This window comes from Theropithecus gelada, chromosome 4 (genome assembly GCF_003255815.1).
Source record: "Theropithecus gelada isolate Dixy chromosome 4, Tgel_1.0, whole genome shotgun sequence".
In the NCBI taxonomy this organism is placed as follows: domain Eukaryota; kingdom Metazoa; phylum Chordata; class Mammalia; order Primates; family Cercopithecidae; genus Theropithecus; species Theropithecus gelada.
This window is the reverse complement of record NC_037671.1, coordinates 51,990,741-52,057,540: the sequence shown is the minus strand read 5'-3', so window position 1 is coordinate 52,057,540 and position 66,800 is coordinate 51,990,741. Positions and strand designations below refer to the sequence as shown.

The 66,800-nt window shown below is 36.5% G+C and overlaps 1 protein-coding gene and 1 pseudogene across 4 annotated transcripts; both read left to right on the top strand.

Annotated features, from left to right (window-relative positions):
* The first annotated feature begins 29,376 nt into the window (after nucleotides 1-29,376).
* CRISP3 (cysteine rich secretory protein 3) lies at nucleotides 29,377-46,653 on the top strand. 2 transcript variants are annotated; one of them, XM_025381999.1, is made up of 8 exons: nucleotides 29,377-29,501; nucleotides 36,632-36,705; nucleotides 37,526-37,642; nucleotides 38,444-38,531; nucleotides 40,211-40,356; nucleotides 40,763-40,860; nucleotides 42,805-42,893; nucleotides 45,181-46,653. In XM_025381999.1, the coding sequence occupies exons 2-8, from the start codon at nucleotides 36,634-36,636 to the stop codon at nucleotides 45,306-45,308; spliced, it is 738 nt and encodes a 245-aa protein (XP_025237784.1). In that variant the 5' UTR covers nucleotides 29,377-29,501; nucleotides 36,632-36,633; the 3' UTR covers nucleotides 45,309-46,653. The 2 variants fall into 2 exon arrangements, with proteins under 2 accessions (XP_025237784.1, XP_025237785.1); XM_025382000.1 differs by having other exon boundaries at nucleotides 29,395-29,501; nucleotides 36,602-36,705.
* Nucleotides 46,654-58,255: 11,602 nt separating this feature from the next.
* LOC112622866 lies at nucleotides 58,256-64,114 on the top strand (annotated as a pseudogene). 2 transcript variants are annotated; one of them, XR_003119040.1, is made up of 3 exons: nucleotides 58,256-58,264; nucleotides 58,514-58,516; nucleotides 59,250-60,202. The product of XR_003119040.1 is annotated as a PDZ domain-containing protein 11 pseudogene, transcript variant X2 (transcript). The 2 variants fall into 2 exon arrangements; XR_003119039.1 differs by lacking the exons at nucleotides 58,256-58,264; nucleotides 58,514-58,516 and adding an exon at nucleotides 64,104-64,114 and having other exon boundaries at nucleotides 59,103-59,924.
* The last annotated feature ends 2,686 nt before the right edge of the window (nucleotides 64,115-66,800 follow it).

Here is a 66,800-nt window from a genome sequence, read left to right as displayed (position 1 = left end):
GATAGCTTTGAAGAGAGCAGTGGATCTCCCAACACGGAGGTTGAGATCTGAGAAGGGACAGACTCCCTGCTCAAGCGGGTCCCTGACCCCTGAGTAGCCTAACTGGGAGACATCCCCCACTAGGGGCAGTCTGACACCCCACACCTCACAGGGTGGAGTACACCCCTGAGAGGAAGCTTCCAAAGCAAGAATCAGACAGGTACACTTGCTGTTCAGAAATATTCTATCTTCTGCAGCCTCTGCTGCTGTTACCCAGGCAAATAGGGTCTGGAGTGGACCTCAAGCAATCTCCAACAGACCTACAGCTGAGGGTCCTGACTGTTAGAAGGAAAACTATCAAACAGGAAGGACACCTACACCAAAACCCCATCAGTACATCACCATCATCAAAGACCAGAGGCAGATAAAACCACAAAGATGGGGAAAAAGCAGGGCAGAAAAGCTGGAAATTCAAAAAACAAGAGCGCATCTCCCCCGGCAAAGGAGCGCAGCTCATCGCCAGCAACGGATCAAAGCTGGACGGAGAATGACTTTGACGAGATGAGAGAAGAAGGCTTCAGTCCATCAAATTTCTCAGAGCTAAAGGAGGAACTACGTACCCAGCGCAAAGAAACTAAAAATCTTGAAAAAAAAGTGGAAGAATTGACGGCTAGACTAATTAATGCAGAGAAGGTCATAAACGAAATGAAAGAGATGAAAACCATGACACGAGAAATACGTGACAAATGCACAAGCTTCAGTAACCGACTCGATCAACTGGAAGAAAGAGTATCAGCAATTGAGGATCAAATGAATGAAATGAAGCGAGAAGAGAAACCAAAAGAAAAAAGAAGAAAAAGAAATGAACAAAGCCTGCAAGAAGTATGGGATTATGTAAAAAGACCAAATCTACGTCTGATTGGGGTGCCTGAAAGTGAGGGGGAAAATGGAACCAAGTTGGAAAACACTCTTCAGGATATCATCCAGGAGAACTTCCCCAACCTAGTAGGGCAGGCCAACATTCAAATCCAGGAAATACAGAGAACGCCACAAAGATACTCCTCGAGAAGAGCAACTCCAAGACACATAATTGCCAGATTCACCAAAGTTGAAATGAAGGAAAAAATCTTAAGGGCAGCCAGAGAGAAAGGTCGGGTTACCCACAAAGGGAAGCCCATCAGACTCACAGCAGATCTCTCAGCAGAAACTCTCCAAGCCAGAAGAGAGTGGGGGCCAATATTCAACATTCTTAAAGAAAAGAATTTTAAACCCAGAATTTCATATCCAGCCAAACTAAGTTTCATAAGTGAAGGAGAAATACAATCCTTTACAGATAAGCAAATGCTTAGAGATTTTGTCACCACTAGGCCTGCCTTACAAGAGACCCTGAAGGAAGCACTCAACATGGAAAGGAACAACGGGTACCAGCCATTGCAAAAACATGCCAAAATGTAAAGACCATCGAGGCTAGGAAGAAACTGCATCAACTAACGAGCAAAATAACCAGTTAATATCATAATGGCAGGATCAAGTTCACACATAACAATCTTAACCTTAAATGTAAATGGACTAAATGCTCCAATGAAAAGACACAGACTGGCAAACTGGATAAACAGTCAAGACCCATCAGTCTGCTGTATTCAGGAGACCCATCTCACACGCAGAGACATACATAGGCTCAAAATAAAGGGATGGAGGAAGATTTACCAAGCAAATGGAGAACAAAAAAAAGCGGGGGTTGCAATACTAGTCTCTGATAAAACAGACTTTAAACCATCAAAGATCAAAAGAGACAAAGAAGGCCATTACATAATGGTAAAGGGATCAATTCAACAGGAAGAGCTAACTATCCTAAATATATATGCACCCAATACAGGAGCACCCAGATTCATAAAGGAAGTCCTTAGAGACTTACAAAGAGACTTAGACTCCCATACAATAATAATGGGAGACTTCAACACTCCACTGTCAACATTAGACAGAGCAACAAGACAGAAAGTAAACAAGGATATCCAGGAATTGAACTCATCTCTGCAGCAAGCAGACCTAATAGACATCTATAGAACTCTCCACCCCAAATCAACAGAATATACATTCTTCTCAGCACCACATCGTACTTATTCCAAAATTGACCACGTAATTGGAAGTAAAGCACTCCTCAGCAAATGTACAAGAACAGAAATTATAACAAACTGTCTCTCAGACCACAGTGCAATCAAACTAGAACTCAGGACTAAGAAACTCAATCAAAACCGCTCAACTACATGGAAACTGAACAACCTGCTCCTGAATGACTACTGGGTACATCACGAAATGAAGGCAGAAATAAAGATGTTCTTTGAAACCAATGAGAACAAAGATACAACATACCAGAATCTCTGGGACACATTTAAAGCAGTGTGTAGAGGGAAATTTATAGCACTAAATGCCCACAAGAGAAAGCAGGAAAGATCTAAAATTGACACTCTAACATCGCAATTAAAAGAACTAGAGAAGCAAGAGCAAACACATTCGAAAGCTAGCAGAAGGCTAGAAATAACTAAGATCAGAGCAGAACTGAAGGAGATAGAGACACAAAAAACCCTCCAAAAAATCAATGAATCCAGGAGTTGGTTTTTTGAAAAGATCAACAAAATTGACAGACCACTAGCAAGACTAATAAAGAAGAAAAGAGAGAAGAATCAAATCGACGCAATTAAAAATGAAAAAGGGGATATCACCACCGACCCCACAGAAATACAAACTACCATCAGAGAATACTATAAACACCTCTACGCAAATAAACTGGAAAATCTAGAAGAAATGGATAATTTCCTGGACACTTACACTCTTCCAAGACTAAACCAGGAAGAAGTTGAATCCCTGAATAGACCAATAGCAGGCTCTGAAATTGAGGCAACAATTAATAGCCTACCAACCAAAAAAAGTCCAGGACCAGATGGATTCACAGCTGAATTCTACCAGAGGTACAAGGAGGAGTTGGTACCATTCCTTCTGAAACTATTCCAGTCAATAGAAAAAGAGGGAATCCTCCCTAACTCATTTTATGAGGCCAACATCATCCTGATACCAAAGCCTGGCAGAGATACAACAAAAAAAGAGAATTTTAGACCAATATCCCTGATGAACATCGATGCAAAAATCCTCAATAAAATACTGGCAAACCGGATTCAGCAACACATCAAAAAGCTTATCCACCATGATCAAGTGGGCTTCATCCCTGGGATGCAAGGCTGGTTCAACATTCGCAAATCAATAAACATAATCCAGCATATAAACAGAACCAAAGACAAGAACCACATGATTATTTCAATAGATGCAGAAAAGGCTTTTGACAAAATTCAACAGCCCTTCATGCTAAAAACGCTCAATAAATTCGGTATTGATGGAACGTACCTCAAAATAATAAGAGCTATTTATGACAAACCCACAGCCAATATCATACTGAATGGGCAAAAACTGGAAAAATTCCCTTTGAAAACTGGCACAAGACAGGGATGCCCTCTCTCACCACTCCTATTCAACATAGTGTTGGAAGTTCTGGCTAGGGCAATCAGGCAAGAGAAAGAAATCAAGGGTATTCAGTTAGGAAAAGAAGAAGTCAAATTGTCCCTCTTTGCAGATGACATGATTGTATATTTAGAAAACCCCATTGTCTCAGCCCAAAATCTCCTTAAGCTGATAAGCAACTTCAGCAAAGTCTCAGGATACAAAATTAATGTGCAAAAATCACAAGCATTCTTATACACTAGTAACAGACAAACAGAGAGCCAAATCATGAATGAACTTCCATTCACAATTGCTTCAAAGAGAATAAAATACCTAGGAATCCAACTTACAAGGGATGTAAAGGACCTCTTCAAGGAGAACTACAAACCACTGCTCAGTGAAATAAAAGAGGACACAAACAAATGGAAGAACATACCATGCTCATGGATAGGAAGAATCAATATCGTGAAAATGGCCATACTGCCCAAGGTTATTTATAGATTCAATGCCATCCCCATCAAGCTACCAATGACTTTCTTCACAGAATTGGAAAAAACTGCTTTAAAGTTCATATGGAACCAAAAAAGAGCCCGCATCTCCAAGACAATCCTAAGTCAAAAGAACAAAGCTGGAGGCATCACGCTACCTGACTTCAAACTATACTACAAGGCTACAGTAACCAAAACAGCATGGTACTGGTACCAAAACAGAGATATAGACCAATGGAACAGAACAGAGTCCTCAGAAATAATACCACACATCTACAGCCATCTGATCTTTGACAAACCTGAGAGAAACAAGAAATGGGGAAAGGATTCCCTATTTAATAAATGGTGCTGGGAAAATTGGCTAGCCATAAGTAGAAAGCTGAAACTGGATCCTTTCCTTACTCCTTATATGAAAATTAATTCAAGATGGATTAGAGACTTAAATGTTAGACCTAATACCATAAAAACCCTAGAGGAAAACCTAGGTAGTACCATTCAGGACATAGGCATGGGCAAAGACTTCATGTCTAAAACACCAAAAGCAACGGCAGCAAAAGCCAAAATTGACAAATGGGATCTCATTAAACTAAAGAGCTTCTGCACAGCAAAAGAAACTACCATCAGAGTGAACAGGCAACCTACAGAATGGGAGAAAATTTTTGCAATCTACTCATCTGACAAAGGGCTAATATCCAGAACCTACAAAGAACTCCAACAAATTTACAAGAAAAAAACAAACAACCCCATCAAAAAGTGGGCAAAGGATATGAATAGACATTTCTCAAAAGAAGACATTCATACAGCCAACAAACACATGAAAAAATGCTCATCATCACTGGCCATCAGAGAAATGCAAATCAAAACCACAATGAGATACCATCTCACACCAGTTAGAATGGCGATCATTCAAAAGTCAGGAAACAACAGGTGCTGGAGAGGATGTGGAGAAATAGGAACACTTTTACACTGTTGGTGGGATTGTAAACTAGTTCAACCATTATGGAAAACAGTATGGCGATTCCTCAAGGATCTAGAACTAGATGTACCATATGACCCAGCCATCCCATTACTGGGGATATACCCAAAGGATTCTAAATTATGCTGCTATAAAGACACATGCACACGTATGTTTATTGCAGCACTATTCACAATAGCAAAGACTTGGAATCAACCCAAATGTCCATCAGTGACAGATTGGATTAAGAAAATGTGGCATATATACACCATGGAATACTATGCAGCCATAAAAAAGGATGAGTTTGTGTCCTTTGTAGGGACATGGATGCAGCTGGAATCCATCATTCTTAGCAAACTATCACAAGAACAGAAAACCAAACACCGCATGTTCTCACTCATAGGTGGGAACTGAACAATGAGATCACTTGGACTCGGGAAGGGGAACATCACACACCGGGGCCTATCATGGGGAGGGGGGCGGGGGGAGGGATTGCATTGGGAGTTATACCTGATGTAAATGACGAGTTGATGGGTGCAGCACACCAACAAGGCACAAGTATACATATGTAACAAACCTGCACGTTATGCACATGTACCCTACAACTTACAGTATAATAATAATAAATAAATTTAAAAAAAAAAAATAAATAAAAAAAATAAAAGGAAACAGGAATTAGTTCTAGTGACAGTCATGCCACTACCTACTTGTTTTAACTGAGGCAAATCATTTCACTTCTCTGAGCTTCTTTAGCTGAAAAAGTATATATTTATTTCTATGTTATCTGAGGTTCCTTCTAGTTTTTAAATTATATGGCTCTGAAACCCTGGTTGGTATCCTTGAGACTGTTGGCTGTAATTTTTATCTACTAAGACTCTTTACAAAAAGAAAAGAATGACCTAGAAGCTAAAGGACATTGTACATGGAGGTCTAAATTGTAGATGAAGAAAAAAAAAATCAGAACCTTGGCTCTCCAACTATACATTCCTTTTGCAACTTGACATTTGCTTTCTATATGTGAAGGCTACATCCCCCAAACTACAGTGTCTAAGAACTTAAAGAAATATAAAACAGTGTAATGGATTCAACTACTCTTTGTCTTAATAGAGCTATTTAGATAAAAAGAAGGTGAAGAACTCCCCAGGTAAGAAAAAGTGGGTATTCACAAAATGTCTGAAATCGATTTCTGTAGGAGAAAATTGATGATTAATACAACATCTGCACATTTAAGTATTTGGTTTTGTATTTGCTTATTCTTGTTGGTTGTTTAAAGTTGTGATTTGTTTGCTTGCATAGATAGCAAAAAAAAAAAATGTAGAGTGAGAAAGAGGCTTAGTTTTCATTGTATGCACTCTTAATACAGTATAATTAGTGCATTAATCATCTTTTCATCGGGACAAGTCATTTACAATTGAGAAGGAAATGGACTTAACTGGATAAGCTCAGATATGACCTCTGCAAAATGTCTTAACCCAACATTTCCTGCCCAATCCACACTTCCAGATGAATGAATCACACTTTTGGGGTATTTTGTTCTTTGTGCAAACCTGTTGTTTTACTCTTTAATATTATTGGAATGTTTTGTTGACATATCCCTCTCTCAATTTTTGAAGGTCAGAGACTACATCTTATTCAACTCTCTACTTCAGGGTCTAGCACAGCATTTGGCATATAGAAGATTTGCAGCTATTGATTTCTTATTGTTGGTGATGCTGTTGTTTTGTAAATTGAAAGTAATATTGAGAGATATGTGGAAAATACAAATTGTACAATGAGAGCAAAAATGTAACAATGTCCATGTTGCTACATAACAGGAACCTCATTTTCACAATCAAGAATTTTTTTTTCTTGTTAAAGGAAATGGAATATTCCACTATCACAGCATGCTACAGTAAAGAAAGTGAGCTAACCAGGATACAGGATAATCAATCATTGGAGAAAAAAAGAGTTGAATTCCTATATAAGTAATGAGAAGTCATTAATGAAAGGCACAAAAAGTTAGTTCTGCATACTGTACCAGCAGGAAGAGTGATGAAGGGAAAGGAACCAGTGACTGTGATGAGATATTGAGAGTGAATTGTTTGACTATTTCATCAGCAAAAACTAATGATTTCCTTAGCAGAGAAAAAATTGAAATTTATATCAAAACTCTACTTGCTACCTACTATTTTTAAGTTATTTATATAATTATACCTAAGTAAATGATATAGAGGTAGTCGAAACTCACATTCATTCATTGTTTATTTAGAAATTCTCAATTAATTTCAGAGATATAAAATTCTGACAGATATTCTAAGGTAACTGTAGATTAATTTTTAGATTGATTAAGTTTATGTAATGACTGCAACTGATTTTCTTGTCTACTGAGCTGGTAAGGTATACTATTTACAGACCCTCCTTTATTCAAACACATTTATGGTATGGTAAGATATATATAATATTATAAAAATCACCTACCACAGTGCTAGACACTTTATATCCTCACCTTACACATGGTTTCTTCTGACCCCTTTCTAAACTTTCTACACTACTTACTATAAAATAAGCCAACTATCTTGAAGCAAAACTTAACATTCTCTCTTTCCAGATAAAATATCTCCCTCTCTTTCAACCATATAGCTTATATTTTTACCAGACCCTTACTATCTTAGACATCTAGATCAGACAAGGCTCTGTCAGGAAGCTGAGGGTAACCAACTGTCCTTGTGTGTAGCAAGGGCATCTGATTTTCGTGCAAAAATAAAATCATGAGTGTCATGCAAACCAGAATAGTTGGTCACCCTAGGAAGCACACTGAAATACTTAATTCAAAGCAGTTTACTGAAGGAACTATTTAAGTATGGGTAGGGTTAAGAATTAAGATGAAGTACCTGAGGGCCCGCAACTGGGGATGCCCTAGACCAGAAATTTCTAAGGAGAAGGAGCTGTTATCAGAGACTGAAAGCTGTAGCTGGAGAGAGAAGCTGTTGCATAGGAGGTACAGAGCCAAATTTCAGCTTGAGGTGCGGGCTAGAGAGGAAGGTGGAACTAAATGCCTAACCTCTTTTCTTCACATTTAGATTTCCTGATGATGTTTCTCACTGGCAGAATCTTGTTTTCTATCAAACAGAAAGCCAGAAAACAAGAGAACTTCTGAGGAATCAGACTACAGTAGCTGAAACTTGGTAAAGAGAGACTGAGTGTCGATGTGGAGGGGTGAACAATGTCTAGCCTGTAACACTTCCCTGAGCAAATTACAGTTATTTCGTGACCTTTAAAAGAATGTTGCACTCCAAACACTCAGCTGTAACTTAGCAAGTTGCCAAATATGGAGACATCTCTAATTCAGTCATACAATATGCAAATTATCTGAATACTTCCAAGCATTATATATTGTCGTATTGTATAAAAATGATGCAAAGGTGAAAATGCCTGACTATTACCTTTCCATAACACTCTTATATTTATTAGTTTAACCATTCTACCAATAAGCCAATTTAAAATTATCAATATTCAAGTAATCAATCGTATTTAATTTCTCATAGTCTATCAAAAACTAGAACCAGTAGGATTATTTTGACTCTGAAGCCAGCAGATATACTACTTAATGGTGAAATTGTTTATCGAGTTAATTCATGATAATATTAATCCTTCGAATAGAAGAATTCTAAACAAACAGTAGAAAGACTGAGAATGTTGTTTTGCAATCATCAGCCAAGAAGAAAAACAGTTCTCTAAATTCAAGATGTTATGTCCTTATCTTAAAGACATACTGTTGATCAAACCTAGTTTTTTTAAAGTGAGGGACATAAGCATTCTTATTTGTTTTTTATCCGTAAAATGGAAATGATATTAAGATATATTAGTTGGGTGCGTGTGTTTGTGTGTGTGTGTCTGTGTGTGTGAAGACTGATAAATAAGCAGGAGGCCATTAGCCTGAAGTTGTCTCCATACCCTGAGTCCCTACAAAGCAAATTACAACCTAAGTTAATATGCAAACAGTCTCAAACCTAAATTAGGAGTACAAGGAAGAGTCTAGTTTCAGCCAATCACAAGCAGCCATGTTTCAGCCAATTACAGGTAGCCAACTGATCACTCCATGCCCAAATAAAGCAGATGCCTAGTTGTAGCCAATCAGGTGATTTCTCAACTCTGCTTCTGTGGCTATCCTATAAAATCTCACTGCTCACACTGCTGGGTGGAACTCTCTGAGACTCTTCTGATCTGACTGCTACCTGATTTATGAATTGTTCTTGGCTCAAATGAACTCTGTTAAATTTAATTTGTCCAAAGTGTTTCTTTAACAAAACCAAGGGATACAATATTTGTAAAGTGCTTACCACAGTGTTTGAAAGAAAGTTAAAAAATAGGTATGCATTTATATTAGTAATAATAAGAAAATGGTTTACTCTGTGCAACTATTCAGGGTTAAATGGATTAAAAACATTTTCATAAGATGAGAGTTTCCTTGGAAAGAAGAAATATTTACAGGAAACCATTTTTATAAACTGTCAGGTCAGTCTTACAAAATACCTGTTAAGTTCTTTGTTCAACTGCAGTCTTTCAGTGTCCTTGGAGAGTTTGGGTGAGCTATGTTCTGAAATATAGTGAAACATACTCTCCTTGATCTCCAGTCATTTTTCTTGGTATTTAAAGCCTGCTTTGACAATTAAAGTTTTAATGCATCCTTTTTCTCAGTGATTATAAAGGTCACCATACTAGTACTGAAATTTTGACAAACACTTTCTTTTATTTCTCTTTTACATGTTAATTTGAGGGAATATTGTATCTTTCATTATTTTGTAGCCGTGGGAATAAAGACTACTTTTGTTCACTAGATAGCTGCTTCAGTGGTGTCAAGCAATGCACTTGCTCTACTTTTATCTGGCTATGCATATATTCCACCCTATACTTTTGGAGGAGAACTACGTCTTATTAATTTTGACACAAACTATTACTACTTAAATTTTTGGAGAGTTCTGAAATGCCCAATGTAAATAATTAGTTTTCTCCTATAAGTACTCTCCTGTCATCTTGGAATTTTATTGTGATTTAGGTTACCTAGGTAGAAGAGAACACTAGTGCTGATGAACGCTTGATTGGAGCTTTAAGAGGACTAAGAATTCAATTCTAAAGGACAGACTTAGGTTTCAGACAGATTTCTCTCTCTTTGGGAGAAATTATTGATAATAAGACAGAAATAACTTGAAGAAATATGACCTAGAATTATTGTGTTACATAAATATTCCAAACAAAAGTCCATATTCACCCCTTACTCTGCTGAGGGAGGATGGTCAAGCTGAGCAGCTGAACCAAACTTCACGGGATATACTGGGATACTGTAGATAGAGCAAAGGTGTCCGTGGAAACAACGCACAAAATATATAGGAAATTTGAATGATTTGGCTAATAATGAAGTCAGAGCATTTGTTCCTAACTATTTAATATTTGAGTTGTGAATGTCTAGGAGGCACCAGTGGTGTTTGGGAGCCTATAATATAAGCAGTTGCTATTGCACTTGTATTACAAACTCTTGAAGACATACATATCTATTGTGTATAATGACAGAACTACATAGTTACAAGGTCATTATTACTGGTGTTATTTCATCCTGTTTCTGAGGTGTGGAAATAAGATACATTTCAGAAGCACAATCCAAGTGGAACTAACTGAAGAAAACATTGTGTTCCTTCCTGAATCAACCACACTGTATAAATACTTGCCCAATGATTTTGCAGGACCACAATATTACCCAAATCCAGAAACATGATTATACTAACCAAGGAAATGGCATTTACACCTCCTTTCCGCTTTCAGTATAATTTGTATTATATATGCAAGGCTGGAAAGAACAAGATGGCATAATGTCAATTCCATAGTTTCAACCAATATTTCTGTCTGCAGAAATGCAGCATACTGGCAATTATAGATATTTGAATGTTCCTTGTTCCTATCTCAAAAGAAACAAAATAATCTACAGAAGTCCTATAATTATGTAGAGTGGGCATGTAAAACTTGATCAGTCTGTAACGTTCCTCCAGATGTACTAACAAATGGGAAGAGCCAGAAGGATTTATAAAATTGAATTTTGTGTAAGAATATGACAAACTGCTGTGCATGGTCAATAATTCATGATAGGGACTACATTGAATCTGTAGTTTGTTTTGAGTAGTATGGGCATTTTAACAATATTAATTCTTCCAATTCATGAACATGAAATATCTTTCCATCTTTTGTGTGTGTCCTCTTCAATTTCTTTCATCAATGTGTTATAATTTTGTACTGTACAGAGCTTTCACTTCTTTCTTTACGTTTATTCCTATGTATTCTACTTTATTTGCAGCTATTGTAAATAAGATTACTTACTTGGTTTCTTTTTCAGATTGTTTGCTGTTGGCATATAGACACGCTACTGATTTATGTGTGCTGATTTTGTATTCTTCAACTTCATTGAAGTTGTTTATCAATTCAATGAAGAATTTTTTGGTGGAGACTTCAGCTTTTTCTAAATATAAAAGATCATATCCTCTATAAACAAAGATAATTTGACTTCTTTCTTTCCCATTTGGATGAACTTTATTTCTTTCTCTTACCTAATTGCTCTGGCTAGGACTTCCAGTACTATGTTGAATAAAAGTAATGAAAATGGGGATCCTTGTCTTGTTCAAGATTTTAAAAGAAAGGGGTTTAGTTTTTCCCCATTTAGTATGATACCCAAAATAACCAAAAGATTGCAATTGAAATGTTCCTAACACAAAGAAATGATAGATGCTTGAGACAATGAATATGCCAATTACCCTGATTTCATCATTACGCATTGTATGCTTTGTATTGATATATCACAGGTACCTCATAAATATGCACAATTATTATGCATTCGTCATCCACAATAATTAAAATTTTTTTTTTTTTTTTGAGACGGAGTCTCGCTCTGTCGCCCAGGCTGGAGTGCAGTGGCCAGATCTCAGCTCACTGCAAGCTCCGCCTCCCGGGTTTACGCCATTCTCCTGCCTCAGCCTCCCGAGTAGCTGGGACTACAGGCGCCCGCCACCTCGCCGGGCTAGTTTTTTGTATTTTTCAGTAGAGACAGGGTTTCACTGGGTTAGCCAGGATGGTCTCGATCTCCTGACCTCGTGATCCGCCCGTCTCGGCCTCCCAAAGTGCTGGGATTACAGGCTTGAGCCACCGCGCCCGGCCAATAATTAAAAATTTTAAAATTTAAATTAAAGTAGAAAAGGCAAATCTAACTTTAAAAATAATTATGATTTATGATTGTGGTCCAAAGAATTATCAGACTTTCAGATTGAAGAATATTATCAACAAGTGAGACAACAAGATTAAAACCATGTTCAACTGAAAAAAAAAAGAAGCCAGCAAATATATGATTGACATGCAAAAACTAACCTATTTTTTATTTCCTCACAGAATTTTTAATCACTAGAAATTATAATTATTCAATAAGTAGAGTAATAAATATATGAAATTAATTATATTCTGAAGACAAATTTGATTTCTCTTTTTTGTTCCCTCTGGTTCTTCAAATATTTTCATTTGTGTAAAAACAAATTATGTAAGCAAAAACGGTTTTTATCTGATGATAAATATAATCCACACTATTTTCAAATGTGCAGTGAGTACCACACAGTTACAGCATGCGACTGATTAAACAATTCCCAGGAAAGCCCAGAGTTTGAAAGCAAAATGTGAAAATGGTTTAGTAGACTGCCAGACACCCTTCCACTGAATCTCTGATTCTACCATCCACATAGGGACAGATTAAATGAGGAAGTAGGGAGATACTTTTAACTTCGCACTACATTACCTCCTTTTGGAAGTCATCAATACCTTCCAACTTTCTTACCACACAATACAAGTAGTCTTTCTGGAGTCAAGGACCACTTTCAGTCTTCAATCATTTTCAATACTCTCCTCAACAGCATATTACATAATTCCTCTACAATCTCTCACATCACTATTTTTTAAATTTGTCCTATATTCCTTACTGCCTCTTGAAGAACATGGTCTCCAAGTTTATTTTGAATGAGAGAAACTAAAAGTATGCCTGAATATGTGCTAGAAATTCAATATAGCAGATATAATTATTGTGAATCTTCACCAATTTCACCCCATATATACAGGATTGAAGAGCAATCTAAAGAGGAGAAATGGGTACCGGAGCCCATGTAGGTACCTATCTTGGCATGGGCAACATTTCCTGCATGTCGCTGTAGACCCAGTTGGTCTCAGCCACAAGAAGAGGACTTAGAAATTTTCAAGGGAATCATTCCAAAGTACAATAATCCTCCGAGACCCAAATTACAGTCCAAGGAATTATTTTATCAGTGCGTTTATAGATAACATTGAGCTCATTTACAAGAAATTCTTACTTCCTTATTTTTTCAATTCGTCGATCTTTAATTTGCTTTGTCATGTAATCGCAAATTCATTTAAGGTTATTTCCCTCTTTCTGTTATCATATATAAATATGTCTGGTCTCTAACTATTCTAATCCTATTTTTTCTGGTGTCTGTCTATACTTCTGTTCTTTTATTTTCTATACTTCCTGTAAAGAAAGGCTTGTGATGTTCTTATTTTATTAAATACAAATCTATTCATAAAAAAAGAGGCTGTAAATATCTGAGAATTTCATTATGTTTTCTGGTGTAGCTGTGGAACAAAATTTTTGAATTAAAACATATGTAACTTATGAATTACTTTCATTTAATTTCTCTGTTAAATTATATATTATATTATTAACATCAATCTTTTAAAAAATGTTCAGTACTGTTCTCAGTATTATGTTATTTAATAACATAATATATAATGTTTTATAACATTATAATAACACTACATATAATATATAATGTTATATATTATGTTATTAACATCAATCCTAAAAAAATGTTTAGCTAGCAGGGCCCCTGCCCCTATATCTGAATCTCAGGGGACGGCTTTTATTTAAAGTAACTTTCTTGAAAATATCTAAGCCTCCCTTCTGTGGCTGGGATAAGCTGGGGCCAGTGGTGCTGTCCTAGAAGCCACGTCTAGGACTTGAGTGGCTCTTAGTCTCCATTTCCCCGCCTTTGAGCTGCTGTCTAAGTCTCTGCTCCATACGTGGGGTCTAGTTGCCCCCAAAGGCATCATGATTGAATCTATAGGTTATCTCAGCTTCTGTGGCCAGACCTCAGTTCCAAGTAGGCTGCCTGTCAGTGGATCACTCCTAATTGCATGTGTGTGTGTGTGTGTGTGTGTGTGTGTGTGTGTGTGTGTTTTAACAGGATTAAATAATATTGGGCCTCTAGGACTATGCTTACTCGCTGATTTTAGGTAAGTCAAGTAGTTTAAGTAAAAAGAGGCACCACAGAAACTATATTCTCAGGGCTTTGCACACTCTACAAATCAAGGGTATATTATCCCTGAATTTATTTCCAAAATAGTGTCTGTCGGGGGTGGTATTTAAAATTTACTATAAGAAGAAAGCACTGGATCTGATAGGGTTGAGAACCACTATATCAGACTAATTATAAGGAGACATTACTTCTTTTTACTGCAATCTTATCAAAGATTGCAGAAGATATCATAGAATAGGAAGGAAGTTTCTGAGCATAAAGTCTTCAGGGAGAACATAATCACTGCTCTTCTCTTCATATCAAGAATCCTAGCAACTCCCTTGCAAAGGGAACCAAATCCTAGAAATTTACCATAATTGGCATATAAGTAAAATCTATGAGCAAGATCTACTTTGGAACAATGTGAAGAGAGTAAATACATCCCCACTAAAACAAGTCTTGAAGAGTTAAAGCACACACATACAATATCAAATAATTTCAAAGCAGGAAATTTCTAAACTCTCCATGGTTACTGAAAACGGGCATGGACTTACATGCCAATTATGTTTTGGATATAGGGATCTCCTATCAGAAGATTAGAGTCTACTGGCAGATGCTAATGTACCTAGTCAAGAACAATTGGTAAATTGATGTTAATAACACAATATATAACATTATATATTACATATATTGTGTTATTACAATGCTATATAACATTATGTATTATGTTATTAAATAACATAATACCAAGAACAGTACTGAACATTTTTAAGAGATTAATGTTAATAATATAATATATAATTTAACAGAGAAAGTAAATGAAAGTAATTCACAAGTTACATATACTTTAATTCAAAATTTTTGTTCCACAGCTACACCAGAAAACATAATGAAATGCTCAGATACTTACAGCCTCTTTTTTATAAATAAACTAATTTAATTCTCACAATCCTTTATAAAATCTGTATTAGATTGGTGCAAAAGAAATTGCATTTTTTGCCATTACTTTCAAGGCCAAAAACCGCAATTAATTTTGCACAAATCTAAAACTATAATTATCCTCATGTATAACAGAGAAAATTAAAGCAGACAGTTAGCCATTGGTAATATAATTAGGAAGAGGCTCAGCCAGAGATAACACATGGGACTGTGGATAAGGTTTTCCCTTTGTTCCTACAGCAAAGAAGGCATTTGAATGTCCATGAAAGAAATTAACTTTTGATGATTTTTGTACACTTCATGTTTCTGGCATTTTGCCTGGAACATCTATTCTCATAAACCTCAGACTTAAGACAGGGGATTTCAGCATGTCATAGAGGACAATATACTAAATTTGGAGATAAGAATATAGTTCCAACTTCTATTCATTAGCTATGTGATCTTGAGGTCTTTTTACTTTTCTAAGCCTATAGAATGGAGATAGTAACAGTTTTCTCTAACAGATATTAAAAATTCAAGTGATATAACATATGCAAAGGTGCTTTGTAAACTGTAAAGTGTTAAGCAAATGTTAATAGGATCTATTTCTGGCCTTCTCATTTCATCTATACACTTCCAGTACTTTCAGCATCTCTTCATTTCCTCAAATATGGCATGTATAATATTGGACCCACCCAGTCATTTATTCAGTACATTTGTATTAATGGCCAATATATGTAACATAATCTAAGGGAATCAGAAAAGACTTTTCTAAATAAAATATTATTTGAGTTTAAATCTGAAGGAATTAGAGGTAGTCAAACTTGATATGAGGAAGCTAGCCATGAAGCTACAAGGAGAGAGAGTGAGGGACAGAGCAACCTAGGTGGAGAGTCCAGAAAGTACAAAGTTCCTGGAGTGGAAATAAGCTTTTACTGAGAAATGTTAGGAAATCCAGTGTTGTTGCAACATCAATAGGGAGGAGGAGTGTGATTTGTTTGAGAAACACAAAGTGCAATTTGTGGAAAGCAACCCTTCTGGAGCGTGGAGTTCCGAGAGGGAAAGTCTGAAAAACAAATTAAACAATAAAATAAAGTGGAACAATGGTTCCGTTGAAAGCTGGCTCATAACAAATCTTGAGAACCATGCATATAAATATAGTAATCCCTTTTCATGAGTTTCCCTAGGCCAAGAGGTACCTTTCAAGCAGTAGAAGAAATAGGCACTTAAACTATCAAGAATGTCTGGAGACCCAACCCAAGATAGAAAAATGTTTTGAAACCTGGAAAACAGCACATGGTAATTAAATCCAAAATATTCTCCAGCAGGCAGAAGAAAAATGTAATTAATCCATGTAAGAAAGAGACTTTCCAAGGCCAGTATCACTTGAGTAAATAACATGATCTGACACTATATGAAAGCGTCAGTACTTGTTATTCACATGTAAAAAAATCTATAATTATAATTTGTTTTGTAAACCCAGGCAGGTTGTAAAGTCTTTTCCTTTTGCTTAAGATTACATTGAAATTGATATGGGTCACTTTTATTTTTGTGTAACTTGGAAGAAATAGTAAAATCTCACGCTAGAAGTTATTTAACCTGATGGTTGAATTGTTCTCACTTCTTGAGTATCCTAGAAATAATAATAGCCTTTAAAAGGTAGTAATAAACAACGTTAGCTAATCTACAAGCTTCATTTTAAAGACGGATGAGGCCTTTCTTCAATGAGGGACAAGAAATAGTTTTACAGCCCCAAGGATTGAATCATAAACTTTGGACACCAGTGAAGTATTAAAGCAAACATAAAAAGGTCACATATCAAAGAACAAAAACTCGGAGCCAACTGGAGAAACACCCAGATAAATCACTAAATGGATTTCTTTATTCCTTGAGCCTTAATTTAAAAGGAATTAACATTTGGCAAACAACTACATTACACGCTTAAGGGACAATGAATGAGCAAGACAAAGCAACCATCAGTTGACCTTTGAGAAAAAAACAAGATGAGCTCAAAGAAGGCAAATGCACAGGAGTATAGTAGTGCTCACCATGGATTTGAATCATTCTGGGGACACAGATGGTGATATTGTACAGAGTTGGACCCAAGCCCAGGAAAGAACAAACTTTCCAATTGTTACAAACCCAAGGTTATTGTGTGGAAGTAAAGCTTTCGATGTACTTGTTCCAGTAGTGTAGCTCTAAATTCCTCAACCTGGCATGAAAGAATAAATGCTGCAAAAACAATTCTCTTTCCTCTCTCTCATTCAATTACTAACCCAAATTACATTCTCCAAATACCTTTGTATTAATTTATTTTTCTGCGTTTTTCTTTTTGATATTGCTGGTGTTGATAGTGTAAATCAACCTCCTCTCCATTCCAACATGTTCATTATTTCTTTCAAAGTACAGCTGAAAATTTATCATGTTCATGAATCCCTATCTGACTAATCTTAACCAACATTTTTAAAACTGTGTGTTCTTTCAAGTTAGCATTATCTATTCATTCGATCAATATATATGCAGGAAAAGTACAAAGGACTGGAGATAAATACACACGAAAACACATGAACCCAGAAGTCAAGAATATCACTGTTGAGAAGGAAGATGAACATACAAACAAATAGCCATATTTTAAAAACTGAGTTAGAGATATATACAGAATAAAATGTGAGTATAGGAAAAGCATTCAAACATGCCTTGAGGAGCTAGGAAAGACCTTTATGAAAAAAAAAATGTTAATCAAGTTGAGTTACAAGCAGTAAGTCAAAGTTTAGGGGAAAGAAAAGTAGGAAAAAGGAGTGGTCTGGAAAGCAGGTGCAAAAGCATGGAGACATAGGAAGGGAAGATATCATTTTCTGCAGCAATGAAGCATAGAGTAGGAGGGGTCAAATCACACAGCAGATGAGATATGAAGGAGCCAAATCATGAAGTATTTTGTAATACTCTGAAAAGCAGATTATATATTTTCAGAATGGATATTTAAAAATGAACTATAATGAGTAGAACATAAACACTGATCTAGCAAAACATTTTCAAGTCATAGCGCTGGAGCAGGGTCCAGCAGGACACTTCTGGGCCAGTTTGAGACTTAGTTGTTGCTAGATTGTGGGACAGTTCATTTGGGTTCTGAAAGCAGAAGTCAGGCTGGTTCCAGAGGAGGGCAAGGAGAAGTTGAAGGGGTAAGGAGAGCAATAATTTGTCAAATGGTGTCTGGTATACACTGGTTAAATAAGAACTCTGTTATTTTCATCATTATATATTTTATTATTCATATTAATACTGTATAGTGTATATTTTTGTGGTGTTTCCTGTTCCTTGTTAGAGTTGAAATCAAGAGGAAACAATCAATTTTAAACATGATAGAATGATCATTTATGCATCATTGCTCTGGCATCAGGAGGAAGAAAGAATGGAAGACAAAAACTGGAAAGAGTAAGAACTACAATAAGGGTATAATCTGGAGAATAACTGAGGGCCTGGCCCAATCTAGGACTGTGGTGCTTCAAATGTAAAAGATGAGCTGTTACTAGCAATAACTTGGATCAACAATTTGCGTTCTAACTTGAAAGGAATAGGGATAATTTGGAGCTAACAGTCTAGTATACATCCAAAATGTTTTGTCTGTCCTGGATTTTGTATTTAAGACATGTATCCTAGTATTCCGTTCTCACTAAAATGAAAGTATTTCTTGGTTTTCTGAGAAGTCCCTGGTGTGTGTGTATGTGTGTATATATATACACACACACACATATATATATATATTTAGAGAGAGAGAGTTCTGCGACTATTTTTTAAGAGTGTCTTCTTTCACTTTTAAAGTACCACAGATTAGATGGTCATTTTAACCAGCTTTGAAAATGTTTCAAGTCGTTCAACGCATGTTTGGCCTTCAAAAGAGTTCCCCGAATATAAGAATCATTTGGGAAGGTTACTGAAGATGTCAAAGTCTAAACTCCACTTCCAGAGATTCTGAGTCAGTAGGTTTAGTATAAAACAAAACAAAACAACATAAAGCAAGACAAAAATCCACATGCTTAAAAAAAAAAAAAAGGGTAAGCACCTTGCTGTTTTTTATTTACTTTTAGGAGCACTGCATTAATATATCCAAATGAGCTGCATACTCCCTCTTCTCTACACAAAAGTCAGAATAAATTACACATACCAAGTGCTTAGCAAATGCCATGTGGCTTATGCAGATGATCCCCAACTTATGATGATTCAACCTGGGTTTTTCAGGTTTTTCTAGGATGGTGAAAAAATGATAGACATTCAGTAGAAACCATTCTTCAAATTTTGAGTTTTGATGTTTTCTCAGGCTAGCAATATGTGGTAGGATACTCTCTTGTGATGCTAGACAGTGGAGGTGAGCCACAGCTCGTGGTCAGCCAGGCAATCACAGGGGTAAATAACCAATCTGTTTTTCACTCTCAGTACCGTATTCAATAAACTACATGAGTTAATCAACATTTTATTATAAAATAGGCTTTGTGTTAGATGGTTTTGCCCAACTGTAGGCTAATGCAAGTGTTCTGAGCATGTTTAACGTAGGCCAGGCTAAACTATCATGTTAGATAGGCTGGGCATATGCAATGGTTTGGAAGTTTGTTCCCACTGAACTTCATGTTGAAATTTGAGCCTCAATATTACAAGTGGGGCCTAATGGGAGATGTTTGGGTTATGAGAGTGGATCCCTCACCAACAGATTAAATCACTCCTTTGGAGGTGAGTGAGTTTTCATTCTATTAGTTCCTGAGAGAGTCTGTTGTTAAGAAAAGCCCAGCACTTCCTACCACCTTGTTCTCTTGCTGTGTAATCTCTACACATGCCAGCTCCCCTTCACCTTCTGCCGTGAGTGAAAGCAGCCTGGAACCCTCACCTGGTATAGATGTCTAATCTTAAACTTTCCAGTCATCACCATTGTGAGCCAAATAATCCTTTTATTCTTCACAAATTGCCCAGCTTCTGATATTTTGTAATAATCACATTATATGAACTAAGGGAATTGGTACCAAGAAGTGAGCTGTTGCTATAAAGATAGATGAAAATGTGGAAGCAGCTTTGGAACCGGGCAATGAGCAGACGTTGGAAGAGTTAGATCCGTTTAAAAAAAGAAAAAGAAAAAGAGAAACAAAAAACAGAGAAAGTTTGGAACATCTTAAAAATTGTTTAAATGATTATGAACAAAACAATGACAGAAACCTAAACAGTAAAGACCATTCTAGGGAGGTCTCAGATGTAAATGAGAATTTCCTGGGAAGTGGAGCAAAAGTCACCCTTATTACATCATAGCAAAGAACTTGACTGCATTGTGTCCATTGCCTATGGCTTTGTAGACTGCTAAACTTAAGAGTAATGACTTAGGCTATCTGGCAGAAGAAATTTCTAAGCAGCAAAGTTTTCAGAGGATGTATAGGAAAGCCTGAGTACTCAAGCAGACGTATGACATAGGACCATAGCCACCACAAAGTGTTCCATTCTGGGCAATGCCTAGTGAGGCTGCAGAAGTGCAGCCACTGTCTGGACCCCAAAAGAGTGGAGCAACTGACAGTATGCACTTCATCCTGAAAAAGCCACATGAATTCAACTTCAACACATGGGCTGCACACCAGAAAAGCCATGAGATGGGACTGAGCAAGACTTTGGGAGCTCACCTGTGTGCCCAGGATGATGAACATAAAGTAAAAAGAGATTATTTTGGAGCTTTCAGACTTAATGTCTGCCCTGCTTGGTTTTGAACTTGCAAGAAATCCTTTCTTTTGGCTGATTTCTCCCTTTTAGAGTGAGAATGTTTACCCAGTGCCTGTACAACCATTATATTCTGAAAGTAAATAACTTATTTTTAATTTTACAGTCTCATGACTCTCAACTGTCATGGGAATGTGGTAGCAGGAGATTGAGGAAAAGGATTTACAGAGTCAAGTCATGGAGGCCCAGGGGAAGGCAAATCCCAGGGAGGAGGAGAAGGAGGCCAGCTACAATGAGTCCACGGAAGACAGGGAACAATGTACTTGTGCAAAGGAAATAAGGTGAAAAGTCTATTTGACCAAAAATGACCAAAGTTGCTTCTAGATAAAATAAGATAGTTCATATTGGAGAGAAGTAAAATGCTTTGTTTTACTCTTCGCTTCTCAGGCATTGTAGCGGAAGGGAAAGGGAAAGCCAGACGCTTCCAAGCTTCTCTCTGGCCTGTGCGTGGGCCCGTTATTGGGATCATGAGTGGCTAAGTTAGCACAAAGCATTTGGATACAATACTGGAGGGAGCTGAAATGCTCTGTATTATAAAGTGAGAATGTTTCTAGAGTTTCTGGAAAGAAGCCAGAGAAGAGTGAATTGTATGGGCCACTGACACCAGAGGCAGAAAGCAAGTGGGTAAAAAAATAATAATAAATAAAAACAAATAAATAAATAAATGATAAAAAATAAAAGAAACCAACCTTTTACAGTTAATATGAAGCTTTTAAAACACAACCTCAGAATTCTTTGACACTCTACCAATTGAGAGGCAAGGTCTATGTCTTCTTTCCTTGAATCTGGGGTCTGTGACTGCTTGACCAATAGAATATGATAGAAGTGATGCTATTCTGATTTCCAGGCCCAGGTCTTGTGATATAGGCTGGCATTAGCCAGTCAGCCATGTGGTGCACCATATTGGGAGTAGATCCTCCAGCCCTAGTCAAGCTGCCAAGGGATACTCATATACAGCAAAGAGAAGCCATCACTGCTGACCTCAGCCCAAATGAAGATGTGTAGCAAAGTACCTAATTTGTGTTTATTTAAAACACACGGAAAACAAAGAAATAACTTATCTGGTTTCTAGTCTTTATTTATGAGCTAGATATCAAGAGCAGTTTCCTAGCTAGAGCTGGAGAAATTATGTGCCTTCAAGGGAGCAAATTAATAACAATAATTACATCACCACATTTCTACTGAGGCCTACTTTGATGACATGTTTTGAACATAACTATCAATAAAAGAAAATGATACTATTTAGAGAAACAAATGTTCTGATAGCACTTATATTTGTGCATTCATACATGGAGATATAACCAAAGTTCTTTTTCAGCATCAATTATCTTCATATTGATCCCAATAAAACTTTAAGATGAAAGCATTAAGGAGGTAAAGTAAAAGAAATATACCTGAGCAACCAAGAGCTAGAGTATAATTGCGGTTTAGGGATCAGAAAGAAATTGTGGAGATAAAAAATTTAAAGCAATTAATTGAGCTATAAAGAAAATATAGTCTTGCCTGAGATGTGTTTATCTTTCATCTTAGGAAACAATTTGGCTTTTTACAATTGCTCTCAATAAAGAAATATAAGCTTATGTCACCAAGGTTTACTGCCTAAAACAAATTATTCCCATTTGTAATGCCACCACTAATATTTAAAGACTTATAATCTGATTGGTTTTTAAAAAATGCAATAGTATATTATTGTTCAAAAAGTTCTCAATATTTTCAGTATAATAATGACTCTTTTAATGTCATTTAAATGTCTTTTAATTTGACATTTGAATTTTTTAGGAACTAATCATGAGCGATCAGGATGTGTGAAATGACAGACGGCATATACCCAAGTGCTTTTTGTCAAATATTTTAATTTACAGGTATAACTCTCATTGGATACATAAAAGATACTACTGATAATTACATCAATTTCAATTTATATAAATCAACTAGACAGAAGTTAAATGTATGCTACAAATACAAAAATGGAAAATAGTAATTTATTTTTATGATAAATGTCTTTTCCTTAACATGTTAAATAAGGAAGCAAAGAAGAATTAGAACAGAAAGCGAAAGTTATTTAATTCTCATCATTAAAGTGAGAGTTGTTATCATTTGGAAGATACAATGCTTTTTTGTGGTCAAGGATACTGAGCACTTCTTGTTAGGTAACATTAATCAAAGACTACATTCATACTTCTAAACCTGGCCTTAAAGCGAATAGCAATAATATAATACCTGTACAAGTTGGCTGTCCAGTTACAATCCTCTTCATAGAAAAATATTGCCAAAGTTAAGAAAATACCACCAAAAATATTATTTGCAAATTATTCACCATTTATTTCTGATTTTTTTTCTGTTGTATTCATGTGTAGACACTGCTCTGTTTATTTCCCAAGAGCAAAATATGTCATCAATAGAAATTATGTCACTCACAGGATAAATTATGCCACTGCCCACACATCTTTTTTTTTTTTTTTTTTTTGAGAGGGAGTCTCGCTCTGTCGCCCAGGCTGGAGTGCAGTGGCCGGATCTCAGCTCACTGCAAGCTCCGCCTCCGGGTTTACGCCATTCTCCTGCCTCAGCCTCCCGAGTAGCTGGGACTACAGGCGCCCGCCACCTCGCCCGGCTAGTTTTTTGTATTTTTTTAGTAGAGACGGGGTTTCACCGTTAGCCAGGATGGTCTCGATCTCCTGACCTCGTGATCCACCCGTCTCGGCCTCCCAAAGTGCTGGGATTACAGGCTTGAGCCACCGCGCCCGGCTACATTTTTTCATCTTAACTGACTTATCATTAGCAAATATCTAATATAAACCTCCATGTACCAGAGACCATCTGTCTTCCAAGTATAACTGTAAGGAAACTGAAAACAAAGAGGGACCTTTCTGTAAATAATAGACTCCTCTCTAGGAATCTATTACTACCAACCAAGTTGGGTTGGTTGGTAGGAATTTAAATTAGTACAGCTATTATGAAAAACATTATAGAGATTCCTATAAAAATTAAAAATAGAACTACCCTATTATCTGATAATGCCACTATTGGATCTATATCCAAAGGAAGTGAAATTAGTATGTTGAAGAGATATCTGCACTCCCATGTTTATTGAAGCACTATTCACAATAGCCATGATAAGGAAGCAACCTTATGGATATGGATAAAGAAAATGGGAGATATATATATCTATAACTTTTTTATGTGATATATATATCATATTTTATATGTGATATATGTATCACACACACACATATACACACACACACACACACAATGGAATACTATTTGGTCATAAAAATAAGAAAATCCTGCCATTTGTGACAACATGAGTGAATCTGGAGGACATTATGTTAAGTGAAATAAGCTAGGCACAAAAGGACAAATGCTGTATGATCTAACTCATATGTGGAATCTAAAAAACTTCAAGTCAAGAAAACAGTAGAATGGTGGGCACTAGAGCTTATGGGTGGTACGTAAGAAGGCGTGTTGAGATGTTGGTTAAAGAACACACATTTACAGTTTGGAGGAGTAAGTTCAAGAGATCTATTTTACAGCATAGCAATTATAGTTAATGGCAATATATTATATTCTTGAAAAAATGCTTGAAGAGTGGATGGTAAGTGTTCTCACCACAAAAATAAAAACCAAGAAAAGTAATACATTTGTCACTTATCTAGATTTAACCATTCCACAATGTATTTATACAGTAAGCCCTCATTTAACACAGTCAATACATTTTTGGAAACCAAGACTTTAAGTGAAACAACATACAGCACATCTTTTAATAACCTTGTTTTGTTCAACATCATTTCATTATAATATAAAGGAGAAAAAAATGCTGTTTTTGTATATCATTTTCCAGGACCTATTTATGATGTTATATGAGGAAGTACTGTACTACAAAACATGTTATTCCTAATAAATACATATGATTTTGTATGTCAATTTTAAAAATAAATAAGTGCATTTGAAAAAAATCAAAGTTGGATTTGTTAACTTCATTAGAGCCCAAAGTTTGTTCAAATTAATACCAACTCATCTCCAATTTTTGGTATATATACATCTTTTATTTACCCACAAAGTGTATTCCTCTACTTGAATTCTTACAGCCATTACGATGGCCAGTACAGATATTATCACCAATCATGTGGATCCATATGTTGTTCTACAGGTTTTTTTCACATGCTAGTCTTATTGCTTCAGCAACTCAGGGACAGAATTTTTCAGTTATCTTAGCACTCAGGTTAGTACAGTTAAAAAATGTTTTCTACACACAAGTATTTTGATCCTCACAACACTAGGTATTATTCTTGCCTCTATTTTACAGGCAAGAAAACAGAATTGGATTAAACCCAAGACTAGCAAGAGTCAAGGACTTAGCAAACAAATACATCCAATTAGTGAGAGAAGCAAGACAGAGCCTTGTTTTCTCTTTTCCTTAAACAGATACATACATAATTTTAAATATGGAACAACTTTTTAAGTTATTTTGTCTGTCCCTTCATTTTTCAGATGAGATAGTTGAATCATGTAGAAGATAAGCGCCCTCACTATTTTTTACATCATCTTTATAATATGCAACTATTGTAATAATGCAAATATCCCATATTATGGTAGATGCACACATATGGTATTAGGTATTGCACAGAAATCTCATCCCAGAGGAAATGCCTCTGTCCCCCAGATGCTGTGAGAATTAGTTACTGTGCCCACATCTGCCCCCTCTCAAGAGAATTGCCTTTGGCAGATGAGAACCACCTTGTCATCTCCCCACTGCTACTAACGACTGACTGATCATAGTTTAAAAAGGCTGTCTGGAGCACTGCCTCTGTTAATCAGGGAAGACTAGATTTTACCTGAGAACACATTCTTCCTTAGCTCTTTGTCCTTCCCTGTTCTGCTTCACTGTCTTCCTTTCTGCTGCAATGTACTTCCTCAATAAATCAGAGGCAATGTAATTTGTGTCTCAGCGTGTTTCTTGGAAACCTGACCTAAGATCGTGTGATCTTATATGGGTGTGTGCATGTGTGTTTGGGTGTGTGTAATAGATAATACACTGAATGGTAAACACATAAATAATTTACAATTCTGATATTTCAGTCATATAATTAGGCATATGACTGACAAAAAGGAATCAGGATATGAACCAAAGGGACTGAGGAAGCAAGAGAACAATGCAGATAAATTGACACACAGACTATACCTTTCTTGGAAATTAATAAGTCACTAAATTAAGCCATTATGTTAAAGGATAATTCAACAAAACAGCAACTGATTTATAAACCTACTATTTATTAATGAGAGAATAGTAAAATTAATTCTAATTCTAAAATGCACCTGAGTCTGTTCTCCTTAATTTATTGGTGAGGATACAGAAAATGAGAGATGCTCAATTATTTTTTTAAAGTCATCCTGGCAGGCTTTGATAGAACTGCACCTTAAACACTTGAATTTCTGGTTAAACTATGGTTGTTTCCTAAAATGCATAAAACAAGAAAGACTTCTTATAAAGACTCCTGAATTGGCAGTTCAATCAAACAAAATGCATTCGTGGAGGCATTTTATGTACTCAGAAAATACCAGGCTTTGGAAGGGATAATAATAAAAATGTTAATAATTCAATTTATTGAGTGTCACATGCCAAGCGTCGCACTAATAGTTTACTTATGTATTCAGTACATTTTATACACAAATTATGCTTTTCAGTCACTAAAACCAACCTATGATATGAAAATTCACATTTCAGAGAAGGTAAAACTGAAGCTCAGACAGGATTTCTCAGACCTGGCAATTTCCAAAGACTGTAATCAGTAAACTATAGGTAGTTGGTAATAATGGGGAAGTAAAAGTCATAAAAAGCTGGATCTGGAGTTCAGCTGTAAGGCAGCGATCCTAGTTGCTCTTGTAGTAACTAATCAGTTTCGGGTGGTCAGCATAGAAATCCCAGGAAGGCAGCATCCAGATGTTGTTGTATCTAAGATGAGAGAAGGGCTGGCTAGGAAGAGATGGAAGCTATGCTTTATTTATTCATGTTATAGCCAATCTGGTTACATTGTACTAGTCAAAAGGTAGAAATAGAAGAATAATTTTAAAGAGTAAGAAAAGGAGCATTCCTAAAACAAAATGTAATGATTAATAGCAACAGTTACTAAGAGACTCATTGATAAGTTTCCATAGAGTAGTGGGAATAGATTAAAATGTATATACAGGACAAACCATTTGCTCTTTTAAGATGGAACTTGGATATCCAAATAAGAGCTGGAAGACACTCACTGCTAAAATTGGGAGACATGGGTCATGAAGGACCAACAATGACCTTGGGGACATGTAAATACAGAAAAGACAAACTAATCATGGAAAATGAGAGAATAAATGTGACTAGAAACAGCCATTTTGGACCCTTAAGGTCAGATTGAAGTTAGTCTGTCAGTCCAACGTGTGTGTATGGTATTTTGTGACCCAAATAGACCATATGTACTTATTTAGCTTTATAATAAATGTACCAACATTTGACAAGCAAAATGCCTTCTACATCTAGTGGTCATTTAGTCGTAACTCAGTAAAAAGTTAGAGAAAAACTATCAAGTTTGAATAATGAGGCAAAAATATTTTTCCTTTTTATGCTGTTTTGTGTCTACTTATGGCAATTTCTCACAGAACTGCCTATAGCTTAGTAAGTCAAACCATGTCATAAAACTCAAGTGCAATCCCACAACTTACAAATATTAGGGGTAGATTTGTCTAGATACAGAAGAAAAGTACACAAAGTGGGAGAGAATTAACACTGGAAATTCTTACTACATGGCAGGCAGCTTACATATATTATGTATCACAATTAAATAAAAATAAGATTATTCCCATTTACAGATAAATATGAAAATTTACAATCAGAATAATAATTTCCTAATAAAGTGGGTACAGTGGCTCATGCCTATAATTCCAGAACTTTGGGAGGCCAAGACAGGTGGATTGCTTGAGGCCAGAAGTTTGAAACTAGCCTGGGCAACATAGCAAGACTCTGTCTCTACAAAAAAAATTAAAAATTTAGCTGCGTATAGTAGTGCACACCATGATCTCAGCTCCTTGGGAAGTCCCTTGAGCCCAGAAATTCAAGGCTACAGTGAGTTCTGATCTAACCACTGCACTCTAGCCTGGATGACAGAGTGAGATCCTGCCTCAAATCAAATAAAATATGATATAAAATAAAATATAGAAATTTCCCAATACACATAGTTACAGAAATTTAGCCCATTTCCATTAGAACAGAAATATGAAGCTTTTAACAACATTCTACACCAGTAAGTGGAGAAGAGAATGGGCTGTGGATGCTTCTGAGTCTGGTCTTGCCCACAAAATACATTTTGCCACAGAAAGAGGATTGTGTAGAAGGTAGTTCCAAGGTGATTTTTTTCCACATAGCTGATTTGGTTTATTGAGAGCTTCCACTTCACATGTTCATAAAGTAAATAGATTCTAGGAGTTAATTGGAGACATGGCAGCAAATGGTTAACCTTTTTTTAATGGTAAAATCCAACCTGATTTTCTGAGTTCTTAACTCTCTTAAAACAGACATTTAGAAGTATCTAATTCTTGAACTTAAAATTAACCATAATTTTAAAATGTGCCTGTTGAGTAGACATTGATTTGTGATTATATATTTTGTTACATAAATCAATAAATCGAAACATAAAAATGAAAATGAACAGAAACTTTTGAATTGTGCACCACATGGTGCAATCTATATGCCAACATGAGCATGCAGAAATGTCTGTGTGCTATGTATATGCTACTTGTGATTTATTAATTTATACTTCTTTATTTAGATAAACTCAGTATTTAAGATTATTGTATTTTAGAGGTAGAGGAAATCTGAAATTGTTAGTCCCCCCCCACTTCATTATTGTGCTATGGAAACAAGCCTGGAATGATTGAAATTTTCCATAGATGAACAGAATCAAATAATGATAATTTAACATGGAGACCAATATTATGTTTAATTTTATACAACCAGAAAGTAAAAGTAAATACAGCACATCTTTGAACATGGAAATACCAATGAGTTATGGTGTGTTTGGCCATCGAGTTCTGAAAGTCACTGTGGCCTTGTATTTACAAACATTAAAGATAAAATTATTATCCAAAAGAGTGATGTCCAATAGATTATTAATAAGCATTTTAGATAGCTGTAAAAAACATTGTGTTCTCTAGAGTTCATGAAAATTATGAGCTTAATTTCAATCCAACAGAAGTAATTCTAAAAACTCTAATGTTGTGATGATAATAATTTGGCTAAGAATTTTCAAACTATTGACTAGCAAAAATATGGATAAATTATAATATATGAGCTTCAAAGAATAAATGCACAATTACAAAACTTGGTATAGCAATTTACTTTTAAAAGGCATTTGAGGAATCACCAAATAATTTCAAAATCATGATTAGAAAATCAGCAATGAAATCTGAGACTATTGGTATGACAAATCCTGTTTCAGGCCTTGTTGATCTAGAGCTACTTGCACAACCAGAATTTGCCAAAACAGGAAATAGGTGTTTCATATATATGGCTCTAATCTTCTCTCTCTCCACCTTCCTTCTATCAGCAGATGAAATAAATACTTCATCCTGCTCTGGAAACCACTGGTAAGTGATAACTCCTTTATTTCAAGGTGAACAACACATTTATGCCTTCTCAATGATAAAGTGATATATTCAGTATATTTTATCTACGATTTTCCAAAGTTTATTGATAACTTTTAATGAGAGTAATCATCTTAACATATTCATTTTAAGCTGAGAAGCTAATATATAGACAGCTTTATTATTCCAAAAGCACTTTTATCCAGTTTGATTTTTAAATAAATTTTTACCTTTCATTCTAAAGTAATATAATTAATTCCCATGTCTATGACTTTTGGAAACAATTGTACTAGAACTATTTTTAATAGAAAAATGAAAAACTATGAATATACGTGTGTGCATACTTTTACATCAGTCACTTTTACTAATATTAAAACATACAGCTATATGAGAAGCCATAGCAAAAGTTTTAAATTGGTTAAAACAAAATTATAGCACTGATCTCGAGATCAAAAAGTATTTTATTAAAGACCATCAACATAAAATACAGTTTACCTCATGAAATGCACTCAGAGTACAAAAAAAAAAAGACTTATAAATGTTTTCCAGTCAAAAGTCAATCTACTCAGTCACGTTTATGTAGGTAATTTAAATATAATATCTATCGTGCATATTTCATCTAAGGAAGCAATTTCCACATACAGTTTTATATTCTGTAGCACATTAGAAGTGATTATGAAGAATCAGATATTAGGAGACCACAGAACTACCTAATGACAACATGAAAGGGGTTACTTACCACTAGACAGAAGATTTTAAAGTAAAATGCTTTTCTTCCCTGTGGCTAAATGCTATCCAGGAAACTCTGGGAGTATTTACAATAGCCAAAGAAGATCCGGTGTTGCCTCTTTTGCTAGTTAAAACCAAATCTAGAATGTGTCTGCCTGTATGACTAAGACTTCTGAAAGCGGATCAAAAGTAATTAAATTGATGACAAGTTTCAAGCGTGGGAGTTACCCTAATTGATGAGTTGTAAGGTAAATTGGGCTTTCTGATTTGTAAGAGACAGGGATGAATTGGAAGGAAGAGCATCAGAATTTTCAAGTAATGTAAATCTGATATTGCTATGAATTTCAGTTATGTTACTTATTGAATTCAAGTAAAAGGAAGGGAATTCGTCCTTGAAAAAAAAAGTGCTTCTCAAGAAATGCAAGACAGCTATTCTTATTTGGATATCTTTACAAATTTCTTACTTGATGAAATATAGCAGTTTTGCAAACTTTGCATATTGGCATAGGCTGCTTTCTGTATCACAGATACATAATAAGATGAAAGAAAGTGATCAGAATAAAGATTAACTATTAAATTTTAAGAAAATATTGCATCAAATACTTTTCTGTGCTGTGACTAGTATATAAATGTGTTTATACCTATAGTGCACGCATTATACTCCCTTGTATTAATGCTTTTGACATCTTTTCTAATCCACATGATCCTTTAAAATATTTCTATAATCTGTTCTCCCTCCTTTGTTTTTTAATGCTGTGATGTTTGGTCTGTCTCTTAAATTTTGTATTTACCTCCATCGATTGATTTATCTGTTCCTACAGTAATATTAAATTTTGTCAACAAAGGTTTGAAGTCTATCTTAATAACTAATATGAAAAGATAATCCAATTAATTCTTCTTTATTTTATTTGTTTACTTATTTATTTGAGATGGAGTCTCACTCTGTCTCCCAGGCTGGAGTGCAGTGGCACAATCTTGGCTCGCTGTAACCTCCACCTCCCAGTTTCAAGCGATTCTCGTGCCTCAGCCTCCCCAGTAACTGGGATTACAGGCATGCACCACCACCATGCCCGGCTAACTTTTGTATTTTTAGTAGAGACGGGGTTTCACCATATTGCACAGGGTGGTCTCGAACTCCTGAGCTCAGGCAACTCACCCGCCTCGGCCTCCCAATGTGCTAGGATTACAGGCGTGAGCCACTGCGCCCAGCCAATTCTTCTTTTAAAGGTTTACTTAGTTATTCATAAGCCACTTAAAATTTGTATTGGAATTAAAATAAACAGTTAGGTTAGTTTAGGATTGATATCTTAACCTTAACATGTACCATTTAAAAGCATTACAAAACTCTCAATTTATTCAGAACTTCTACTATGTTCTTTATTAAAGTTTTAAAATTTTCTCCAAAAAGAATTTTTAATTTTTTTATTGTTTCCCAGATACTGTATAATTTTTTTAACTGTTATGAGTGTTTCTTAAATCTTATATTCTAGTTGAGTATTTCCAGTAATAGAAATGGCATTTTTGTAAGTTGATAGTGCCTCTAGCAAAATTGTTTATTTTGGTGTGTTCTCCAGATAGATGATCGTATCATTTGAAAACAATAACAATTTTATCTCTTCCCTTACAAAGGTTACAAATATTACATATAAATAAATATATAAATTAATTATTTAAAAATTAATATATAAATTAATTATTTAAAAATTAATATATAAAAATATTTATATATTAATATTTATATATTATGTGTAATAAATATATATTATATAATTATTTAAATAAATAAAATATTTATTTATAAATATAAACATATAATATATTTATATAAATATAAATATATATTATATATTATATACATTATATATTATATATAGAAATATATAATATACATTATATATTATGTGTAATAAATATATATTATATATTGTATTCGTTATGTTACTTGTATATATTATATGCATATACATGTATATGTATGTATTTTCTTTTCTTACAGCTTTGATTAGGGTCTCTCCAGTACTTTGTTAAATAAAAGTATTAGTCATTCTTTTCTTGTTCCTAATATTAAATGAAATGCACCTAGAGTTTCTCCAATAACCATTATATTGGGTATAGATTTGCAGTATATGCTTCCTACCAAATTAATGATCTCTTCTATTTTTTCTTTTAAAATAAAAAAAAAAAACTACATATAGGGATTAAATTTAATGACGTATTTTTGTCATATTACTTTGCTTTAATCTGTTAACGTGATGAATTTTACCAATGAATTTTCTAATTTTGAATTATTCTTGCAGTCCTCATATAACTTTACTTGGTCATGATATTTTTAACATATTTTTGAAATTGGTGAGTTAATATTTTGTTAGGATTCTTGCAATTCATTTATGAAGTGGCCTTATGTATTATTTACTATTATTCTTATGTCTTTTATGAGTCAATCAAGGAATTATATCCACTCCTCAGATTACATTTCAGGAATGAAACAGCATTGGGAGGACGCAGCCAAGCTAATTTGAATCATACAACAGTAGGGAGTAAGAAGGTGTGACTATAAGTGACTATAAGAGCACTGGAGAGTGCTATCACGCATGACCTTATTATCATCAGTCCTTCACACAGGATGGTTCCTCTTTTTTTTATTTTTTCGTTTTCGTTTTTTGAGGCGGAGTCTCGCTAAATCCCCCAGGCTGGAGTGCGGTGGCGCGATCTCGGCTCACTGCAAGCTCTGCCTCCCGGGTTCACACCATTCTTCTGCCTCAGCCCCCTGAGTAGCTGGGACTGCAGGCGCCTGCCACCACTCCTGGATAATTTTTTTGTATTTTTAGTAGAGATACTCCTGGATAATTTTTTTGCATTTTTAGTAGAGATGGGGTTTCACCGTGTTGGCCAGGATGGTCTCGATCTCCTGACCTCGTGATCCGCCCCACTCGGCCTCCCAAAGTCCTGGGATTACAGGCGTGAGCCACCGCGCCCGGGACCCGCATAGGATGGTTCTTACAGCTCCGTGATACTACTTTGCTGACACATCGCACTAGAGCAAGCGCTTTTCTGTTGTTGCAGAATTTTGCAAATAAAGAGGAATCAATGACTGTTTTGAGGCAAGAGTGGGAACTAACAGGCATTACTTTAGACCAACCACTGCTGTTGGATGCAGCACTCTCCTCCCCTTCACATTCATTATACACAACGCGCGCGCGCGCGCACACACACACACACACACACCCATATACACATTCTAGAAGTCATGAAAGACTTTATTCTCCTCAGATTTTCTCACTATCTTTTCAGTATTTTCTTGGAATCCCTGTTTCCCTCTTGCTTCTATAATTCTTTCAGAGTTAATTTTGGGGTGACAGTAAGAAACTTGCCTACTTTGATATTCTGCCTGGAATAGAAGCCAAAGGTTTGCTTTATAAATGAACCTTTTGATTAATTCTTCTCTTATCAACCAAGCAAATTTGTCCTACTTCCCAATTTGCAAATCCTGATTTCTACAAAATGGGCTGCTAAGACGAGATATGCCTATAGAATTTTTGTAGATATATGTTATCAGTCAATATGCAGTGATATCAGGTCATTTGAGACAATATATAACACTCCCTTTTCCAAGGGAGTGTTTCAAACATACCAGTGGTCCTAACATCAGTGTGAAGAAGGCACAGTATGTTACAGTTTAATTGTATTACAGATATTTATGCTTCAGAAAGACACAATTTGCTCTGCTGTAGATCTGGAATTAGTAGCAAACCATCACTATTTGAAATCATAAATCTTTGAAATCTGGGGACTTGGTTTTTCTCTAATCACACTTGAGATGAATTATTAATTTCTTTGAAAAAGGAAAACCAGAATAGAACAGAAAACCATATAAAAGGTGGGACTCAGTGACTTACACAAAGTGCAAAATAACTCTTTCAAGGGAAATGAAGAGAAATCTAATGTTGATCTCCAAGAAATAGCAGAAAAAAAACTGTATAACTAATACATTTAGAAATTGCTTCATGCAAGTAAATGACAGGAGAGGCAATTTTTAAAAAATTCTTTCTAGTACCTTCTATGTGACGCTACTAAATGGAATTGCAAACAAATCATTTTCCACTTGCACCTGCTATTTACAGTAGTCCCTGGGGAGGAGAGGTGAGGATGGAGTGAAATATTACAGCGACCCTCTGTCACCATTACTGGTCTTACTGCTGATGATATATCTTTATCATATTTACCTCATTCGAAGTGTTTACTCCCTGAGCCCTGAATTGTGCTAGATTCTTCCCCATCTCTCTCCATAAAGCATTCGAATGGATCACTGTAAAAGGAAATAAAATCTTATTCTCCTGTTTTGCACACATGAGAAAATTCAACCAGCTCCCACTCTGGGTACTTGAATGACGAGCTCCCGCAATGATATACCAGGACTCTGAGGGCAAGAACCAAGTCTTGTTCACTTGATCATGTGCACCAATATTGTAACATGTTATCCTGAATAGAGTGTACAGAATTTGATAAATGTCTCCTAAAGGAAAGAAGAATACCTAATTGTCTTTGAATTACAAATGAAAATAAGGATCTGCTTTTCCTCTTTTGCTCTCAAATTCTGAAGGAGGCCCACTAGAGGGCCCACCCCTAAATACAGCACACTAAGAGTTAGAGCATCCACATATTAATTTAGAGGTGGAAGCGGGACCAGATTAAGTTATTTTTGAGTGAGTTTCAAGATCTGTAACACTAGTAGCTTGAAATGTTCTGGAGTTCCAGATCTGCATTCTAGTACTATCATTTTTCATGGATTCCTTTTTTTTTTTTTTCAGGCTTCAAGTGTATTTATTGATGCATTGGACAAAGTAAAACCACAATTGTTATCAAAAAGTATATCTCTCTTTCTGTCATTTTCTTGTTCTTACATTGGAAATATCTTTGAAAAAGTGATACAAATGGATACCAGCGAAGTCCCATATTTGTGGGGTGATTGTGCAGCAGTGCTGGGATGGGATGGTTTGTGACATTGACTTTAATAGCATGAAAATGGGTTTTGCAATTGTGTATCAGGCTGCATCCCAATACTTAGATTCACAGTGGGTGGGGTGCGAGAGTGCTGGTTAGCAGAAAGGAAAGCTGAATTTAGTGCTGGGGACTAATCTGGGGTGGAAAGTTCTTCCTTTGGGAGTTCTGTGGGGATTTGTTGTTAGCTGAGTTCATAGTCTAAGGGAGACCCACTCCCAGCCCTCAAGAGCTGAGGTTCAGGAGGAATCAGTGAATAGCTAAGAAGGAAGAGCTTTTGTAGGATGAGTCACTACTTCTATTAACACTCGGTCCAAAACAGAAGGCTAAGGATCTACCATGTATTATTTGTTCTGCTTTCTTGTTTTTAAACTTAACATTGAAGCATAAGCTTTTTCTCTGAGGTTACAAAACCACCATAAATATAGAGTGGTTTTTATGTCTAATATACTGCCATAAGAGGATGTACTCTCATTTACCTAGACATTATAGCTCCCTGTTACTAAGCATGTAATTAATTTACAATGTTTTACCTCTTATAAATGATAACATGATAAAAATTTTATGCTTAAAACTTTTCCAATATAGTTTATAATTTCAGTAGGATTCCAAGAAGTTGAATTAGTGAGACAAAGAATGTGAACATATTAAGGATATTAATACAGATAGGGTTAGTAATCCCTTAAAAGTGATAATCAAATTACTACCTTTTTGGTTTAAATTCCAGAGGAAAAAATGTTGCCTTTTTAAATTTGAGGCATGGTACTAAAGATAAAGTTTTGAGAGGAAAGGAGTTAGGATGCTAGCTGCACAGGTAAAGTTGAAGAGAGTAGTTTAAAAGTATGCATGAAAAGCATACACTTAGAGGACTTTCTAGGGTTCGAAGAATGGCAAGTATATGAGCCAGATCCCTGATGGAAAAGAACTGGCACAGGCTAACTTGTAATTTGAAGACATGTTAATAGGAGTATATTTATAAAAGTGTAGACAGCACTTAAGGAAATCAGCAAAGGCTAATGCAGTAGTATCCCTGTAATAATCACAGTTGGAAGCTACTGAATTGTCACTGTGAAGAATCCACTCCTAGTACCTAAAGAGAGCAGTTACACAGAGAAGACTGCAGACCTGCAGAAGAAGGAGGTAGAAAGTCCTTAGCATTTACAGGCATGCTTCAAGGGCTTCAGTAGGGAATTTGGGTTTGTTCTTTATAGTCCCAGTTGGAGGCATACTTCGAAAGCTGAATCCACTGTCATTCTGCTCACTCCATGTGACAAGTCTTCTGCTACATTAGTAATGAATTTGGGATAATGGAAGTCATTACATTTCTCCCACCCTCATGTTACTCAGCAATTCATGTACTAATCATTTTAATGCAGATCCCTGTTCCACCGGTTTTGTTTTCCCAGCAATGACATTATTCCCAGTGCTGTTGTTCCTGGTTGCTGGGCTGCTTCCATCCTTCCCAGCAAATGAAGATAAGGTATGGTTAAAGTCAAAAATCTTCAGAAAAATTCAGGCAACCATGAGGGCTAGCAAGCTACTAGATCAATCTTCAAAAGTGAAAAGGACTAGAGTGTCTGGTACATCATAAAGTACTCATTAGTAGCTCAAGATAGTTAACATAATTATGTTTAAAGCTGTGGTGATCGATATGGTAGCCCCTAGCCACATGAGGGTATTGAAGTTCATTAATTAAATGACTTTGCTCCACCCCACAAATTGCCTTGGAGACTTTTTTTAATGTGGTAAAACTATCTTTTGAGTGATCCCATAAAATTTGCTACCTAATACATAAAACTCTTTTACTAGAGTATTGCATGTTACACATGCACTTAGACTGAGCCTAAGCATTTTTTCTAAATACCAGACACCATTTCAGGCAGAAATTCCCCCTAAAGTCTTAGGGTAAATCATACAGCCCAATCCTTACCACTTCTTTGCTGCAGCCTGAGTGTGAATGTCTTAATAATTCCTATCATGTACCCTTGTCACTATAAGATGTTGTCACTCATATATCTAGAAAAATCACATTAAGACCTCTCTTAACCCAGAAATTGGTGTTTGTGGCCTCAGAGGAGATTTTAGTTTGTCATGCCATGAATTATATCCCCAATCTGAAAACTTTCATATAATACTTTTCCATTAAAAAGTCATAGCTTTGGCTGTCATTGACAGTGTTTACCTAGTATTGGCTCAAACACTTTTTTAAAATGGTCCTTGTTCCCTCAAGCTAACATAGTTACTACTATGCGCAATTTCCAACAATGTTAAAAAATAATTGTAATTTTATTTTCCCTTAGGATCCCGCTTTTACTGCTTTGTTAACCAACCAAACACAAGTGCAAAGGGAGATTGTAAATAAACACAATGAACTGAGGAGAGCAGTCTCTCCACCTGCCAGCAACATGCTAAAGATGGTAAGAGGTGGTATATTGCAAAGGAGAGGGGTGTGAACAAGCTGTGGAAGGAGCAGGCGGCTGGCAACGAAAATCTCTTAATAACTTCAAGGTTTACAAAGTTCTGTCTCTATTTTGTTATTTCATTTGAGCTGTATAATGGGCAGAGTTGAATTTCTTAACCTCTCTTTATAATGGTTGCATAATGTCAAATTCATAGGGCTATTTAAATTATGGAAGCAGAATCAAAACCAAATCTTTGGACATACAGTGAAAAGCCATTATGCTTTTCTGCTCCTTATCTTATCTGTCCTAATCTAAGATCAGAAAGACCTTTTTCGTTTAAGATAAATGCCATTTAGGGTAAATAACAATCTACTTTTCTGGGCCTTGTACCAAAGGCCACATGTCTCCCAAACATATTCAGTGAAGGGGTGGGGGGAAAAAATAACTGAAAGTGAAGTAAGCCAGCTAATTACTTCATTGTCAGCAAAAGCAATCTCAACACCTCCACATGTTTATCAATATTTAGAGTAGGATCACTACTAAAAATCTTTATGTTTCTGTTGTCCTGTCATAAATAATTAGGCTATAAACCTAGATTTTTTTTTGATTATTTAGGGTAGGCATATTACCTATATTTCTTTGTGGAACAGAAAAAGGCACCTCAAAAAAATATGTATTTGATTACTATACAAATCAGAAGATGCTTGCACAGAAATTTTATGATGATGTAAATCAACCTATAACCTGATTATAAGGCTTATGCTCCTGTGAGGTTTGAGATATTAAGTGGATATCTTTTTTCTGTCCTTGTTTCAGGAATGGAACAAAGAGGCTGCAGCAAATGCCCAAAAGTGGGCAAACCAGTGCAATTACAGACACAGTAACCCAAGGGATCGAAAGACTAGTATGTAAATTAGGAAATATTTGTTGAATAAATCAACAAGTAAAATAATAAGAAACCATGTTATAATGTTGCATTAAGAAAAGTTTGTAAATAAATATTGCTTCTAATGCTACCTTTTTCAAGATAGAATATCTCTATATGTAGAGATAACTCTGAGAAGCACCATCTGAGCTTATGGTTTTACGTAAATTTTACAAAAACTGTCTCAGGCAGTATCACATTTGTACCTCTCAATCAGCTCATGAGTAAAGCAGGTTACAGATCATCTCTTTCACAATTACAGAGATTAGAAAACCAAGTCTGGAAGAAAATGATGATTGGTAATTAATGTCATATATAGGAAATCTGGAATTAGAATTTCTGGCTTCTAAATCAGTACCCTTTTTAGTGATAATATAGAGCATATTTGTGTTTTGAAACCTACTTAATTTTGTTTTTATAAAATATTTTAAATTTTGTCAAACTGTTCCTGAATTTTACAAAAAAAGATATTTAACACCAGTATTAGCTTTTACTATTTTCTTTTGAATTTTTGATGGTGGTAAGCCATGTCTTTCGTATTTGCTGGATGTTTACAATGCATACTATATTAGACTAAATAAAAATGACCTGCAAGACATAACCTATGCATCAATAAATATAAAAACAACTAGATAAAATATCATATGGATAAGCTATCAGATAAAATACTTATTGAATTATCAAAAACAACATAGGTAAAGGCAAGCCAAATTTACAAGTGGTAAATAACTGGCTTGTTTTGAAAATAGGACTGCCATTGTTATCTATATTTTTGATATTAAAACTATAATAAATTTATGAAAGGAGGTAACTATGGTCACCAGAAGACTGAAAGAAATGGTCTTGAAAATCTCAATCTATTGTTAAAATCTTAGCTTCTTTCTTTCCCTCTTAAAGGAACTATACAAAGGTAGTTTATACTCTCTTTAAACTACATCCCATGTAGTGCATCCCATGTAGACTTCCCATGTTAAGCCATCCAAATATAAATATTAATTTCAGGGCTTGAAAAAGCACTGAAGTATTTCTGGGCTGCAAGGCACTTTTTTCCTTATTTTTTGAGCAAAGTGTGGCCTGTGGTGTTCTGATTTGCTAAGAGGAGGCCTGTAACCTGTGAAAATATTGTCTTTTATGGTGTCATTTTCTTCATGTTTGGGCTCTTAAAGACTGAGCATAAGACTTTTTAAAAAAAATTCACACAAAATAATAATTCTAACCACTTATTCAGATTCCTATATATGAAAATCTCTGGTGAATACGGACTAGAGCAGGAGAGAAATTACTAAATTGATGTCTGCCTTCAGCAAGCTCACATTACAAAGCTGAAAGCTCATAAGGCACACCCATGTGAAGAATTCAATGTGTAAATAAATGAATCCAGGGAGAGCAGATATTAAAGAAAAAAGGGTTCTCCATCTACTCAAAGTTTTGCATGTTGAGACCAACCTCAAGTATTGGGCAAATCTGGCTTCTGTTCAGCTTATAGCTGATAAGGATCTGAGGCACCCTCCTTATGTATTAGTTGATATTCATTAATGATGGGCATTGGGGACAGTATTTAAAAAAATTCTGCTGTGTGTGGGGGGTGGGTGGGGGGGTGTGTATTTTGCCATTGCATGCTTTATTGCTTTCCTCATGAGTGGTCTGTTCCTTCTTAGGTCTAAAATGTGGTGAGAATCTCTACATGTCAAGTGCCCCCAATTCATGGTCACAAGCAATCCAAAGCTGGTTTGATGAATACAAGGATTTTGACTTTGGTGTAGGGCCAAAGACTCCCAATGCAGTGGTTGGACATTATACACAGGTAAAGAGAGGAAATGAAAAACCACCTCCTTTACAAGTGCCCTAAAAAAAGGATTCTTCAAATTTTGACTGATTCCAAGTTGAATTTGGGGGAAATTTTCAAGTGAATATAGAATAGTCTGGCATTTGGTGAGTATTTCAGCTGTGAGCTGTCATTTTTCAATAGTCTGCAGGATCATGGTAGGGAAACATAATCTTTGTCTAACAGTCTCAAAAAGGAATGTACATGGAAATGTAATATTTTAAAAGTCTTTTAGTTTGATTCAATAATTTAACTAAATATAGCCATAAGATATAGACAAAATATGTCAGTAACATTCTTCTCCATTTTGTATTTCCTACTATTTGCTTTTCGGTATTTTCTTCTTCTCTAATGTGCTCTCGTATGTTCACTTATGGGTTTATAGGTTGTTTGGTACTCTTCCTACCTCGTTGGATGTGGAATTGCCTACTGTCCCAATCAAGCAGTTCTCAAATACTACTATGTTTGCCAATATTGTCCTACGTAAGTATATATTTTAGAGTTTATTGTCAATAATGCTAAATACGATTTAATATTTAATATAAAAACAAACCAAAAAGCATATTTCAGTAAACGTGAAGGAGATTAATCTTTAGAAATGTTTTCTAAAGTTGAGACACATTCAATCTACTTCGCAGAAAGATAAAGTTTTCAGTTCTAGTTCCAAGTGTTATTGAACAGGCAGCTGTCTTTCCTCATGCCTAAAATAATTTGTCTCCTCGCTCAATTGCCTTTTCCTATGCTCATGGTTACTTCATGAGTACAGGTAGTGTGTAGTTGTCTAAATATAATTTTATCAGTTCATGCTAAGTTTACATACGAGAAACTGAAAGCTTGACAATTAGTCCAGGGATAAAGTAAGGTGACAAACAAATGAGTAAAGACCCATTTTAGTAATATCAGTCCTTTCTGCTCAAATGCTCTTACTCATGTTTATCAGAAAATTTCACATTATACATTAAGAAATGATTAAATCTTGGACCTCAAAGACTTTTCAAGAGATCCCCAATATGTTTCAAATAGCCAAGAAAAGATAATATCTTAAATTTTTGCTTCTTGGAATTTACCACAAAAACATTTCATGGAACCGTTAAGATCATAATTTCTTAATTATCTTGGGTTTCCTGAAGAAAGTCCACTTTTTTTCTCAAGCAATATATTTCACTTACTCACACAGAAAAAATCTGTGGATATATTGAAGATATATTCACAACATATCTATTAGCTTTAATTTCCTTTTAATATTTGAAATTGTTCACCACTAGTGGGAGGGGCTTTCCCCAAACTCAGCTTTCTGCATGACTTATTTTGAGGCTGTAGATATCCCAGGTGATGTAGGATTCCAGTTTGAGAAATATGACCTGTAAGGTCATTTTTCAGCAAAGAATTATCATTGTTAATGTAGAAAATTGAAAGACCCTGGGAGACTGCCCCCAAATGCCTGGTCATGAGAGGAGAGCATCTTGAGTCTGCATCTGAGTGAGAGTTGGAAGTAGTAATGAGAGAAAGCAGGAAAAAGAGAACTTCCAGAACACTTTGATGTCTATTTCACATTTTTTAAAGTGCTCACACACCTACAGTTATATTCTGTGAAGGAAGGCTGAGATTCAGCTACATTGACTTGGACTGTTAACCTACTTAGTGCAATTAAGACTTTGGCTTTCTTGTACTTTCAGATGATAATTACCGATAGGAAAATAATCATCATTGAGGTACAGGCTAGTCACTGTAAGATGAACACACAGAGGAGATTAATATTAATTAAATCTTTTTTTCCCCTAACATTCCCATTCTTGGCAAACATAAACATCTCATACACACCACCTTTAGACATTCCCAAACCTTCCCAAGCACAATACCCTTTCACAAACATACAGCAAAAACCATGTGAAAATCACCACCCCACCTAAAAGCCAAAATTTATGCTGAAATTGTACTTACCCTTCTTCATATTATAGAAATTATGGTATTTTTTATTTTTAATTATAAGCTACATTTAACATTAAATGTTATTTTTCATATTGCAACCTTCTGTGCTTCAGGAACTTTTCTTATCTCCCTAGGGGATATGTTTTAACCCTTGCCAGAACCTTGTGGTACATCATCTTAGCAATTTGACCAAGTCTATTGGGAGATGAAGTGTGTTGCCATATCGAAATACGCTCTAAAACCTTTAGACTTTAATTATCCTGTTTCAGTTTCTCAGGTTGCGAGACCATGGTCAGGAAAGTGAATGAATGTGTGAATTATTCTCTTAATTTGCATTATTGTCTGAATATCCTCTGAGAATATTATATTTTTAATTATTTGACATAATTAAAAACATTTAATAAATACCCATGTATATTTGGTGACTGATACTAACCTTGGAACATAAACTAAACAGAAAAATGAAAAATATTTGACATTTTTTATTTCAAATTTCAGTGGTAATTGGGTTAACAGACTATATGTCCCTTATGAACAAGGAGCACCTTGTGCCAGTTGCCCAAATAACTGTGACGATGGACTATGCAGTAAGTTTGAAGTGATTAACTTGATAATAAAATAAAATGATCTGACATTTCTTCTAAGAATTGGGAACTCTGAAGACAACCAACTTAAGCAATGCTTTCATGCAAAGGACAAAAAAAAAAAAAATCTGTCTGGCTCTGTCACCCAGGCTGGAGTGCAGTTGAGCCATCTCAACTCACTGCAACCTCCGCTTGCAGGGATCAAGTTATTCTAATGCCTCAGCCTCCTGAGTAGGTGGGACTACAGGCACGTGCCAGCACACCTGGCTAATTTTGTACTTTTTGTAGAGACAGGATTTTGCCATGTTGGCCACACTGGTCTCGAACTTCTGGCCATCAAGCGATCTGCCCACCTCAGCCACCCAAAGTACTGGGATTACAGGTGTGAGCCATCACACCCAGCCTTACGGAATGTTTTTAAGTGAACATTTTACACTGTTCAGTATCTATGTATTATTTGCAATGTAAAATTTGACCTGTTATCATATGTAACCTGATGAAACATTTACCATCCATTTTATATATTGCCATATATGAAAATGTGTCTGTGAAATGACATATTATAATTAAATATGAAGTTTCTCCTCATAAAACTTTATATCATTATACAAAATACAGCATATTTTAAAAAAGAAAAACAAATATACATCTAAGAGTATGAGACCATAGAATATGGCTCAATCCAGACAGGGACTCCAAATACTGCAATTTCTCATATGCTAACGAATTTATCATACTAACTTCCTCATATTTGCCATAGTGTAGTTAGAGTCATCAAGTTTAATATAATAATCACTTGCACTTCCGCTTGCTAATAATTTTTATATGCATTTTTAAAGTCAAAATCAAATCTGTATGTAGTATTAACTCACAGAAGCCTCAAAAATATTTTAGCAAAAAGAAGTAAAATAAATATATATCTCATACAATTTCATTTTATGCTTTTATAAATAAAAATACAAAGAGTTGATATGTTTGTTTAACTAGGATGTATTACTAAAATTATTACTGACAATGCAGTCGACCTATTCGTTGAGAATTTTACCTTTCAAATGCATTCACCTGACTGAATTGTAACATTTTTTTCTGACTGAATTGTATAGCTATAATTCAGAATATTGATAATACCAAAGCTATAAATCAACTAAAGAAGGAAAATCCAAGTATTTCCAGCACTGCCAAATGCTTTTTTCTAAGAAGCTTGAAATTTATCTTATTAGTAATGATCAGCCAACTGAAAAATTTTAAACAGAAGAATGATAAGATCTGAACTGTGTTTTCTAAGGAGCTCCTGACAGTAGTAGGAAGAAGCAATTGGATGAAAATCAGCTAGGAGACTGTTGGAAAAACACACACTCAAAAACAAATGAGTATCTTTACTGCATTAGTGCAAAATGAATGAAAAAAATAGATAGGTATGAAAAATAGGAAGAAAGTAGAATAGTCAGTTGTTGTTACCTCGTATTGTTGAACATTGATTACAAAAAAAAAAATAGAAACAAGTTTCAGTTGATTCCTGGCTCCTGGCTTGAATTGTTTAATAGTTGGGAGTGCCATTTCTCTGAAACTGGGTGAACCAAATGAAGAATTGTTGGGAAATAACAAAGAAATGTCAAGCTTGTAGACAGGATGATGAATTTAGTTTGAGATTTGTTGAGTTTGTGGCCACTGAAGGACATTCAAGTAGAAATGTCCAATAATCATAATGACATTCTCTCCACCTTTTACATTATACATTTACATCTTCCTATAATAATTACTTAGACCTGAGAGAAAGACTGGTGGCACTAGAGTCTAGAACTGTGTTCAATGACTTTCTACAATGATGAAGATGTTCAGTATTCTCACTTTCCAATAAGTCGCCCTTAGACACATGGCTACTGAGCAAGTGATATACCTGGTGTTGTTGAGGAGAGACCTGAAATTTTAATTTTATTTAATTTTGATTAATTTAAGTTTAAACAACCACATGACAAGTATCCACCATTTTGGATATTGCAGTTCTAGAGAAATCCATTTAAATTAATTTTACTCTGCTCACTCGTTGAGTGAGGAAAATATGTCAGTTCATCTTAGAAACATTTCCAAAAGCTCGAATTTAAAAATGAATCTGTGTGTTTACCTAAGAGACCTTGTGTGTCCCTCAAGATATAAAATGGCCATCTTAGTGTAACAATGCCAGTTTGTTTGCTCACTTCCCTACTCTCTGTTCATATAGAATGTATTATATGTGTTGTTGTTATGGAAGAAAATGATAATGAAGTGACTGGTTTCTTTGTTTTTATTCCAGCCAATGGTTGCAAGTATGAAGATCTCTATAGTAACTGTGAAAATTTGAAGCGCACATATTCCTGTCAACATCCGTTTGTCAGGAACAGTTGCAAGGCCTCCTGCAATTGTTCAAACAGCATTTATTAAATTCGCATTACACACTGAGTAGCGTTATGTAGAGAGGAGTCAGATTATCTACTTAGATTCGGTATCTACTTAGATTTAGCATATACTAGCTGAGAAATTGTAGGCATGTTTGATACACATTTGATTCCAAATCTTTTTCTTCTGGATCTGCTTTTTATTTTACAAAAATCTTTTTCATACAAATGGTTTAAAAGTAACAAAATCTATAACAACAACTTTGGATTTTTATATATAAACTTTGTGATTTAAATTTACTGAATTTAATTAGTGTGAAAATTTTGAAATTGGTATTCTCACATGACTAAGTTCAGTAAAACCCTGGATTGAAAGTGAGAATTATGTTCCTAGAACAAAATGTACAAAAAGAATAATATAATTTTCACATGAGTCCTTGGCTGCAGTTGCCTTTCCTAGCTCCACTCTAAGGCTAAGCATCTTCAAAGATGTGCTCCCATATGCTGTCTTAATTCCTTTCACTCATTCACCCTTCTTTACAATCATCTGACTGGCATCCTCACAACTGAGTTGAAGCTGTTCCTCCTAAAACCACCCTGACTTTTATTTTGCCAAAATCAATATAATCCTTTGTTTATCTGCATAAATTTTACAGTAGAATATGATCACACCTTTATTTTTAAACCTCTCTTCTCTTTGACAAACCTTCCTTAAAAAAGAATCCAAGATAATACAGGTAAATACCCTCCACTCAAGGAGGTAGCACTCAGTCCCCTACCTTGTGAGTCTTCACTAAAATTAGTGACTCATTTCCAAAGAGTGGAATATGGAAAGGGAAACATAGTAACTTTACAGGGGAGAAAAATGACAAATGCCTTCTTCACCAAGTGATCAACATTAACGTCACCAGTGATAAGTCATGTGGATTTGTTCTATGTAATCTTTCTAAAAATTCGTAATCCCAATCTAATTATGAGCTAAAACATACAGCAAATTCAAGCTGAAGGACATTCTACAAAATATCCCTGGGGTATTTTAGAGTATTCCTCAAAACTGTAAAAATCATGGAAAATAAGAAAATCCTGAGAAACAATCACAGACCACATGAGACTAAGGAGACATGGGAGCCAAATGCAATGTGCTTTCTTGGATCAGATCCTGGAAAAGAAAAAGATCAGTAATGAAAAGCTGATGAAGTCTGAATAGAATCTGGAGTATTTTTAACAGTAGTGTTGATTTCTTAATCTTGATAAATATAGCAGGGTAATGTAAGATGATAACATTAGAGAAACTGAAACTGGGTGAGGGCTATCTGGGAATTCTCTGTACTATCTTACCAAATTTTTGGTAAGTCTAAGAAAACAATGAAAAATAAAAAGTATTTTGAAAATATATACAAGAGTTTTTTTCTTGACTCTATGACACATCATAGCTTTTCTTCAGATTATCTAGTTATTCTTTCCTAGACTTTTACTCTTAACCTTCAGTTCCTTTATCCCAGTGCTATATGTTTGATTTTGTCCTTTCAGGTAATATCAATGATGAGGTTGTCATATCAGATGGACTTGTTTACTCAGTATCAAACTAAAAATTTCAAGGATCTAAGTAGTCATGACGCAAAGGAAAACAGGAAGGTGCAGGACTACCAAGGCAGCTCCTAGATGATATTTTTGGCTGCATCTCTTAATCTCTTAAGCAATAAATTTCCTAATTAATCTCCATTCAAAACCTTTCAATAGGCTTCAGAAGTAATTAGTGTAATATTCATGATCTTAAACTGATCTGCAAGAAGCTGAATAATCTTTTTTATATTTGCCTCTCCAATCTCACTTCATTCCACCCTCCCTCATTTCCTCTGCTCCAGTAGGATGAGCCCATTAAATTACCTGAAATTCCTCAAGATCATTTTTACCTTATGGTGTTTGTGTTTGCTATTGCTCTGTTTGGAAGAATGATCACTGTATTATTTGCTAGAATTGCTACTTCACATTAAACATCATTTCATCAACAGATTATTTTGAGCATATAATCTAGAGAAATTCCCACCATGTTCTCTCAGAGCTCCCTATATTTCTTCTCCTTTTTTTTTCAAAGCCAAAAGCTATATTTGTGATATTCTTTTCTCCTTGTTGTTCTTTTTTATTATACTTTAAGTTCTAGGGTACATGTGCACAATGTGCAGGTATGTTACATATGTATACGTGTGCCATGTTGGTGTGCTACACCCATTAACTCATCATTTACATTAAGTATATCTCCTAATGCTATCCCTCCCCCCTCCTCCCACCCCACAACAGGTCCCAATGTATGATGTTCCTTTTCCTGTGTCCAAGGGTTCTCATTGTTCAATTCCCACCTGTGAGTGAGAACGTGCGGTGTTTGTTTTTTTGTCCTTGCGATGTTTGCTGAGAATGATGGTTTCCACCTTCATCCATGTCCCTACAAAGAACATGAACTCATCCTTTTTTTATGGCTGCACAGTATTCCATGCTGTATATATGCCACATTTTCTTAATCCAGTCTATCATTGATGGACATTTGGGTTGGTTCCAAGTCTTTGCTATTGTGAATAGTGCTGCAATAAACGTATGTGTGCATGTGTCCTTATAGCAGCATTATTTATAATCTTTTGGGTATATGCCCAGTAATGGGATGGCTAGGTCAAATGGTATTTCTAGTTCTAGATCCTAGAGGAATTTCCACACAGTCTTCCACAATGGTTGAACTAGTTTACAGTCCCACCAAGACTGTAAAAGTGTTTCTATTTCTCCACATCCTCTCCAGCACCTGTTGTTTCCTGACTTTTTAATGATCGCCATTCTAACTGGCATGAGAGGGTATCTCATTGTGTTTGATTTGCATTTCTCTGATGGCCAGTGATGATGAGCACTTTTTCATGTGTCTGTTGGCTGCATAAATGTCTTCCTTTGAGAAGTATCTATTCATAGCCTTCGCCCACTTTTTGATGGGTTCATTTGATTTTTTCTTGTAAATTTGTTTGAGTTTTTTGTAGATTCTGGATATTAGCCCTGTGTCAGATGAGTAGATTGGAAAAATTTTCTCCCATTCTGTAGGTTGCCTGTTCACTCTCATGGTAGTTTCTTTTGCTGTACAGAAGCTCTTTAGTTTAATTAGATCCCATTTGTCAATTTTGGCTTTTGTTGCCATTGCTTTTGGTGTTTTAGATGTGAAGTCGTTGTCAATGACTCTGTCCTGAATGGCATTCCCTAGGTTTTCTTCTAGGGTTTTTATGGTTTTAGGTCTACCATTTAAGTCTTTAATCCATCTTGAATTAATTTTTGTATAAGGTGTAAGGAAGGGATCCAGTTTCAGCTTTCTACTTATGGCTAGCCAGTTTTCCCAGCACCATTTATTAAATAGGGAATCCTTTCCCTGTTTCTTGTTTTTGTCCGGTTTGTCAAAGATCAGATGGTTGTAGGTGTGTGGTATTATTTCTGAGGGCTCTGATCTGTTCCATTGGTCTGTATCTCTGTTTTGGTACCAGTACTATTCCGTTTTGATTACTATAGCCTTGTAGTATAATTTGAAATCAGATAGCGTGATGCTTCCAGCTTTGTTCTTTTGGCTTAGGATTGTCTTGGCAATGCAGGCTCCTTTTTGGTTCCATATGAACTTTAAAGTAGTTTTTTCCAATTCTTTGAATAAAGTCATTGGTAGCTTGATCAGGACGACATTGAATCTATAAATTACCTTGGGCAGTATGGCCATTTTCATGATATTGATTCTTCCTATCCATGAGCATGGAATGTTCTTCCATTTGTTTGTGTCCTCTTTTATTTCGTTGAGCAGTGGTTTGCAGTTCTCCTTGAAGAGGTCCTTCACATCCTTTGTAAGTTGGATTCCCAGGTATTTTTTCTCTTTGACACAATTGTGAATGGGAGTTCACTCATTATTTGGGTCTCTACTTGTCTGTTATTGGTGTATAGGAATGCTTGTGATTTTTGCACATTGATTTTGTATCCTAAGACTTTGCTGAAGTTGCTTATCAGCTTAAGGAGATTTTGGGCTGAGACGAGGGGACTTTCTAAATATACAATCATGTCATCTGCAAACAGGAACAATTTGACTTCCTCTTTTCCAAATTGAATACTCTTTATATCTTTATCCTGCCTGATTGCCCTGGCCAGAACTTCCAACACTATGTTGAATAGGAGTGGTGAGAGAGGGCATCCCTGTCTTGTGCCAGTTCTCAAAGAGAATGCTTCCAGTTTTTGCCCATTCAGTATGATATTGGTTGTGTGTTTGTCATAAATAGCTCTTATTATTTTGAGATAGGTTCCATCAGTACCTAATTTATTGAGAGTTTTTAGCATGAAGGGCTGTTGAATTTTGTCAAAGGCCTTTTCTCCATCTATTGAGATAATCATGTAGTTTTTGTCTTTGCTTCTGTTTATATGCTGGATTATGTTTATTGATTTGGGTATTTTGAACCAGCCTTGCATCCCAGGGATGAAGCCCACTTGATCATGGTGGATAAGCTTTTTGATGTGCTGCTGGATTTGGTTTGCCAGTATTTTATTGAGGATTTTTGCATTGATGTTCATCAGGGATATTGGTCTACAATTCTCTTTTTTTGTTGTGCCTCTGCCAGACTTTGCTATCAGGATGATGCTGGCCTCATAAAATGAGTTAGGGATGATTCTCTCTTTTTCTATTGATTGGAATAGTTTCAGAAGGAATGGTACCAGCTCCTCTTTGTACCTCCGGTAGAATTCAGCTGTGAATCCATCTGGTCCTGGATTTTTTTTGGTTGGTAGGCTGTTAATTAGTGCCTCAATTTCAGAGCCTGTTATTGATCTATTCAGGAAATCAACTTCTTCCTGTTTTAGTCTTGGGAGGGTGTATGTGTCCAGGGATTTATCCATTTCTTCTCGTTTTTCTAGTTTATTTGCATAGAGGTGTTTATGATATCCTCTGATGGTAGTTTGTATTTCTGTGGGATCAGTGGTGATATCTCCTTTATCATTTTTTATTACATCTATTTGATTCTTCTCTCTTTTCTTCTTTATTAGTCTTGCTAGCGGTCTATCAATTTTGTTGATCTTTTCAAACAACCAACTCCTGGATCCATCGATTTTTTGAAAGGTTTTTTGTGTCTCTATCTCCTTCAGTTCTGCTCTGATCTTAGTTATTTCTTGCCTTCTGCTAGCTTTTGAATGTATTTGCTCTTGCTTCTCTAGTTCTTTTAATTGTGGTGTTAGGGTGTCAATTTTAGATCTTTCCTGTTTTCTCTTGTGGGCATTTATGCTGTAAATATCCCTTTACGCACTGCGTTAAATGTATCCCAGAGATTCTGGTATGTTGTATCTTTGTTCTCATTGGTTTCAAAGAACATCTTTATTTCTGCTTTCATTTCGTTATGTACCCAGTAGTCATTCCGGAACAGGTTGTTCAGTTTCTATGTAGTTGAGCGGTTTTGGCTGAGTTTCTTAATCCTCAGTTCTAGTTTGATTGCACTGTGGTCTGAGAGAGTTTGTTATAATTTCTGTTCTTGTATATTTGCTGAGGAGTGCTTTACTTCCAACTATGTGGTCAATTTTGGAATAAGTGTGATGTGGTGCTGAGACGAATGTATACTCTGTTGATTTGGGGTGGAGAGTTCTGTAGATGTCTATTAGGTCCACTTGGTGCAGAGTTGAGTTCAATTCCTAGATATACTTTTTAACTTTCTGTCTCGTTGATCTGTCTAATGTTAACAGCGGGGTGTTAAAGTCTCCCATTATTATTGTGTGGGAGTCTAAGTCTCTTTGTAGGTCTCTAAGGACTTGCTTTATGAATCTGGGTGCTCCTGTATTGGGTGCATATATATTTAGGATAGTTAGCTCTTCCTGTTGAATTGATCCCTTTACCATTATGTAATGGCCTTCTTTATCTCTTTTTATCTTGGTTGTTTTAAATTCTGTTTTATCAGAGACTAGGATTGCAACCCCTGCTTTTTTTTGTTTTTCCTTTGCTTGGTAGATCTTCCTCCATCCCTTTATTTTGAGCCTATGTGTGTCTCTGCATGTAAGATGGGTCTCCTGAATGCAGCACACTGATGGGTCTTGACTCTTTACCCAGTTTTCCAGTCTGTGTCTTTTAATTGGACCATTTAGCCCATTTACATTTAAGGTTAATATTGTTATGTGTGAATTTGATCCTGTCATTATGATGTTAGCTGGTTATTTTGCTTGTTAGTTGATGCAGTTTCCTCTTAGCATCGTTAGTCTTTACAATTTTGCATGTTTTTGCAATGGCAGGTACCAGTTGTTCCTTTCCACGTTTAGTGCTTCCTTCAGGATCTCTTGTAGGGCAGACCTGGTGGTGACAAAATCTCTCAGTATTTGCTTGTTTGTAAAGGATTTTATTTCTCCTTCACTTATGAAGCTTAGTTTGGCTGGATATGAAATTCTGGGTTGAAAATTCTTTTCTTTAAGAATGTCAAATATTGGACCCTACTCTCTTCTGGCTTCTAGAGTTTCTGCCAAGAGATCCACTGTTAATCTGATGGGCTTCCCTTTGTGGGTAACCCGATCTTTCTCTCTGGCTGCCCTTAACTTTTTTTCCTTCATTTCAACTTTGGTGAATCTGACAACTATGTGTCTTGGAGTTGCTCTTCTCAAGGAGTATCTTTGCTCTTCTCAAGCAGTATCTTTGTGGCATTCTCTGTATTTCCTGAATTTGAATGTTGGCCTGCCTTGCTAAGTTGGGGAAGTTCTCCTGGATAATATCTTGCAGAGTGTTTTCCAATTTGGTTCCATTCTCCCCATCACTTTCAGGTAATCTAATCAGACATAGATTTGGTCTTTTCACGTAGCCCCATATTTTTTGGAAACTTTGTTCATTTCTTTTTACTCTTTTTTTTTCTAAACTTCTCTTCTTGCTTCATTTCATTCATTTGATCTTCAATCACTGATACCCTTCCTTCCAGTTGATTGAATCGGCTACTGAAGCTTTTGCATTTGTCACGTAGTTCTCGTGCCATGGTTTTCAGCTCCATCACATCATTTAAGGGCTTCTCTAAGCTGGTTATTCTAGTTATCCATTCATCTAATCTTTTTTCAAGGTTTGTAGCTTCTTTGTGATGGGTTCGAAATTCCTCCTTTAGCTCAGAAAAGTTTGATCATCTGAAGCCTTCTTCTCTCAACTCGTCAAAGTCATTCTCCTTCCACCTTTGTTCCATTGCTGGTGAGGAGCTGCGTTCCTTTGGAGGGGGAGAGGAGCTCTGACTTTTAGAATTTTCAGCTTTTCTGCTCTGTTTTTCCCCATCTTTGTGGTTTTACCTACCTTTGGTCTTTGATGATGGTGACATACAGATGGGGTTTTGGTGTGGATGTCTTTTCTGTTAGTTAGTTTTCCTTCTAACAGTCAGGACCCTCAGCTGCAGGTCTGTTGGAGTTTGCTGGAGGTCCACTCCAGATGCTGTTTGCCTGGGTATCAGCAGTGGAGGCTGCAGAACAGCGAATATTGCTGAACAGCAAATGTTGCTGTCTGATCGTTCCTCTGGAAGCTTTGTCTCAGAGGGGTACCCAGCCATGTGAGGTGTCAGTCTGGCCCTACTGGAGGGTGCCTCCCAGTTAGGCTACTCGGGGATCAGGGACCCACTTGAGGAGGCAGTCTGTCCGTTCTCAGATCTCAAACTCCGTACTGGGAGAACCACTGCTCTCTTCAAAGCTGTCAGACTGGGACATTTAATTTTGCAGAGGTTTCTGCTGCCTTTTGTTTGGCTATGCCCTGCCCCCAGAGGTGGAGTCTACAGAGGCAGGCAGGCCTCCTTGAGCTGTGGTGGGTTCCACCCAGTTCGAGCTTCCCTGCCACTTTGTTTACCTACTCAAGCCTCAGCAATGGCGGGTTCCCCTCCCCCAGCCTCGCTGCTGCCTTGGAGTTCAATCTCAGACTGCTGTCCTAGCAAAGAGCGAGTCTCCATGTGCGTGGGATCCTCTGAGCCAGGTGTGGGATATAATCTCCTGGTGTGCCATTTGCTAAGACCATTTGAAAAGTGCAGCATTAGGGTGGGAGTGACCCAATTTTCCAGGGGCCATCTGTCACAGTTTCCCTTGGCTAGGAAAGGGAATTCCTTGACCCCTTGCATTTCCTGGGTGATGCAATGCCTCGCCCTGCTTCAGCTCACACTCGGTGGGCTGCACCCACTGTCCTGCACCCACTATCCAACAAGCCCCAGTGAGATGAACCCAGTACCTCGGTTGGAAATGCAGAAATCACCCGTCTTCTGTGTCGCTCATGCTGGGAGCTGTAGACTGGAGCTGTTCCTATTTGGCCATTGGAACCTCCTATGTTTCTTCTCATGGTAATCATCACAGTGTGTAATAATTCATTCCTGTGCTCAACAAACATTTATTGAAGACACTTATGTCTCGTGTATTCATTTAGGCACTTTGAAATATAACAATTAGAAAGATATACCAAATTCCAAATTTCATGAAGTTCACACTCTAGCAGAGGAAAGAGAAAGAAAACTGTCTTGCAAACAAATACTTAATACACTGTCAGGAAATGACAAATGCTATGAACTAAACTTGGGAAGAGGATAGAGCATAATGAGGGTAGACGGAGAGGGAGAAATGTTCATTTTAATAAGATTATCAGGTAAATCATCTCTAAAGTGCTAAATGCTATTTGGAGTTTTGAATTTATCCTGTTAGTAATGAACAACCAATTGTAAGATTTTAAACAGAAGAGTGACAAAATCTGAATTGTGTTTCATGAAACAAAAACACAATACAAGTGAGAGAACCACCAATAGATAATTTGATGGAGAAGACTTTCAGGCAAGAATAGTGAGTACAATGTTATTGAGGTAGGAATAAACTTGGCATATTTGATTAAAGGCAAGAAGTCTATAACAGCTGGAGTAGAGGGAGCACAGTAAAGAAAATATTAAAAAGAGGTAAGAAAGTTAGGCAGGAATCTGGTTATATGGTGCCCTCTAGGGTAGGTAAAGAAGGGATATTATTATAATTAAGATGGCAAATCATCAGAGTATATTAAAGAGTGATATTATTAGATCTAATATTGTGAAAGGACAAGAATGGGAGCAAGAAATCAGTTAAGAAGCTATTCACAGCCAAGCATGGTGGCTCATGCCTGTAATCCCAGCACTTTGAGAGGCCAAGACAGGTGGATCATGAGGTCAGGAGATCAAGACCATCCTGGCTAACATGGTGAAACCCCGTCTCTACTAAAACCACAAAAAAAATAGCTGGGCATGGTGGCAGGCACCTGTAGTCCCAGCTAGTCAGGAGGCTGAGGCAGGAGAATGGCGAGAACCCAGGAGGCGGAGCTTGCAGTGAGCCAAGGTCGCACCACTGCTCTCCAGCCTGGGTGACAGAGCGAGACTCCGTCTAAAAAAAAAAAAAAAAACTATTCCCTAGAAAAGAGATTAGGTTAAACTATACTAAATTATAAATATGTGTGTGTGTGTGTATATATGATATACCATACTAATAAAGATATAATATGATCATCTCAAAAAATGCAAATCAGTGCACTTGACAAGATTCAACAGCATTTAATGAAAACAATTTTCAGAAATCTATGAATAGAAGGTAACTTTCTTATTCTAATACAGAGCATCTACAAAATAAATCCCTGAGCTAACCTTATACTTAATAGTGAATGACTGAGTGTTTTTTCTTTTTATTTCTTGTCATTGAAAAGATGATGGCATCCTTTTTATCTGGAATCCATAATCGGGAATAAGGTAAAGATGTCAGTTTGTACTATTTTTGTTCTGTAACCCAAAAAGTATCCGAAACAGGTGTCAATCAATTTAGAAAGTTTAATTTACCAAGGTTAAGGATGCGCCTGTGACACAGCCTCAGGAGGTCCTGACAACATATGCCCAAGGTAGTAGGCCTACAGCTTGCTTTTATACATTATAGGGAGACATAATACATCAATCAGTACATGTAAGATTTACATTGTTTCAATCTGGAAGGGCAGTACAACTCAAAGCAGGGGGGCTTCCCAGTCATAGGTAGATTTAAATATATTTTGATTGGCAATTAGTTGAAAGAGTTATTATCAGTAGAAAGCAATGTCTGGGTTACATTAGGGGGTCGTGGAGACATAGGTTTATTATGCAGATGAAGCCTCCAAGTAGCAGGCTTTAGAGAGAATAGACTGTAAATGTTTTTTTATCAGACTTAAGGTCTGCATTAATGTTAATGCTAGAGAGGTATAATGAGGCATGTTCGACCCCCACTTCCCACCATGGCCTGACACAGTCATTCAGGTAAACTTCAGAGTGCCCTAGCCAAGGAGAGAATCCCTTCAGATGATTATGGAGAACCTTTGAATTTTACTACTGGTTTACAGTTCACTATTTAAGTTATAGCCAATGCAATAAGTAAAGGAAAAAAAAATAAAGGTATAGAGATTAAAAAGGCAGAAACTGCCTTAATTTGAAAATTGAAATGATATTGTAGAAAATCTAAAGGAACCAACAGAAAAGCTACGAGAACTAGTAAGTTTAGCAAGGTCACATGATTAAAAGGAGGGAGTGTATCTTACTGACAGAGAAACAGAATAAGAATTACAGTGGAATTCTCATTGGAAACCATGCAAGCCATGCAAGCAAAAGAAAAAATCAAGATAATGATAAAGAGGATCATAGATTTACTACTGTATGCCAGGGGAGGGGGCAACAAATATACATCGGAACTAATTTAAAGATTTGTGACACAGAACACGGCAGGACTCTGTATCTTTAACTCTCTTACCCTATATCAAGAGCCAAACTTCACTCATCACTTTTGTTGATAAGATCTACAATGATGGTATTGTACAGCTGAAACTAAACATGAGAAAATAATGATTTCAAAGAAGCCTTGTGCTACATACGTGGGCATTATCTCAGTAAGAGCCTTCTGATCCAAATAGCTTTCAATGCACAGAAAACAATATTCATCAAAATAAGAGTATATATCTTTCCACATGCATAAAATATATCTGGTACTGTTCCAGCAGTGAATCCATACAGGTCTGCAGAAACCTCAATTCTTGCCTCCTCAGAAGAAATAATTTGGCCAATAGGACATAAGGCAGAAAGAGAGACCAAGGCAAGTTTTAGAGCAGGAATGAAAGTTTATTCAAAATCTTTAAAGCAGGAATGAAAGGAAGTAAAGTACACTTGGAAGAAGGTCAAGCAGGCAACTTGAGAGATCAAGTGCAAGGTTTTGTCAGAGTGTGTGAACCAGAGCAACTCCATCTTAAATAGGAACTATGTAAAATGAGGCTCAGACCTACTGGGCTGCATTCCCAGATGGTTAAGGCATTCTAAGTCACAGGATAAGATAGTAGGTCAGCACAAGACACAGGTCATAAAGATCTTGCTCATAAAACAGGTTGCAGTAAAGAAGTCAGCTAAAACCCACCAAAACCAAGATGGTGACAAGAGTGACCTCTGGTTGTCCTCACCGCTACACTCCCACCAGCACCATGACAGTTTACAAATGCCATGGCAACATCAGGAAGTTACCCTATATGGTCTAAAAAGATGAGGCATGAATAATCAACCCTTTGTTTAGCATATATTCAAGAAATGACCATAAAAATGGGCAACCAGCAGCCCTCATGGCTGCTCTGTCTATGGAGTAGCCATTCTTTTTTCTTTTACTTTCCTAATAAACTTGCTTTCACTTACTCTATAGACTCACCCTGAATTCTTTCTTCTGTGAGATCCAAGAACCCTCTCTTGTGGTCTGGATCAGGACCCCTTTCGTGTAACATCTTTCCAGTGACCATGAAGAGATAATACTGAGGAGACTCTCAACCCAAAGGAAATAGACTGCAGCACTGATTGGCTCACTTTAGGTAACTGGGGTGCATATACCCAGGTAAAGAATAGGATTGGGTTAGAGGCCCACTTAGGGGAGTTAGAGTCTCTCCTAAGACAGAGTAGGCTAAAAGGCTCCTCTTAATAAAAGTAAGGATGTTTGACTGAATTTGGGTTCAAGGCCCAACTTAGGAAGGTCAGAGTCATTCCTAATATGTAAGGGGTTAGAGGTCACTCTCAGTAAATTCCCTTTTGCTAAAAACAGATTTGGCAGTACGGAATGTTAACCACCATTCTCTTTGAATTAATCTGCCTTGCACTCTTTGGTGACAGCTGTGGTTGACAGAATTAGGCATGTAAAGGATCATGGGACATGGGGAACATTTTTCCTCCATAAAAGGGGAAACTTGATTGCCAATGGGAGTACTCGAAAAGATCCCTTCTCGACTGACAAGCAGCCACCTGAACTTTTGATTCAGTGCCAGCTGCAATGGGTAGGTCTTTCTCTGGCCTCCCTGAGCCCCTCACTTTCCCCACCCTGCTGCAAGCAATGCTTTTCTCCCTTCCCCTTCCTTTCTCTCTCTGTGCAAACCTGTTGAATGAATGGTAAAAATTAGTGTTTATTTTCTCTGTAAAGTTTTGATTAATGGGAAAAAGGATTTGCGAGGCTAGTCTTAAACTATAATAAATCTGGTATGTTTTGTGTGTCTTTTTGCATTTTTCTGTCATAAAAGAGTGTTACCTTAGGATAGAATGTGGGCTTAGGACTCCCATAAGTCCACTGTTCAAGATGACCCAGCAAACTGGTCAGTTACAAACTTTGCTGCAAGTCCCTGAAAAAAAACAGAAACCTGGATGAGGTTTCTATCTTGTCCTGTATGTTCCTGGAAGCGTGACCTTGTAATCATGTGGCAGTACTTTCTCTTGGTCTCTGCCATCACAATGGCAGCCCAGGTTCAGGGTTCAATTCCTGGCTTAGGGAATGAGTCCTTTCTCTTATTCTGTATATGTATTTAGGTATGTTGTATGTGTGATATAAAAGAGCTTTAATTAATTGGTTTAATAATAAGAGCTCAAATAGAATATTTTGTCAGAAAAGTACAAAGTGTAATATATTTTATTTATTTCATGTGACTTAAGTAATCTTTGGGAAGTAAAGACAGTTTTTTTTTTTTTTTTTTTTTTTTTTTGAGACGGAGTCTCGCTCTGTCACCCAGGCTGGAGTGCAGTGGCCGGATCTCAGCTCACTGCAAGCTCCACCTCCCGGGTTTACGCCATTCTCCTGCCTCAGCCTCCCGAGTAGCTGGGACTACAGGCGCCCGCCACCTCGCCCGGCTAAGTTTTTTTTTTTGTATTTTTAGAAGAGACGGGGTTTCACTCTGTTAGCCAGGATGGTCTCGATCTCCTGACCTCGTGATCCGCCCGTCTTGGCCTCCCAAAGTGCTGGGATTACAGGCTTGAGCCACCGCGCCCGGCCAAAGACAGTTTTAAACATTATTAGTAAAATAAACATATCTTCAAAATGCAAACATTTGGTCTAAATTATACAGGTTAGATATTAGGTTTTCTTTAAGGTCATGAACTGCTTCTTCAACTCTCAAAAAATTTTCAATTTATTTTGGAGCATTAGATTCTATATAAAGCCTGGGGACATGTGGCCGGGTGCAGGGGCTCATGCCTGTAATCCCAGCACTTTGGGAGGCTGAGGCAGGCGGATCATGACGTTGGGAGATCAAGACCATTCCAACTAACATGATGAAACTCCATCTCTAATAATAATACAAAAAATTAGTTGGGCATGGTGGCAGGTGCCTGTACTCCCTGTACTAGGGAGGCTGAGGCAGGATAATTGCTTGAACCTGTGAGGCGGAGGTTGCAGTGAGCTGAGATCACGCCACTGCATTCCAGTCTGGGCAACAGAGTGAGACTCTGTCTCAAAAAAAAAAAAAAAAAAAAAGTCCTGGGTACATGTTAAATTAGCCATGTCCCCTATCTATGTAAACAAGGCTATAAAGAAAAGAGATTTCGGAGGCTCCCCGGGCACGAAGGAAAGGCACATCTGGCAGCCTTCGCTAATCTCTTTGGGGACCAGAGGGCGACAACGCAGCGCCACTCTTACAGGAATTCCCTTCACCTCTTCCTTCATGATCCTATCTCAGCACCGTCTCTGCGAGGGGGAAAAAGAAGGCTCGCTGATGAATGTTAGCAGGGCCTTGCCCGAGATGGACAGCCGGATTCCTTATGATGACTACCCGGTGGTTTTCTTGCCTGCCTATGAGAATCCTCCAGCATGGATTCCTCCTCATGAGAGGGTGCACCACCCAGACTACAACAATGAGTTGACCCAGTTTCTGCCCCGAACCATCACACTGAAGAAGCCTCCTGGAGCTCAGTTGGGATTTAACATCCGAGGAGGAAAGGCCTCCCAGCTAGGCATCTTCATCTCCAAGGTAATTCCTGACTCTGATGCACATAGAGCAGGACTTCAGGAAGGGGACCAAGTTCTAGCTGTGAATGATGTGGATTTCCAAGATATTGAGCACAGCAAGGCTGTTGAGATCCTGAAGACAGCTCGTGAAATCAGCATGCGTGTCCGCTTCTTTCCCTATAATTACCATCGCCAAAAAGAGAGGACTGTGCACTAGAAAGTTGCAGCCCACAGCCCTTCATCTGGACTCTGCCATGACATGCTAACTAGACTTCAGGAGAGCCACTTCTATTTTCAGCCCCTCCCTGGAATAGTGAGTTGGGAGGATGGGGAGACAGCTAACCAACTGAATTACCCAAACTGTATTGCACTTTTAGTTCCCTAGTTTTCTAGGTGAGCTTCATTCCCTGAAAGGAGGATGATATCTAGGCATAACCTAGCCTGTGAGGAACCTAGTTAGGAAAGACAGCTGACATTTATTGAATACCATGTACTAGTCCCTTACATATGTCATATTTTAATTATAGAAATCAGTAGCAAAAAGAATCTTGGGGATTTTCCATCTGACTTCCCTGACCATCTTATCCCATCCTTGTACTACCAGAGGATTCATACACTTTTGAGACTCCAAAGAGACCCTGTTTTCACCCCTTCCTCCTCCTAGCCTCTCCCCCAAAAAGTAAAACACAATGCTGAAGAAAAAAAAAAAAAAAAGAAAAGAGATTTCATATAAGAAAAGATCTTGTATGGTAAATTCTTGTCCTAAAGTAAAATAACTGGTTGTTTAAAAAGACGGATGTTTAGGCCAAGTCAGAAAACCCAAGCACTTCAGAGATGGTCTGGGTAAGTCATGAAAGAATTTATAAAATGGAATTTGTGCAAGAAATGTGTGATTTAAAGGTGATTAGGCCTCTTAAATGCTTCATAAAATGCCACTGTGACACTTAACTGTACAACTTGCCTACTTTACAGCTAGGTAAAGCCTGACACATGTGGAGTTAGACACTGGAAAAAGTCAGACCTTATCTGCACTTCTATCTGGGTTCTAGGCTCTACACTTAGTACATAATTAAAATCCTGAATTTACCAAGGTTTTCACCAAAAGTAAACGTTGCTAAGAGTTAACGTCGTAACATGTAATTGAGACTACTGAATAAACAATTTTACATGCAAGGTGTATAAAGAAAGTAAAATGTGTTTTCAATTTTTAAAAATTATAAGAAGTCATGGGAATGTGACTTTTTTTGCCTAAAGGGTAAAAGATTGTTTGAGTTCGGATGAAGCTGAAGCTTTAAGCAAGTTGTGACAGGTTTGTGAAAAATTAATTGTAAAAGAAATTCTGTGTGTGAACATATTGACAAAAATTAAAGGGGTATCATTTCAGTTTTTCTAAAAATTAAACATTGGAATAAAAGCACAACAGGCTTTTCTTAGAGCACTGATCTACTATTTAACAAAAATTTATAAACAGTTATAAAAGGTTTAAGAGAATATTACCTTATGGTCAGACATTAAAATTGAATAGATTTGTCTATAAGGTTTTATTAAAAATTGGGTTTAACATTAATAGTACACTAACACAGAAGTGAAATTTGACTTATTTGATATAAAAGTCATACGGGAAGCACTGTCAAATATGAAATGGTGTTGACTTTCTTTGGGCTGTATTTGTATAAATATGTTACTGGTATGTGTTCCAAAATTATAAAAATCTCCTATAATTTTGATGTGACTTAGAGTATGTTATTAATAATTGTTACATAAAATCATTGTATACCACAAAGGTAACCAAATTTCTTTGTCAATCATGTTTTTGACTGTGGCTGCCCTAAAACATTTTGTCATCCACAGACAATTATTGCCTTGTTTTAACCCTCTTTAAAAGGTGGTTTTATAATCAACTATAGGACTTTCACAGGTGCTAAATGCAGGTTTTCTGATATCTTTGGAAATTGTGACATTAGAGTAGAGGGAAAAACTTTCAGGACTCTCATGAAGAGCTGAAATACTTATGACTATTTTTCAGAACAGGAGTTAACTGCATGGACTAAACCAAAACAGTCTGAAGTAATCTTTTTGACTGTGCTTAAAATGTTGCTAATCCTTTTTGTTTTTCAGAGTCTAGAAAATTTTATTTTAAGCTATTTACAACTTTTAACAACTAGGTAAAGTATGCTTTTGTAAACAAAATCAGGAACACATTTGTTTCTCTCTATTGATTTATCCAGAATTTGAAGATGGTTTGTGGGTATTCTTAACTTATGGCAATGTAGTTATTTGCGTAAGTGTAGTAAGAATCGGTTTTCTTTTGCAACAGGACACAATTGGAGAAATTGTTTATTTTATCAAGGCTTTGACTGGAATGGTGTGCTTTCCTTTAAGGAATCAAACTTGACTAGTAAAGCCAATAAAAGCCCCTTCAGAAAACTGACCTCATACTTTGTCTACACAGTCCCTCTACAGGGTTCCTTGCTTTTGGTCAGTAAACAATGTCACTTCCTGACAGGCCTAAGAGCCCCAGATTGTCTTGAAACCTCAAGAGTAGAGGAACTGTTAGGTATTTGAGGGTAAAAAACATATGGCTGTGCTTGGCTTTGAAAAAGCCTTAACTGAGATTCCGTTTATGAAGCACAGTTCCATTAAAGCCAATTTTTTTAAAAAGCTTATGTGAAAAATAATTATTCTTGCTACACTTTATAGAAAGAATCCAGCCAAGCATAATAAAGCAAATCAGTTTTACCATGATTTGTCCTTTGTAAAAATGAGAAACTGGAGAAAGAATTATATTTCAAGAACTATGGTGTACCTGCTGTGAGATTCTAGTCTCATCAGTTGTTTTGAGTTTTTTTCTGCAATTTAGAGTAACTCTGCTTATTCCTGTGAACCAACCAGCAATCTCTGGCTGCTGCTTAGAAGAAAATGAAGGAATCGATAATGTAAAAATCTGAACCAATATTCCAGTTCTGGACACACTGGAATCAGCTAGTGACCCCATATCAGCTTGGTTTCAACAGTTGCCCAGTTCATGGAAAGTCTTCTAATGTAGTTACCTTAGGACAATTTTGCTTATTTTGCTTTACTGTTTTAAAATATCTCGCTGTTGTGCTCTTTGTGTAGGAATAGAGGATAAACTTACTCAACCTTTTTTTAAATCTTCCAGATATCACATTTTGTTGAAACTCAAGAGTTATGAATGGCCTTCATCATGTTAATGCATTCTGACTGAACTCCTCTGTACCCTGAACACAAGAGACCCTTATAGTTACACAGAAATATCTTTGCCCCATTCAGCCTGGAGAAGTTAAAGAAGATGAATCTTCATCCTGCTGCAGCTGTTAGGATTAAGGGTTCTCTTATAAAAGGGAGAGGAGAAATGTCAGAGGAATGTGAACCAGAGCAACTCCATCTTAAACAGGGGCTGTGTAAAATGAGGCTGAGACCTCCTGGGTTGCATTTCTAGACAGTTAAGGCATTCTAAGTAAAAGGATAAGATAGGAGTTTGGCACAAAATACAGGTCATAAAGACTTTGCTTGTAAAACAGTTTGCAGTAAACGAGTCATCTAAAACTCACCAAAACTGAGATGGCAACAAGAGTGACCTCTGGTCGTCCTCACTGCTACACTTCCACCAGGGCTGTGACAGTTTACAAATGCCATGACAATGTCACGAAGTTACCCTATATGGTCTACAAAGGGGAGGCATGAAAAATCCACTCTTTGTTTAGTATATAATCAAGAAATAACCATAAAAATTGGCAATCAGCAGCCCTTGGGGTTGCTCTGTCTATGGAATAGCTAATCTTTCCTATAAAAATTTGACCTTTTGACTTGAGGTTTTGTATGTTGGCATACTTCCAGGGTCTTGCATTATTCTTCCCTGACTCTTCCCCTGGATTAGGCCATCTGCATGTGTAGTAGCCTGCTAGCACTTGGGAGTGGCCTCATACACAGTGTGTTTACTGGAGTTGTACACAAGCTCACTTGAGAAATGTTTTCCATATCAATACACTGTTCCTAGAAGAAGTGTTTCCACTTGTTTTAGTCCTAGAAAGTCCTTTGGTTCTCTGCCTCTAGGCCTTATTCTCCTGCTTCATTTCTCCACTGAAAGATGTGATCTCCATAAATCTTTATGGGAGGTGGAGCAATCGATGGTCTTTCTTCCGTAAATGCTTTATTACTGGCATGGGGATCACCGACCTCTTGCCTTGCTCTATCTAGTGGAGGAAGGGTAGCTCCTTGATGGCCAGGGGAGGCATCTTCACCTGGAACTGGCTGGAACCCTTGTCACATGATCATCTAAAGCTTAATGGTCTCTAGGCAAGAGGAAATGAATTGGGTTAAAGATTTAATGTTAACTTCATGGGGTGGATACCTATTCTGTCAGCAATGTTTGTTATGGAAACTTGCAGGAGGAAAAAACAAAACCTGGTCTTTTCTAGGATCTATGTGTTTCCTTAAAGTCTTAGCACAAGCGACTCTGTTTTGGTTTGGTTTGGTCTTTTGGGGCCTAGTGCATGAAATCAGTCCAAAACAATGGCCTCCTATGCTTTTGCATAAAAATTAAATTCCCCCCCTTTTGATCAGGTTCTCACTCAGGTGAGAGTGTGACCAAAACTTAGGGCCTTAGCGCCACTCTTGGTTCCCATTATTTCAGGTTTCTGGTCTCACCACATCATTCATAGGTTATGGAGTCCTCATGGTCACACATTTCTTTCAGCTCTTGTCATTCAAAAGTTGAAGAGAGACGATTTGACATTCTAGCAATGGCTTCCCGAGTCCAAGTGATCTCATGGGGAACATCACACACTGGGGCCTATCACGGGGAGGGGGGAGGGGGGAGGAATTGCATTGGGAGTTATACCTGATGTAAATGACGAGTTGATGGGTGCTGACGAGTTGATTGGTGCAGCACACCAACATGGCACAAGTATACATATGTAACAAACCTGCACGTTGTGCACATGTACCCTAGAACTTAAAGTATAATAATAATAATAATAATAATAATAATAATAATAAAGAGTTTGGAGTATGCTCTTTACCCAGGTTACCCATAAACCAAACCACCTAAAATTAAATAGATCAAAAAATGAGCTAAAGAGTCTGCTTACTTAACTAAGCAATCTCTTCATTTATCCTCTACAGCTAAATCTCTAAAATCTTCATTGGATGTATTTCTCCATAGGCCACAAGTGCCAGCAACTGCACAGATACTTCTTTATTCAGCCAATTCTATCATAATTTTCACAAGAGAATTTAAAGTCTGGTATTTAACTGTAGCTTGTACAGTAGAATCAGCTATGGAGCCTACCATGAGGAACACATTTCTAATTATTGCTTCTTTTACTCCAAACCATAGAAAAAGGAACTAACAAATGATGCCCTTGTAGAAAAGTGAAGGACTCCTGGCAATGTTCTTAGAAGTACCTGTACTGTTCCTTTCAGTAATGGAGATCTGCTTTCCATGTGCTCTCCAAGACATGTAGTCACAAAACTTACAATTACTCTATTCTGGATTTGCCCTTCATACAAAATCTATCAACGTTTTTAAAAAATCTCTTCATATTCCACCCTTTTGTCCCATTTCTACTACTACAAAATTAATCTGGGGAATTGTCACCACACTTATTTTTCCTGCCATTAATTTGTCAGCTCTGCAAATCACCCCATGCAGTGAGATCAGGTGGCTTTTATGAAATAGTATTTTGATAAAATAATTTCCCAACCCTCCAAAACGTCAATGAAATTACTTTCCTATGTTATACAGAAAAGCAAATCTCCTTAGACTTCTATACAAAGTTTCCCCAACCTTTTCAACAGTCTATCTTCCTGTCTTGAATATGCCTCATGACATAATGATTTATCTGCTTTTGCTCTTCCAACTCTTTCTCCCTTCAAATCAAGCCATATGCATTATTTAACAACAGTTCAGATGTCAAAACTTTCCTAGGTTTTACCCAGATCCTATCAACTCACCAAACTCTCAATTACTGTATATATTTTTGGTTGCCCTACTTAGCATTAAACTACAAATGCCTAATAGTATTCTTTACTTACTCATATACATACTCCTTTCTCTCATAGTACTGAGTCTTAGAAGAAAGAGATTTTATGTCCTTTTTTCTGTATTTTCTAAGAATCTATGTCAGGTCAATATTTAGTCATTTAACAAATATTTACAAACTACCACCTATATTTGGTATTGTGCTAGGTTTTGGAGATACAACAATAATCAAGAGAGACATAGCCAATTTCTGAAATTCCTGTTCACCAACAATATCTGGCACCACAGCACTCAAGTTGCTCTCATTCTGATATCATCAATGTGAAGATGGGAACAAGTAATAATTACAGGAATGACTCTTCTCCAAAAATGAAAAATAAGATATTCATAGTAAACGATAGACTATTATAGAGCTGAGAATGAATTGTTTGGCACTAGAAAGAACAAATAAGTAGGCAGAGATTTTGTGCATATAGGTATTTGAAATGTCCAATTAATAACTTAGGCAAGATATGGGGAAAACATGAACATACAAGTGAGAGACAGATTGAGAACTAGATTTCATAAATATTTAGAAAGGCAAACTGTCAGGAATGAACTTTGATTGTATGTAGATATAGGAGGTAAGCAGTCTAAATTCCAAATTTTTTTGTCAGTGCTGCATGAACTGAAATAAGCAGCAACAGAAAACTGAAACAATGTCTGTGTGCTGATCCCTTGAAATTACACTGTAACACTGCCAATGGAAAATGGCACTGAGCACCAAGTCTGTTATAGTTTCAGTTGTGCCCAAGTGAGTCTCCAGAGTTGGTGAAATCTCAAGCTTCTTATTGTGCGGCTTACAGAGAACCAAGGTATGACGGATATTAATCCTTGGTTTGGCATCTTTTGATCCAACCTTCTTCCTCTAGGTCATAAGCTAATTCACTCCTTTTCAGTTTGAAAACAACGGTGAATAGAAGAAAATGCACCTATTACTCATCCGCCTTCTGAGAGAGGCAACATGTCTTTAACCAATGCTTGATACATCTGCTAAACTTGGAGCCAGTAGCCTTGGGTCAGGAATTCTGAGTATTTTCATAAGAGTTGTTCCTGTTACTCTTGGTGAATTTTCTCACCATAAAACTGTTGCCAACGGGGGAAGAGGGGCAAGAACATGAAGTGTTTATGAGAGAGCCTGAAACTGACAACCTGTATAACCGGAGTGCGCGGTTGGCATGATACTGGCAGCGCATTGCAAACTTAAGCACCTGTGGACTCCTAATTCTCTCTTTAAATTGAATTACATTAATTCAGGCATTCTTGTCT

Coding starts and splice junctions, on each gene's coding strand:
- CRISP3 (XM_025381999.1), top strand. CDS start 36,634: ATGACATTATTCCCAGTGCTGTTGTTCCTGGTTGCTGGGCTGCTTCCA. Junction 40,861..42,804: donor GTTTGCCAATATTGTCCTAC/GTAAGTATATAT, acceptor TTCAAATTTCAG/TGGTAATTGGGTTAACAGAC. Junction 42,894..45,180: donor CTGTGACGATGGACTATGCA/GTAAGTTTGAAG, acceptor TTTTTATTCCAG/CCAATGGTTGCAAGTATGAA.